Source organism: Salvia splendens, chromosome 8, assembly GCF_004379255.2.
Source record: "Salvia splendens isolate huo1 chromosome 8, SspV2, whole genome shotgun sequence".
Classification (NCBI taxonomy): Eukaryota; Viridiplantae; Streptophyta; class Magnoliopsida; order Lamiales; family Lamiaceae; genus Salvia; species Salvia splendens.
In genome coordinates, this window is record NC_056039.1 from 3539360 (window position 1) to 3597500 (window position 58141).

At 36.7% G+C, this 58141-nt stretch overlaps 6 protein-coding genes, 1 long non-coding RNA gene and 2 pseudogenes across 10 annotated transcripts in view; 4 read left to right on the forward strand and 5 right to left on the reverse strand.

The window, feature by feature from the left end:
* Positions 1 to 2858: 2858 nt before the first annotated feature.
* Positions 2859 to 9815, reverse strand: LOC121745055 (aspartate--tRNA ligase, chloroplastic/mitochondrial-like). Its single transcript, XM_042138817.1, has 15 exons — positions 9343 to 9815; positions 8675 to 8818; positions 8209 to 8318; positions 7501 to 7612; positions 7307 to 7378; positions 6395 to 6486; positions 5947 to 6067; positions 5255 to 5377; positions 4916 to 5111; positions 4643 to 4830; positions 4458 to 4529; positions 4258 to 4356; positions 4108 to 4188; positions 3490 to 3547; positions 2859 to 3230 (listed from the first exon to the last, which is right to left on the reverse strand). The coding sequence occupies exons 1-15, from the start codon at positions 9706 to 9708 to the stop codon at positions 3070 to 3072; spliced, it is 1995 nt and encodes a 664-aa protein (XP_041994751.1). The 5' UTR covers positions 9709 to 9815; the 3' UTR covers positions 2859 to 3069.
* Positions 9816 to 10874: 1059 nt separating this feature from the next.
* LOC121744286 lies at positions 10875 to 13188 on the reverse strand (annotated as a pseudogene).
* Positions 13189 to 14633: 1445 nt separating this feature from the next.
* Positions 14634 to 26507, forward strand: LOC121744399 (pre-mRNA-processing protein 40A-like). Its single transcript, XM_042137920.1, has 28 exons — positions 14634 to 14878; positions 15994 to 16046; positions 16830 to 17231; positions 17329 to 17670; positions 17790 to 17875; positions 18868 to 18937; positions 19265 to 19317; positions 19432 to 19489; positions 19575 to 19927; positions 20009 to 20078; positions 20210 to 20299; positions 20445 to 20513; positions 20597 to 20674; positions 20800 to 20886; positions 20985 to 21019; positions 21153 to 21258; positions 21480 to 21560; positions 21643 to 21735; positions 21823 to 21876; positions 22277 to 22393; positions 22471 to 22569; positions 23414 to 23461; positions 23541 to 23633; positions 24276 to 24383; positions 24474 to 24526; positions 24751 to 24853; positions 25172 to 25441; positions 25530 to 26507. The coding sequence occupies exons 2-28, from the start codon at positions 16014 to 16016 to the stop codon at positions 25674 to 25676; spliced, it is 3198 nt and encodes a 1065-aa protein (XP_041993854.1). The 5' UTR covers positions 14634 to 14878; positions 15994 to 16013; the 3' UTR covers positions 25677 to 26507.
* Positions 26508 to 38368: 11861 nt separating this feature from the next.
* LOC121744089 (cysteine-rich and transmembrane domain-containing protein WIH2-like) lies at positions 38369 to 39477 on the forward strand. The gene is made up of 3 exons (XM_042137534.1): positions 38369 to 38639; positions 38732 to 38909; positions 39238 to 39477. The coding sequence occupies exons 1-3, from the start codon at positions 38588 to 38590 to the stop codon at positions 39281 to 39283; spliced, it is 276 nt and encodes a 91-aa protein (XP_041993468.1). The 5' UTR covers positions 38369 to 38587; the 3' UTR covers positions 39284 to 39477.
* A 1504-nt stretch (positions 39478 to 40981) lies between these two features.
* On the forward strand, positions 40982 to 42790 carry LOC121744661 (annotated as a pseudogene).
* A 2858-nt stretch (positions 42791 to 45648) lies between these two features.
* LOC121744087 (nudix hydrolase 19, chloroplastic) lies at positions 45649 to 48765 on the forward strand. 4 transcript variants are annotated; one of them, XM_042137531.1, is made up of 7 exons: positions 45651 to 46265; positions 46649 to 46789; positions 46878 to 46982; positions 47091 to 47190; positions 47748 to 47840; positions 48066 to 48332; positions 48421 to 48765. In XM_042137531.1, the coding sequence occupies exons 1-7, from the start codon at positions 45693 to 45695 to the stop codon at positions 48426 to 48428; spliced, it is 1287 nt and encodes a 428-aa protein (XP_041993465.1). In that variant the 5' UTR covers positions 45651 to 45692; the 3' UTR covers positions 48429 to 48765. The 4 variants fall into 4 exon arrangements, with proteins under 4 accessions (XP_041993466.1, XP_041993465.1, XP_041993464.1 ...); XM_042137530.1 differs by having other exon boundaries at positions 48429 to 48765; XM_042137529.1 differs by having other exon boundaries at positions 48066 to 48765.
* Positions 48766 to 54083: 5318 nt separating this feature from the next.
* On the reverse strand, positions 54084 to 55373 carry LOC121744088 (LIM domain-containing protein WLIM1-like). The gene is made up of 3 exons (XM_042137533.1): positions 55049 to 55373; positions 54628 to 54668; positions 54084 to 54555 (listed from the first exon to the last, which is right to left on the reverse strand). Exons 1-3 carry the CDS (start codon positions 55287 to 55289, stop codon positions 54289 to 54291), a joined length of 549 nt encoding a protein of 182 aa, XP_041993467.1. The 5' UTR covers positions 55290 to 55373; the 3' UTR covers positions 54084 to 54288.
* A 1088-nt stretch (positions 55374 to 56461) lies between these two features.
* LOC121743553 (LIM domain-containing protein WLIM1-like) lies at positions 56462 to 57706 on the reverse strand. Its single transcript, XM_042136879.1, has 3 exons — positions 57248 to 57706; positions 57008 to 57123; positions 56462 to 56909 (listed from the first exon to the last, which is right to left on the reverse strand). The coding sequence occupies exons 1-3, from the start codon at positions 57486 to 57488 to the stop codon at positions 56664 to 56666; spliced, it is 603 nt and encodes a 200-aa protein (XP_041992813.1). The 5' UTR covers positions 57489 to 57706; the 3' UTR covers positions 56462 to 56663.
* Positions 57707 to 57979: 273 nt separating this feature from the next.
* The window catches only part of LOC121745088, a 5040-nt gene continuing 4878 nt past the window's right edge, over positions 57980 to 58141 (reverse strand). Inside the window, exon 2 of the long non-coding RNA XR_006038765.1 lies at positions 57980 to 58141. This exon is cut by the window's right edge and continues 337 nt beyond it. This is a non-coding gene — a long non-coding RNA (uncharacterized LOC121745088).

Sequence of the window (58141 nt, forward strand, 5' to 3'; positions counted from 1 at the left end):
TTGTAGCCGATTTGTGGCTGTCTTTTGTTCTTCTTCGGGTATGCCCGAGCGTATGATGTAAACGTTTGGTTTGATTTGGTTTATTTAATCATTTATTCATAATAAAAAAAATATTTGTTTTTGGCCTTCTAGCAACACAGACACGTGCCTTGGTCTGAAGATGCCAGGTGGCAAAACAAGATCCAACTAAGGATATACTTAGTTGAAGAAGTACTATGAGAGAACCCTATATATTTTGTGGGAAGCATTTTGCTTGTAAAAATTGGTGAATATATTATCATGTTATCTACTTTTCGCTAGTTTGACTACATTCTCAGCCCAATCAGATACTGAAATAACCACCCTATATGTATTGTATTGTATTGTATTGTATTGTAATGTACTCCTTTACTGTGACTCTAATACTTTAATCTTTATTTTTATTGAGTAATGCTATGAAGTCTTAAAAATTTTAAATCAAATTAAAATCAGATCATTTACTAGCGGTCTAGTAAAATACCCACTCCGTACTATGTTAATTGCATTTGTTCTATTTTGGTCCATCTTAAACTATTAACACTATTTTTATTTTAAATAAGAATTATGATATTTAATTAATATATTTAACTTATAATTATGTAATCTCTTATTATACTTAAAATATTAATCTAATTATACTTAAAAATCAATCTCAAATTTATGACCTATAAAGAAAAGTAATGGAATGGAGGGAGTCTTTAATTCATCTTAAAAACATATTTTTTTTCTTATAAAAATTATAGTACTATCTTTCATTTGAGTCAAATCATCATTTATCTTTAAGATTAATACAAATAATTGTTGCCCTTATTAATTCATAATTAAATGCTTAAAAAGCATCAAAAAAATACTACAAGGAGCGTAATATATCTTCATGGCAAGCATAATTTGTTATACACATTAAACGAAAAGATAAAAAACAATGAATCTTGTCAAATATTTATATAAATTCTTGTAATTGAATAATTTACAATTATAAATAAATATTATTAAAAAAAATGCTAGACTCAACCGATAAATTCCGCCTGACGAAAGAACACGTAAATATGGAGGCCTTCCTCCGGTCCGCGCCAAATTTCAGCTGTATCACAATCCACGGGCCGCTCTTGGACGAGCCGGATCCAATCTCCCTCGATCACGACGAATCTATCGAGCCACTTCTTTATGTGGGCAGCGTAAGTCCGATCTTGATCGGCGTCGGCATCGTGCACGACGGCAGGCACTCCAATGGTTCTGATGGCCGCTTTCTCACCGGAATTAAGTTTATTCAAGAAACGCTTGCTGTGATAGTCGTCGAGACGTAGTGATGATGATGCATGATTTGATGTCCCTGGATTGCACATTAATGTGCAGTTCAGAGAATTCACCTTCTCCCTCAACCTTCGTTGTCTGGCTTCAAGAAATTCGGCGCCGCTGCCATCTAGCCGCCGGCGACGAGATTCTTGTAGGAGGGCGTCGTCAGCTGCTGGTTCTTGATCGGCCTTCCGTTTCGTATCACGACCCCCCCTCCCCCTTTGCGGAGCAGCACCAACACCACGATCTCCCCTCCCCCTTTGCGGAGCGCCACCGCGACCCACTTCCTGAACACCCCCCCCTCCCCCTTTGCGGAGCAGCACCGCCACCACGATCTCCCCTCCCCCTTAGCCGAGCGCCACCGCGACCCACTTCCTGAACACCCCCCCTCCCCCTTTGCGGAGCGCCACCGCGACCGCGACCCACTTCCTGAACACCCCCCCTCCCCCTTTGTGGAGCGCCACCGCGACCCACTCCCCCCCTCCCCCTTTGCGGAGCAGCACCGCCACCACGATCTCCCCTCCCCCTTTGCGGAGCGCCACCGCGACCCACTTCCTGAACACCCCCCCTCCCCCTTAGCGGAGCGCCACCGCGACCCACTTCTTGAACACCCCCCCCTCCCCCTTTGTGGAGCGCCACCGCGACCCACTTCTTGAACACCCCCCCTCCCCCTTTGCGGAGCAGCACCGCCACCACGATCTCCCCTCCCCATTTGCGGAGCGCCACCGCGACCCACTTCCTGAACACCCCCCCTCCCCCTTTGCGGAGCGCCACCGCGACCCACTTCCTGAACACCCCCCCTCCCCATTTGCGGAGCGCCACCGCGACCCACTTCCTGAACACCCCCCCTCCCCCTTTGCGGAGCGCCACCGCGACCCACTTCTTGAACAACCCCCCTCCCCCTTTGCGGAGCGCCACCGCGACCCTCTTCTTGCAAACCAACTCCACCACCGCCGCCGCTTGATTCAACGCCAGCGGCCCCCTGACGAATTCTCTCTAAAAATATTTTAGGAGCCATTTTCGAAATAAAATGATTACGATGGCATCTCTCGTAAAGGGCCTATTTATATAGGCGCGAAAAATTAAATTATCTAAAATACTCAAACTATTTGTAAAAATGATAAAATTGAAGCTGATGTGGCAACTAAAATTTAAGCAATACACTTAAACGACGTAGTTTTAATTTAACTAATTTTGGAAATTGAAAAATAACAATATCATGCTTTTTAAAATTTTAGTTTGTAGTACTCTATTCATCCACGATTTATTGTCACAAGTTGATTCGACATGGACTTTTAGAAATATAAAAAAAGTGAATTGAAAAAGTTAGTGAAATATGTATCGTACTTTTATATACTCTCTACGTCCACCATTAGAAGTTCCAGTTTGAGTTCGGAAGGATTTTAAAAATACAAAGAAAAATTAGTGGAACGTGAGACCACCTAATGGTGCGATTTTTTTACTTGTTTAACATTACCAACTAAGTTATGTGCTTCATCTTCAAACGAAACTCAATTTATGCCTATCAACTAAGTTATGCTTCATCATTAAATAAAACCCAATTTATGTCGGTACCATTTCAATATATTATCCAACCGAAAGCATAAATCCCAGCTAAATTAGGCCTGCGGGCAATACATTAAAAGATGGTGTGCAAAATCAATGAGTATCACCAAATAATTCTACTACACAAGGGAGAAATGCTACCCTCCATTTCTCTGTGAAGGTTGAAGAAGCCTTGCAATAATTTAAGGTTGTCTACAAAGTCAGATCCTTCAGCTGTTGTGAATCGACAATGGAGGGTGCACGAGTGAGAGCACATCCGGCAGTTGATGTCTTTGGGAACGCTATGACCTCCCTGATGGAACTAGCCCCACTCAATAGCATCACCAGTCTATCCAACCCGAAAGCAATTCCTCCTGTGAAAACTCTTTTACGTTTAGATCAAAAAACGAGACAACACAGCATTCGCGTAGAATGAACTCATAATAAACAATCCAAATATTGACATTGTCTTCAACGACCATATTTGAATCTGGACAATTATACAACCAAACAGCTGAGAAAGATGGAAACTGCACAGAAAATCTCACTAAGCCAAGTCTCCAGCTACTTTGCTTCTATTACTATAATTTTCATTTACACATTGTAACCAATTTTTAGTTCGGCATTCCGTACCATGAGGGGGAGCACCCATGTCCAGAGCCTCCAAAAGATACCCAAACTTGTTTTCAGCCTGCACAACATCAACAAAAAAAAGGATGAATTTTATGATTATGGACCTAGATGAAAGCACTACACAGCCTCAAGTTATTCAGACATCTGTATTTATATAATTCAATTTCTCCACTCTCCCAACTGTTATTGCTATTAAAGAAAAGGGGACCAATTACTTTGAACTGGATGTTGGAACAGTTAATCTATATAGCTTCGAACTAAATGATGCTGAATTTATCCTCAACATACTACATATGATCTATCGATTTCCTAGAAAGAACCATTATAGATTTTATAGGGGCCTAACCATTTACTCTCATTTGGAACGTTCAAACTTGTGTGGAAGTTCTGATTTGCTCAACTTGATACATTACAAATGTATCCACTATCCACCATAACTAACTATAAAACAATTCCACAATTATAAAATTATCAAAAGAGAAATACAAAATACAATACACATTGGCCTTGAATCTGTCATAACCCAACTTAGTTAGAGTTGAGATGGTTTTATGCGGGCTTAAGAAATGAAGTCATTCTCTATTGTGTGATTGGTTGGGAGCAATAGGATTTATTTACCTGTTCAGAAGAAATGCCAACTATTTCCAAAACCTTCTGTTGGACTTCACGCTTGTAAATTCTCAAACTTCCCCCACCAATCTATCAAAAATCGTAGGCTCTCAGGCAACTGAAACTGCTTAACGTATAGGAATACAAGGATTTATTTACCTCGACCCCATTGTAAACCATGTCATACGCTAAGGCTCGGGCAGAGGCAAGGTCTTTCATGTCCTCAGGATGAGGAGCTGTAAAAGGATGATGCAAGGCCTACAAAGAGGTCAAACATAGAAAGGTCAGCAATTATAAACATGTATCTTAGAATGAGCACCGTTAACCTTTCAGTCAAGCTAATATAAAATTGTACAAACCTCAAGCCTTTCCTCAGAATCATTCCACTCGAACATTGGAAAATCAGTTACCCAGAGGATCGAGTGCCTTGACTAGCAAACACATAGATAAACAACATAAATGTCAGAATAAAACTGCCATAACAAATTCTGCAGTAAGGTAATGTAGTTCGTACTTTAGGATAAAATCTACCTCAACAACTTACATGATCAATCAATCCCAACTCATGTGCTACATACAGCCTTAGTCGGTCCAAGGTTTTATTAACTGATGCTTTGTTACCTACAGCAAACAGAATGAGATCACCAGGACTAGCAGATAGTATCTTCAGTAAGAGATCTTGTTCGGTTTTGCCCACACTCGACACAAGTGCGGGAATCCCTTCAAGTCCACCTGCATTAAACATTATATTATGATGGCAATGGAAACATTTTCACCAAGTAATGCTAGCTAGTATCTTGTTAAGATGTGTTATTACCATGACTTGAGACCTTCAAGAACGGCAGACCCTTCGCTCCAGATTTAATAGCTTCATCATAAATATCACCCTTTTTAAGAGCACTGTTTGAATACTTCTGGCTTCCTGAAGGAATGCATATTGCTTTAATGATGCCGTCACTTGACAAGGTATCTGCAAAAACCTTGAAGGAAGAATTCCTGAACACTTCCGATACCTGAAGGTTGAACAAGATTTCACCAAAATCAGCTAGAGTAAGGTGAACAACTGGTCAAGCTCCATTCTCATATATAGATTGATCTCCTTTATGATCCTATTTACATGAAAACAAAGCACTGAGGCGTGTCAACAAAAGGTTACATCTTTCAGTTCAAGATCAAAACGAATATCGGGCCTGTCTGAACCAAATCTGCTTGTAGCTTCAGTATATGTCATTCTTGGGAAAGGGCTAGGTAGTTCAACTCCTTTGATATCAAGAAAAACCTGCAATTAATAAAATAGTCATTACAGACTCCATATAATTGGATAAAAGAGTTTAATCCACTTGGCCTACCAAATAAGCTAAAGCTTGAAACAGCAGTTGACAAGGTAAAAGTCACATTTCCAATACAAGATTATCTATTCAAGAGTACTGATGTGAAGACTTGTATGGAAGAAAAAGATTATCAGATTCATGAGACCATATTTTTTAAGCTAGTTTAAGGGTTAACAAGTGACTGTTTGCATCACAAGTGTGGAGCTCTAGAAGATCCAATAAAGAATAACCAAAAATTAATTACATGCTTGCTTGAGACCACATGTCTAACACCTAGAATAAATCTGACATTCTTTCATGGTTGGATAACTGATTTATAGCACAATTACACAACATAAGGCAATGACATCATATAGTTGAGAATCTGGGTTCCCTCAAGCTAGACTTCAACCTATTATGTTTCCCGCATTGACAAAGATGTACATTTCCAAAATATACTATCACATGTCAAACTTTCATCATGAACATTAGTACTCAACTGATTAAAAGTTATGGAATGCAACACAAGTCAGAAAACCTTTCTAATCAAATCTTCATTCAGTTTCAGCATATCCTCCAGAGGAGTGAATGCTATTTCAATGTCAAGCTGTGTAAATTCGGGCTGCCTGTCTGCTCTTAGATCCTCATCTCTGAAACATCTGCATGGCAAGAAGCAGAAGTTAATCTGAATATTGTTCACATCGCAAGTGTCAATACAGAACAACGAAGGCCTGCAGAAGGTGGAGTCTTCTTTGTGAAGTAAGAAAAAAAAATTTATGGTTGTTCATATTCTGGAACACCAATCCATATTCACAAGAACTGAAAAGCAACAAGGGATATTTTACTATTTAAGACATGTAAATGCCTTCATCATAAATGACATGCTCAAAGGGGAAACGTGTATTATAACTGATTTGGGTTAGACAGATACAAGAAAACAAAAAAAGGGAAAAGCAGTTTCTTATCCCATCAGGGTATTGAAGTACCTTGCTATTTGATAGTATCTATCAAAACCAGAGACCATTAGCATCTGCTTGAAAAGTTGTGGACTTTGTGGCAAAGCATAAAATGTACCGGGCTTCATAGAAGAGATTAAGAGAATAAGCATCAGATCTTTATATTTTGAAGAAAATCATTCAATCAATGGCTATATGAAGGAAAATCTTTAAAAATTGACTTGTTACAAAAACATTCATGTAACCAACTCAATGTGCTGCATCAACTGACTTGTTACGAAAACATTCATGTAACCAACTCAATGTGCTGCATCAACTGACTTGTTACGAAAATTCATGTGACCAACTCAATGTGCTGTATCAACTGACTTGTTACGAATTATTCATGTAATCAACTCAATGTTCTGTATTAACTGACTTGTTACAAAAACATACATGTAACCAACTCAATGTGCTGTATCAACTCATGACTTGTTACGAATTATTCATGTAACCAACTCAATGTTCTGTATTAACTGACTTGTTACAAAAACATTCATGTAACCAACTCAATGTGCTGTATCAACTGCCACAAGGAAATGTTATACTTTTCTATATAATCAAACCCGATAAGGCACCATTTGTCATAGACTCAGAATATAATACATTCAGTATATTTAAGATGAAAAATGAGAAAATAATTCCCATAATACACAGTATAGTTTAATGGGCTAATAAGTCCTAACAATCAACAAAGTTCGAGATGGATGAAGCATACGCTATGCTGAAATTCAAGATACCTTTCCCCTTTATTACCTCCAAAAGTTTGTCAGTCAGTAAGACTTGGAGTAACTTCTTAGAGTTTCACTACTTGCCCCCACTAGATTAGCAGGTTGATGAAATACCAAAGGATGAAAACTATATTGAGGCAGTATATCTCTATTTAAAAATAGTCAAAGATACCTGAACTCTTGAAGGCACTAAATAATCCCTCGCACCTTCCGGTGTAGATCTAGACAGAATTGGAGTCTCGATCTACCTTACATCAATCAAAAAGTCAGGAACAAGATCAACACAAGGATTATAGTAATAAATATTGAAAAGCTCTGATATGCTTTAATCACAGATTCAGACAGACTGAATACCAAAGTAAATACCTCAATGAAACCATGGACATCCTCAAGGTATCGTCGAATGAGTTTAACCACTTTATGCCGCAACATTATATTGGAATGCATTTGAGGCCGCCGTAGGTCTAGATATCGGTATCTGATATTGGAGCTTTTTATGAGTATATGAACATATCAATAGAACTTGAATTCTTCAGATATATCAACAATTCAACCGAAGAATTTGCAGTCTTAACTATTGCTAAGTTGGTTCAAACACCCCCAAACACCTTGAACCCTTCCTCCAACACAAAAGTAAAGTCAATTCGTTATCAATGCAGCAGATATGATTGTTTTTCTTCTCAACTCATACATAAACCTTCATTTTAAGACATCAGGCAGTGCACAAATTCTGGACATTGGACATAGATAATTGACAGTTGAAATCGTTATTTAGTACTCCCTCAGTCCACAAAAAATAGACAAGTTTTACCAATTTGGGCCGTCCACCAAAATTAGACTAATTCTCCGAATGGAAAGTTTTAAACCAATACTAACCCGTACACATCATTCTAAATATGGACCCTACAATCCCCTAACACTACTTTTTCTATTTTTTTTGGACGGAGAGAGTAGTACATAATTTGTTCATAGAAAATAAAACATTTGGAAGAAGGGCAGTGAATTACTAGAGGCATTGCTACAATTATAATTTATAACACCCCATACTAGCGGAGATCATGGAAAATGGGTTACCTCAATCTGATTTCCTCTTTTGCTGATTCTTTTACCTCATCAGCAGTAGTAACCAAAAAGGGCAACTTTAATCTCACTGCATTCAACACTTGGACATGCTCAGCAGCAACCTGGAATTGAAAATCACTAATAAGCATTGAGATATCATAAAAGTTTTATATTCTTTTTTTTTATTTTCTGCCATTAACATTTGTTAGAAGCCTTATACTCCATATACACATGCATATATGAACTATCAGAGAAGCAATTATCTTGATCTTCATTTGCTTAATCAACCAAGAACAAACACAACGGTTTTGAAATTTTAGAGCAAGAAAAATGTATAACTATACGAGAAACTCTCAAAGTCAAGACAAATATTTGACAGAAAAACTGGATAAAGCGGTTTGGTGAACAAACTATTGCTAACTTCTAGTGCTCAGTGAAATAAAAAATCTAATGGCCTAAGTTGTTCAAAAGAACTCACCTCTATGAAGCCCGTTTTCATCTTTTTATTTATAGACTCAATTGGCCGTTGCCGGATAACCCCTTCCACTGAAATCACATACTCAAGCCTCAAATCATTGACAACTGCATGAGCCTCAGGGAAATCATCTGGAAGAGTAGTAACCTGTTCATCAGCGGATATAAGTAAAGAGAGAAAATGAGATGAAGATTGAGCAATAACAGGTACATTTTGGAACTTTGAAAATTATAGTCTGTAATCACAATCTGCCTTGAAAATTGCTTTAACAACATTGATGCAACATGAGCTGCATAGCAGAACCTATACAAATAGCTAGGCTACGGAATGAATTACGACTACAAAGCCCCTATGAGCATGTTATGTTAAGTAAAAATTTTGCAGCAATTTTGACTTCTCAGAAAGAAAGAAACTTTGAAGGCTCAAATTTTTTTTTTATAATGTGTGATTGAGATCATTAAACTTTTGGAAAAAAAATCATGGATGTGAAATTGGACTGGTTATCAAATTCGGCACAAAATTTCCACATACAATTACCAATTTCCTGTTAACTTCTTGTGATACTGTGATTTGCAAGATGCAAAGCCAAAATCTTGTGCGATGCTCCAAAAATGGGAAACTGTGCTAATAGATTTTCAACTTCCCAATATTTTATCCGAACAAAAAATTACCTGCACGATTCCGGTGTGGTCGCGAAGGGTGACGAATGTGAGACCGCCGTGAATACGGTGGAGCGCCACCCACCCACAAAGGCGAACCCGTTTGCCTACGTCCGTTTCCCCCAATTCGCCGCAGAAATCAGTGCGTCTGACCCATTCAAGAGAGCTGGCATTGGTTTCTGCAGCGGGAGACGGCGGCGGTTTGGTGGTGGCAACACTGAGAGTTTCCGAAGCGGAAGCGGAAGCATACATGGATGAGTGGAGGCGCCTGTGGAGGAGCTTGGAGGGGTTCAATTTTGGGATGGTGAGGAGTAGGAGCGGAAGGGAGGACTTTGTGCGGAGGGCGACGGCGGGGAAGGAGCGGAGAAGGGCGGACATGACGGCGTGAAGCTCAATTTCACAAATTGTTAAAAGTCTTTATCTTTTCTGAGAAATTGAATCACTTGCTCTTTCTCGCTCTAAGTTGTTGTACATGGTGCATAACTTTTGGTTCTTTGGGTTAAAAGTCTGTCACAATGGGCTCGAGGTATACGAGCTTCATGGGTAGGGACGGCTCGATGGCATACTGGATTGTACCTATAGTCAACTTCTCCTAAAAATTGATATTTTATGTTGGTTGGTGACGTCGCAACAATTGTATTTTCGCTAATTTTCCACATAGATTTGTTGGGTTTTGGATTAAATAAATTGGTCAGATGTGAGCTCCGTCATTATTTCAAGATCGCGAGCATCGTCATATTCGAAGGAGTTTCACGTAGATATCTTGAACGGCTTAATCAGAGTCTTGTAGACAAAATTATGATCGTTTTACGAAAAACATGTTGTTCAAAAAGATCCGTTAAAACAAATGAATTGTTAAGTACTCAACCAAGTGGGGTTTCTTGAGGAATGCATAGAAGTCTACTATTCCGAGTGGTAGAGTGACGAAGGTGAATTTTGGATAACCTATTTTTATCGAGTGACGAAGGTGAATTTTTTATCCTATGTACAAAACTTATTTACATAAAAATAAACATGACTCGCTATATAGAATAACATTTGCAACATTTAAATCAAATAGAATATTCGTACTATAAATGCAATCTATCATTTTCATATATCTTAGCATTTCACCTGACCTACTTACCAAATGGCTTGGCTAGGTTCAACCTATATCTATAAGAAAACACAACCCAATTCGTTTCGCCCCAACCATGGGCAAAGCCGAGTCAAGCCTCAAGATAATTGAGCCTAACTAGGAACGTGTTTGGGTTGGTCCAACCCAATTGACAGTAATGGGGGTTGTTTCTGCGAGTATCACAATAAATACAAGTAACAAATACTCATGAGCCAAAATGACATCTTGATAAACTAACAGTGTTTTAATATTAAAAGTAAAAACTTTATTAGCTCTATGTCGGAGGAGCACACAACTAGCATTCATAGATATACATAATCAACTGTTACATCAAATCAAACTCTACTAGAACACAACTTAAGCTCTCTACATATATACAGACACAACTATGTCTAAATTGATTTATTAATGTTGACCAAACTAACGATCAAGATCGCGATTGCAGTGGCTGGAACGTTCTGAGGGACTGAATGAGCCCTCTCACAGATCCTACCGCGGCGAGCAGTGACGCCACAAGGCAGAAGCCGCTGAGGACCTGCAAGAAAAGCCCTCGACACGACGACCGAGAGACCCCGGTTCTAACCATGTACATCTCGATAGGAAAGAACACCGCAAGCGGCCAGAACGATATCGCGCCAAGGAGCCCCACAAAATCATTGAAAAACGGCAACATCATTGCCACGAACGTCGTGAACACAACGTACAAGCTCCGCCACACCACCCGGAATGGGCTCAGCCTTAGCTTCCACCACTTGTACTCCTTGCTCAGTAACTTGTTCCCCGCCCGCACCACGCCTCCACCGTCGCGAAGATGGGTTGGCTAAACACTTGGTACGCCCCAAAGAGATGGATGGCGATGAATAAGTTCGCCGTGAAGACCAACCAGTATGGTTCATAGAAGCCGTAACAAGAAAAAAAGTTATAAGGACGTTTTTTAATACAATTAATTAAGGACAATATCTTTGTTTGTGTGAGACACAAAAGGAAGATTAAGATAATTTATCCGAAACTTTCTTTTGCAATCTAAATTGTGACTATTTTTCAAATTTTATACAACGGAAGAAATTTTGCCTCTATGTTTTTTGTCCTTAAAAACTTTTTTGTAGTGCGTACCCGGTCAAGAAGTTCCCTGGCGCGTCGTTGCCAAATGTGGCGTACCCTAGCACGCCGCACGACATGTAGAAAATTGTTGAGATTATGATCCCTACAGTGGAGGCACGTTTCATCACCTTGCTCTCCGTCAAGCTGCCCGCCCGGATAGTGTCTTGGATCTCGATTAGGACGACGACAAAGGCATAGGCGAATGCGATGTTCCCGATTGCAGCGAAGCAGCTCCACATCTTCTCCTCAGCGGAGTGGTCTTTGCCAATGGGTTTGCCTATGAAAGACGGAGTCGGGAATTCAATTCAGAAAGGGCATACAAACATGTATTAAATTTATAAGATTTCAAAAAATGAAGAACGAAATGGTATAAATAAAATATGTTGAGGGTGACATTTAGCCCTTATTCTCCTCAAGTGGTTTTGCCCTTGCCTGTGATGCTGGTGGTGACGTCTCTCCCTTCCGCAACCTTGGCGATGGAGAGGCTTAGACCGATGGTAGCATAGCCAAACGACATGATGGCCGCAATGTATGAGAGAAATGCTAGCTCGTGGAAGTTGGGGACTTGGCTGAGAACTATTTCTATCAATCAGAACAATATGATGAAAGAATTGTTTGACAACGTGCAATCGTGGTTGTGTCCGTGTTTGTGGAAGCATATTGCTTTCTTCATTGCCCTACAAAAGCATTGGTTAATTCACAGAAAGAGAGGAACTACAAACAAATGAAAATTACAGACGATTTTTCCGTTAGAAAACTGTGAGAAAAATGTCAGCCAGTAAATCTTACCGACGGAAATGTTACAAAAGTGGAGACTTACACCAAGTTGTGATCGCATATCCAATCGTCTCACAGAAAATAGAATTGTATTGAATATTAGATACGCGATCATGATCACCAATGAATTTTTCGACAAAATTTTCTAGTCGTAACCTACGAAAAAAGCGGTTGTGATCGAATATCCAATTGTCACACCTGTATTGAACTATTGCGCAGAACTTATATTTGATTCCTCCTGCATCAAATGATTATTGTTAGGGCATGTAAAATCAAGTTAGTGGATTTATTTACCTAGATAGTTTTTGACGGCGTCTTTGTAGATATAATTTCTGGTGCCGTCGGTAACAATCGGCGAGTAAGTATGAGGTGAATAGAGTGATGAGTGAGAAAACGACGAGGGCGATAGGCCCAGCCCATTTGAGCGATGGCCCATGCTAGTGTTAATACGCCCGATCCGATAACTGCTGTTTTTATGTGGGCCCCTGTTGACCATACTGTTCCTATTCTTGACGAAACAAAATCCCATTAAATAATGGAAACTAAAAATCTTAATTGCCAAACAGTGAATTTTGGAACATGAAGCTTCTTTCAGATGTAACTCTTAATTCCATGTTTTCATCATACACATCCTCAATGAAATTTACCAGTTCTTTTTGGACGACCATCATCATCGAACATGGATGCATCATATCCCTCTAACGCTTCGACGTTCAAACTCTCAGCCTTGCTCATCGATTCTACAAATATCCAGTAAGTGGGAGATTACAATTGAAGTGTAAAAAGAACCATCAATGGACATAAAATCTAAAAAAGGACGAATATTAATTGATTGTGAGACTCACTAGATTTTGCACCCTGAGATTTGTTGCAGTAAAATGAAAGGTAAAAAGAAGTATAGGAGTATAAATGTGGCTTAAATATGGGTTGGGTTTTTTTGTTAGCTCTTTGCAGAGTGAAAAAGAAAGCCAGATTTTGAGAATAGATAGAAGAATCGTGGAGTCTAATTAAGCTTATCTTTATTGTTGGATATGAGTAGATCTTAGATGCGTGATATATGGCATTGCGATTTTCGTTACAGTTAGTTAGTTATTTTTTATGATATACTTGGTCTAACTCTTTTTTACTGAAACTTAGGAGAAATTTATTAGTTTGATTCTACACCTATGTAATTATCTTGTTTAATAAGGCTGTGTTAATATGCGTTTGAATTTCATTTTAAATATGCTTACAACATAGTAATATGTACTCTCAATTATCTTTTGAGTTTCATTTCATATAAAAACAATGTTACATATGCTTGGTTAAACTTCTATTTTTTCTAACACTTTGTCTAAAACCTTTCAACAATACGTTCCATGTAGTAGAAGTTATGACCGAGACATTAAATCAAGAAAATACTTAGTAATATGTGAAGATGAAGATATCGATATGTAGACTAATTGAGATTCATTTCATATTTATACCCTACTAAGATAATGAAATTTATCTTGGCTCAATCTCTCATTTGGATACGGGTACTATGAGCCTATAACAGCTTGAGGTATATTAGAATATTTAAATATCGAGTAACATTTTTATTTATCCAACTTTTCAGCTTGTTAAAAATTAAATATTTTACAATTATGTAACTCTTTTTTTTAAAGACTTGTAATTTGTAATTACGTAATGTTTGGATTCTAATGATTTTAATTATGTAAATTAAAAATTTTAATGAATTTTGTATTTTAGCTAAATCTCACATTTGATTTAACTAGGATATACTATTATAAATATATAAAAAAATATAAATAATTAATAAAGATGAGATCCTTGAGTATTATAAGGAAATGTATGATGAATTGTTAGTGTTGTTTTTTGAACAATGGAGGCTGGAAAAGACGGGGTGTGGTCCAATTAAAAGACAATTTAGGGACACGATGGATTACGGATTTCCTACATAATGCTTAAGTGTTGACTATTGTAATACTATGAGAGAAATAATCTCTAGTGGAAATAAAGCGAAATAAATAACAAAAAAAATGAGAAGAATAAATTCGATATTAACTGGATTACTAGGATAAAAATCTTAAGATAATTAAGTTGAGATAATTTTGCCGAAGTTATCAAAATTATTCATATAGTCATAATGTTGTTTGGTGATTGCTTAGTCTGGGCGGGCTTTGCCTTTGTCTCGGGCTTCTTTCTTGGGCTTCTAGATAATAATTTTTTTGGAACCAAACAAGAAAAAGCCCTAACAAAAAGCCTACTTTTGGTTTAAAAAGCAAATCGATCCATCGCCCGAGAGCATAAAATCTACAGACAAAAATTGCTGATTGTTCTTAAATTGCTCAAATATAGGTGTATATGTCATCGTCGAAATCAAACCCCCCCTCCTTCTAATGCCCACCTAAATCTTCTCCCTTTTCATGTTACAATCATCCCGCTCGCCATATTTCTACCTCAATTAATGATTATTCTTCTCTTTTCTTGCTCTGATTAATCATACGCCACAGCAGCTGTGGCTGCACCTGCTGCATTCGCCAAACGGGGCTTCTTCGCTTCTAGCCCAATGTAATTCAGTTCCACCCTTTTTCCTTACGGATTATTGAATGATGATGGAATGAAATTAGAGGACAATATTTGATTTTTTTTGGAAAAAGAAGATCTACCTTTGGTTTTATGCACTGAATTGAGTGTATGTTTATGATGATGATCACTTAAAAGCTAATTAGAAAAACAGTAACGATTACTGTTTCAGTTTTCTTTTGCTTTTTAAAATTAAGTCTATTGGTAGTTTATGTAGGGTTTTTGTTAATGGTGGGTGGTGGATTTCTTGTTTGGTTGCTTGATACTAAAGTTCATGGCCAATTATCTTGTCAAGTTAAATCAGCTTTTCTGTAATCCATCTTATGAACTTTTGAGTTTTTATGTAACTGTAGGATGTAAGGATTCAAGTAATCCATCTTATGAACTTTTGAGTTTTTATGTAACTGTAGGATGTAAGGATTCAAGTGAAGTTAGTTTTTTCATGAGAGGAAGAATATCAAGAGTACCTTGGTTAAGCTGATTGTTTCCTAGATTACAAGTGGGAACTTTGGTCATTTTACTTTTCGTGCCCCTTAATTTCGGATTGGTCATTTTACTTTCAGTGTATGTATCCTGCTGGGAATCTGCGATTAATATGAACCATTGTGTTTCAAGTCAAGCAAGAAACCTCATTCTCTCGTAGGTTAACGTATGAAGCTTCGGTTATTTATGAAGATGCATTTTTTACTTGTTACCGGTTTGCTTTTTTTAATTTGTCTCTTGAATAATAGGTTACAAAAAGTTTGTCTTTTTCCCTCCTACCTTTCTTGTCTCTCATTTTCCTAATTTATGATATTGGGCCATATGAGCCCATCATTTCTAGGTTTACGGTGTTCGTACGGAGGAAAAGACGCGATCGTGACTAATATAACTAAACTGACTATCATAACAAACATTACATTATTGGTCATTCTGCTAGGTGATTTTTAGTTTTCATAAGTCTCATCAACATTCTGTATATTCTGTGTCTAACTTGTTCAATTGCTGTGAGGCTGTCTTTTATGGGATTATCAACTTCGCCCCTCTATTAGTATTCTAATGACTGTTAACTGTTTCCAATTAATATGCTAATTTGTTGAGTTTTCTCATTGCTCTTTCAGAAATTGGTCATTTGCCTGAAATGGCGAATAACCCCCAGTCTGCAGGAATGCAGGTAACTAATTGAAGATCCTTTTACTATATACGTAATCTATATACTGCTCTCGGATTTTATTCATAACACTCATGGTATGGTTGGTATCATATTTATCAAATTTTTATGGTTTTGGGTGATTTTAGAATAGGTTCCCTGTATTCTATTAAAGGGAAACACGACAATGTTGATGACGTGTTTGAAGACCAGACAGAGGCTTACACACCATTAGACTTTTCGTGTTCAAATTTAAAATTGAACACAACATCAAACTCTTTAAACACGCCATTAGCATTGGTGTGTTACCCCTTTATAGAAATGTACAAAAAAAAAGGTGGGAACTTATATTCGAAAATCACCAAAACGATAATATTGCCATCATATTAGATTCTTAAGATGTTTCCTTGATTCTTTAGCATGTGAAAAGTATGTTAAAAGTGTGCATTTATAAGGAAATCTGCCGCTTCTAGTAGGATCACAACATGCATTTCCTTTTAAATATATTCAGTTGCTCCTTTTAAGAATTAAGATATCTTGCTAATTTTAGGAAGACTTTATGATTTATAGTTTGCTTTGACGACCTTTTCTTGTATGGAATTGATATTTGATACTTATGTTGCCATTTGCCTGTATGTGGGGAAAAATCTGTCCAGCCTCGTATAACTGGTCACATTCCTCCTCCAAATTCTCTTCCACCCATGTCAATGCAACTAAGATCACTGATTTTTTATTTCTCTGGAGATGTTTGAAAGATGTTATTGGTAATACAGTATTTGAACTGCTTCCCTTATTCTTATGTTTCAGTTTCGTCCTATGATTCCACCACCACCATCACAGCCATTCGGTCCAGTGGCTCCTCAGCAATTCCAGCCAGGTGGTCAGTCAAACATAGGGATGCCTCCTCATCCTCCCCAACTCCAGTATCCTCAAGCAGTGCCACCTCTACCATCTCAGCTACCCCCGTCATCACAGCCGCCTCCACCATCACAGCCGCCTCCACCATCTCAGCCACCTCTGCCATCACAGCCACCGCCACAAAGAGCTGGTCTTCCAGGGCATAGTTTGCCTCAAGGACCACCACCACCTCCACAGCCCGATTTCCAGCACAACAGAGTTGTGATGTATGCTTCTCCTGCACAACTACAATTCTCTAATAATTACTTGCAAAGTTATGGTGGTCCAAGAGTCCCTCATATGCCATACAACGTAAGCCTTCTTTTTTTTGCTTTGTGACATGTGAAATGGTCAAGCTTCCAAGATGTCAGCATTGTTACTACTACCACCTTTTTTTGTATATCCTTAGTTATCATCATCATCTGGGGGTCAACAACAAATGAATGTAGCCCCAAGTGTTCAGCACCTACCGATGTCCCAAACAGATACGCCAAACTTCCCTTCTGGAGGACAATCTTGGTTTCCTTCTGGGAGTCAAGATATGCAATCAACTATGATTATGCAACAAACTGTGGAGCAAAGTTCTGGAGAACAAGCATGGTTTTCAACTGGGAACCAGAACATAAAGCCTCTAACGCCTTTGCAGCAGAACGGGGAGCAAAACTCTGCAGGACAACAGTGGTTGCCTGATGGAACTCATAATATCAAATCTGCGACTCCTCAGTTGGCTGAGGAACGAAGTGCTGGAGTGGTTAGTTTGCGGATGATTTACTGCATTTCTTTCAATTACTTTTGTATACCAATCTTTCATTTGCTATGTGACCTCATTTGATTCCAAGAATAATATTCCAAATATTTGCTTGGCTTCAGGTGAAAAATACTATGCCTGGTGGCCCTGACCTGGATGAGAAAGCTTCTTCGGATTGGAGAGAACACACAACTCGTGAAGGGAAAAAGTATGTATCATACTATTTGTGATTACGGGTTGTGAAATTTATTATAATACATACTTGTGCCCTTGTTCCACTTGCAACTTCATGCATTTATAGGAATATATCACAAACCTGACTAGTAGAGCTTTTAATACTGTTTAATGACTATGCTTTCGTTGAAAGGGAAATCGTCTATATTAGAGTCTGAGCCAATATCTTTCTTGATCAATTTGATCGAGAGGCTAAATTGGTATATGGAAATAAACTTTAACATATATTTTTGATGCTATACTCGTTAACCAAATCTCTCTTTCAGTTTCACTTTAGGCAAGTTATATTGTACGTATTGACTAAACAATAGTACTTACTACTTATTTATGTAATTGCTCATGTATTGAAGTGTTGTATGTTAATGTTATACAGAACATTTTTAATAGTAAGTTCTACTGAAGACTTTTACAGACACAATGTTAATTATGTCAGTTCAACCTGAGAAAGGGTCCTTTGATGTGTCCAACATGATAAATAAATTACTAGAGCCATAAAAATATCCTCTCTCCCTTACTGCTCAGAACCCACTTTTTTCATGTTAGGCTCGTTAAGTATTTTACACTGCCATTTCGGGCCAATAATTGTCTGATCAATGAGGCACATGGATTTCTGGTGCTATGCTGAGACGAGCAACCTGATTTTAGTCTCTTATTTTCTGTGTAATGATTTTCACTTTGGGGAAAGCATGGGGTGGTGCTAGGCTGCTAGCTTATGTTAAAATTATAGCATTGTTTGATCAGAATAAATGAACTTGCTGTAGATCCAAATTTGCAATAATTACTTCCGCTTTTTTGTGGTCGCAGGGTATGGAAATTTTGTCCTGTAGATTTGCAATTTAGAAATCCTCTAACAAGGACTAATCTGCTAGATAAATATTGATGTGTTCGAATCTAAATGATGAAGTTCACTGAAAAACTATACTTTTTGTACTTTTGTAATAATACTTGTTGATTTTAAAAATGCAGATACTTCTACAACAAAAGGACAAGGATTTCTTCATGGGAGAAGCCATTAGAGTTGATGACACCAACTGAGGTGTGTTAATGTTTGGAAAAAGCTTTAAAGTTTGAACATATTAGTTGCTGTAAAGTGTAAAGTAAATTGAACATTTGTCATTCGCTTGGTGATGGCATTCCTAAGTTTCCTTATATTTGATGTAGTGTTAGAAAGAACGATACTTGAGTGGAATGCTCTGTGTGAAACTTGTTTGGTAATTAATCATTATCTGGTATTCGTGCATGATTGCCTATTGTCCTTGGTATCTGATACCAGGAGCTGTCCTTTTTTTCTTCTTTCTTTCTTTCCGTTTAATATTCCCCAGTTTTTCCATCATATGCCGCTAATTCAGTTTCATGTCTACAGAGGGCCGATGCATCTACGGACTGGAGAGAATTTACTAGTCCTGAGGGGAGAAGGTGTTAATGTTAAATGATTTTCCAGTCCCAAACTTTATACTGCTGCATTTCAAGGAGATCAAATGTCCAGTTTTCTTCTATGAATCAGGCCGACTAATTTAGATTTTTCTACAGGTTTTACTTCAATAAGGTGACTAAACAATCTAAATGGCGTATGCCAGATGAAGTCAGGGTACTTATCTGATTGACCAAGTAAATTTATGGAGTAAATATGAGAAGGCTATTTATTTAAAAATGCTCAATGCATCTTCTTGCAGTCATCTCGTGAGCGGATGAATACGACTCTGCAGGAAGAAACACCCACAGTAAGGGATGCTAATTCACATGCTTCTGCTGCTCTTTCCGCCTCTGCAAATGAAGCATCAACTCCCAATACAAATAATTTATCTGTGTTGCCCCAAGAAGTGGTGGTGTCAAGCCCTGTGTCGGAAACACCTACTGTTAATCCTGAACATGCAGTGGCTTCTGAACCATCAATCACACAAGAGGACACTGCTAATTTAGCATCAGATGACACACCGCTGCATGCCCCACAGGAAATTGCTGCATCAGTGGTTCAATCAGAAACACCTGCACCTAATGCTACCCCCACTGCCTTTACTTCTCCTATGTACAAGATGAACCCTTTTGATTATGCCTGTCTATTCTTGTCTTTGGTCATGATCATGGATTAATTTCAATGCTATTTCAGGGAAATGCCAGATAAATCTCCTCAGGAGGCTGCGTCTTCATCCATAAAAACTTCTGGTGGGGTTACAGAGGTAATTTTAAGGCTTCTGCCGAATCTGCTTTAAGAAAGTTACCTTTTCTCTCTCATATAGAGCAGAACAATATGCATTTCTTAAAGACCTCAAGCACAAGATGAAATGTGCATTCCTTCACTAAAACGCAGGAAGAAAATAAAACTGCAGTGGGTGGAGGCATTAATGCACCCGAAGGGAAAAAGCTAGAGCATGTCCCTGTGGTTTATGAGAGTAAAGAGGTACAAACAGTTTACCTTTATTTTTACGGTGCAAGTTGATAATCCAAGGAACATTGGAAAAGTTTCTTGTTACTCATTAATTAGTTCAAATTGACTGCAACTTATCACTTGCTGTTTGCTTGCTCTAATTTTGGATTATTTTTAGGAGGCAAAGAATGCTTTTAAAGCTCTTTTGGAGTCTGCTAATATTGGATCTGACTGGACTTGGGACCAGGTCCATTGCTGCTTCTTTTCAATTGTTAATGATTTGTTTGGGAAATCTGTATATATATATATATATATGATGAATTTAAGCAGGCCATGAGAGTGATAATAAATGACCGGAGATATGGTGCACTAAGGTCTCTTGGAGAAAGAAAGCAAACTTTCAATGAGGTAAGTATTTTAACCTTTAAGTGAAGTTGTTTTGATGGTTATCTTCTCATCTTTTATCAAATGATTGCAAATAACTACACTACTCAGAAAATCATTAGTGATTGTGTCCATGGTCTACAATACAGTTTGTGGGGCAAAGGAAAAAACAGGAAGCTGAAGAGAGACGTTTTAGACAGAAGAAAGCAAGACAGGATTTCAAGAAAATGTTACAGGTAGTAACTTGTTTCTTTGTCTGCAACAATCATTTTAGGTTTTCAGAACACGGAAGGCTATTACTCTTTCCTATAATTCCATCTTTTAATATGCACAGGAAGATAAAGATTTGACATCATCGACGAGATGGAGGTTGGTTGTTTGTCTTGTTACTATGCATTATTAAATTTGCTTGATATAAAAAAGTACTCTTGTTGCCTGCCCATGTTTTTTCGGGTTTTTTTCATGGGGTTACTTGCTAACTTCCATTGAATTATTAATGCAGCAAAGCAATATCTATGTTTGAGAAAGACGAACGTTTTCAAGCTATTGAACGGGCTAAAGACTGCGAAGACATCTTTGAAGAGCATTTAGAGGAGCTTAAGAAAAAGGTATTACTTTCAGTGTTTACAGGATTACACTTTTGCTCATCTTACTATTGGAATTTTCAATAGATCAATGCTCAAATTTAAATTTAGTTATTTATGCTTAACTGATCTTTTATTGACATTTCCAAAATTTTATTGGTTCTGGAAGTTCCTACTTGCATATTGACTATGCCCCCTTTATTGAACGGTTTGCTTGTGCTACTATGTGATTTTATCTTGATTAGGAACGAACAAAGGCTTTGGAGGAGCATAAGCGTCATAAATTGGAATATTTGGAATTTCTAAAATCCTGTGACTTTATCAAGGTACACTTGTTCATCTTATTTCTTCCGGTACTTGAATATTGTAATAGCAGATATGGTAATGCGGTACTTCTTTTCTACTCAGGCAAGTAGCCAATGGCGAAAAGTGCAACACCGTGTAGAAGCTGACGAGAGATGCTCACGCCTTGAAAAGATAGAGCGTCTGGAAATCTTCCAGGTATGCATTTATTTTCTATCAAATTTAAATGTCCATCCCATGCAAATTTTCATCATTGGTTACTATATATGAGCTGGTATGTTTCAGGAATACATTAGGGATCTAGAGCAGGAAGAAGAGGAACAAAGAAAATTGCGAATGGTAAGATGATCTTAGGTTTTATATGGAATTTATCAAATGTCCAGGTTTTATATGGAATTTATCAAATGTCCAGAATCATATACTACATTCGTTTTTGAAAAATAGAAAATTTTGAAACGGATAGAGTGCAAATTGGTAAAGTAAGAGAGAAGAAAGAGAAAAATGGGTAAAGTAAGAGAGATGAAGAGAAATGAGTAGTGGAAGTAGTGTTAGTGGATTGTGGGGTCCACTTCCTAAAATAGAAAGTTCAGAAAGTTTCTTTTGTTAAGGGACGGACCAAACTGAAAATAGTTTCTATTTTTAAAGGACGGAGGTAGTCTATATAAATCTCTGTCCCACACACGTATTTCTTCTTCACTCCACTGCTTATGGGTAATAATGTCCACTTTTACTGAATTAGGAGGAACAGAGAAAAGCGGAGCGTAAAAATCGTGATGAGTTTCGGAAGCTACTGGAAGAACATGTAGCGAATGGCATTCTTACAGCCAATTCTCGTTGGCGAGAGTATAGCACAAAGGTTTTGTTCTTGTTTTGGGCATGGGTGTACGAAAATAATTTTCTTGGTTTTTGATTGAAATTTCATGTGATTTTCAGATTAAAGATGCTCCGGCATTTCTAGCTATATCTTCAAACGAAGCAGGCTCCTCTTCGAAAGATCTATTTGATGATGTTATTGATGACCTTGAGAAACAGGTAGTTGATGTAGTCTGTTTTCCATTTATGCCTTTGGAGCTTTTCTTATATTCTACTAATTTTTTTGAGGATTCACCTAGATTATTGAGTAATTTTACATTAAACATAGTGTGCTCTCAGTAATGTCTATCGAGACTGTGCTGCATATATTAGGGCGCATTAATTGATCTACTAATTTTACATGTTATAATCGATAATTGGTATTCAGGGTATCATGTCAAAAACTGCCTAGTTTGTCTTCAATTATTTAGTTGCAAAAGAGGAATGACTGGTTAGGAGAAGCCATGCATGTGGTATTACCTAGCCATATATTTCACTGCAGAACAAATAACTTGTACCTCTCACTAATGTTATGACTGCAAGTTGATTACCCACGTTAAGACTTCAGGGTAAGTTATGGCCCAGTTTTAATATCTACTGCCAATTTCATTTCACCAAGATGTGGACACTGGATAAATTTTCAAAGACTATATTGACATTTTCTGACACCGAATTAAGATGTGTAGTGGAAGGAGCATGAAAGTGGATGCAGGCTGCAAACATAAAATTGCAAGTCTCCTAGGTCCTAGAAATTTAAATGGCGTAAGCTGTTTCAGTTGACAGAGTCACTCAATGAAATCTTCTTTATGTTGTTGCCACATAATGATATTGCACGTCCTTGTTACATCTTAGATATCTATGCCTCAGTGTGTTCCTATGTATAATTAATTGCGGATGGGTATCACTCTGATGGTTGGTACTTTGTTGGTTAAAGTTTCTTGTTGATACTTCTCAAAAATTAAGGAATCTGCCAGAATGAATAGTAATATGATGCACAGTGAACATTCCTTTGTTTGAGTTGCAGTATATGGAGGATAAGGAGAAAATCGAAGAAGCCATGAAGACTGAAAAGGTATTGTGACAATCTATTTGGCATTTCTTGGACTTCTGTACTCGATCTTCTCAGTTCTCACAGATTTATTTTATTCCAGCTATCCTTATCGTCGACTTGGACTTTTGAAGACTTCGAAAGCTTACTTTCTAAAGAGCGAGGCTCAAAACCAGTATCAGATATCAACCTGAAGGTGAGCATTTCCGCTTTCTAATTCTCCATGTGCTTGTGTAAGAGCTAAATGAAAAATTAGGTTTCTGAATATTTTGCGTTATTAAACTGTTCTTATTGCTATTATTTAGTGCTACCTCTGTCCCCCAAATATTGACACACTTTGACCCAGCACGGGTTTTAAGAAATGTAATGAAAAGTGTGTTGAAAAAGTTGGTGGGATGTGGGTCCTACTTTTAAAGTATTAGTTTTATAATAAAATGTGAGTAGGAATGAGTTAGTGGAATATGGGGTCCACTAACAAAAATGGTAAAAAGTGAAGTGTGTCAAACTTTCAGGGATGATCCGAAATGGTAAACTGTGTCAAACTTTCAGGGACGGAGGTATAATATTTTTCACCGCAAACATGTTTTCAAGCATTTATTTCCTTTTCCATTTCTGCTGTCACACTGTTAATTGATTTTTTAAAGCCTCATTATTAGAGACGTCGGACAAGAGGCCCATTCTCGATCTTGTGGCACATTAATTACAACTATTAACCTTACTTATTTTGATATGTTATATTTGCATACATGTTCTCAAGCATTTATTTCCTTTTCCATTTCTGTTGCCCCACTGGTTATATTGTCTTTCAGAAATCTCACTTCAAGTGATTGCATTGTAGCTCATATTTGATGAGTTAATGGAAATTGCCAAGGAGAAAGAGGATAAAGAAGCTAAGAAGCATAAGCGCCTCACAGAAGATGTTTATCGCTTCTTTTTTACTTCAAAGGTATTTAAATTTTGGGTTAGTTATTGTTTTTGATGATTTTATTTACCATTTTAATCTATACTTATCGTCACATTTTTGGAAATTTTACAGGAAATATCATCATCTTCCAAGTGGGAGGACTGCAAATTTCTTGTTGAAGATAGGTAATAGTTTACCTTTGAAGTAATGATTATGTTTCGTTGTAACTTACAGAACCATGTATAAATTTATTCTGAATTTTCTCCTATTCCCACACGAAGGCTTGGTTGGAACTTGGAACTCTCTGAAATATTGCGGTCTTTCTGCAAAAGGCGTAAAATTTCAAAAAGTAGTGCCAAGTCTTTGCCTACTTCTACTTATCAATTGAGTGGTTATGCTCTTTGGGCAGGTTTGTGGGGGAAGAGAGTTTTTTTGAGGAAATTTTCAATAAAGTCATTCTCGATCTTAAAGAAAAGACAAAGGAAAAGGAGCGAAAGCGGAAAGAGGAAAAGGTTGGCGAACATCCGCTTAGTTGTCTCTTGTACCTCCATCGTTACCGAGATAAATTCCATTTTCTGTTTCTATACTATTGTTTTCTCTTTTGTCATTATGGTTGTGGGCTTCATTGGATAAATACTGGCTTCATTGGATAAATACTGGCTTCATTGGATAAAACCCGAATTTGTGTTTCACCATTTCAACTTGCGATTAGAAACTGTGGCTTCTATTTAGGACGTCTTCAGGATTTGTTCAGCATAACTACATTATGCTTCTCACACATCCCGATATCTAATTAGCTGATGGCAAATATATGAATCTTTATTTTGCAGGCGAAAAAGGAGAGAAAAGATAAAGAGAGGAGGGAAAAAAGCAGAAGTAGTAAAGACAGAGGAAGTGGTAGCAGAAAGACTAAAGACAGACGCAAGATTGATGAAACAGATAGCGATGGATCTGATTCGTATAGTCTAGAAGAGACAAAAAGTTCAAGGGACAGGAGCAGGAGGCATAAGAGGCATTCAGATGACATGAGTTTCGATGATGACGAGAAAGACCGTCCGAGATCTCATAGACACAATGCTGATTCCAAAAAACCGAAGAAGGTATCTCCATCATTTGAACTCTTTCACATGCAATAATAGCTACGTCTTGTTTTGTACGAACCATATTTCAAATATGATCTTTAATTAGGCTGAGAAGCAATCGTCAAGTGGTGAAGCAGAAACGTACAGCCAAAGCAAGAAACAGAAGAGGGACCACAGGGATGGTTCTAATAAACATACTGATAACGAGGAACATAAAAGCCGGGAATTTGGTGAGGATGGAGAGGTCCAGTAGCTTCTGCAAGCTTCACAACTAATGTGCTTGTGCTATTAATTTGTCTGTTGTCTGTTTACTATATTCTATAACTCCCATAGGATTATTTAGTTTCTGTCCGTCCTCAACCTATAGTAGTTTAAGCTTAATCGAATGCTCTGTTAGTTAGTCTCTACAGTTTACCTTTTAGATTCTAGCCAGTGATGGTAACTTCATTTTTAATCATAGTTGGTTTTCTAGTGGCATTTTTGCTGCACTTTGAGGGGCCATTTTGCTCAAATTTTTTCGAAGTGTGCTTCTTCGTTCCAATTGCTCCTAGATATGTGTGTATTAGTGCCGTTTATCCCTCTAGGATTTTGGAGAACTTAGATTGATTCAGATCAAGATCAAAGACTGCTTCTGTGAAACATATGTTTGAAGAATAGCTCGCATTTTGATATCTGATAAAAATTGCGTGCTGGTCGAGTTATATACTAACCGTCCCTTTCTCCATTATGTTGCTGTGCATTGAGCTGTGGAGTGCTCTGCTTCCACTTTCCTGCCAATAGACACTTGCTTTAAGCTTCGAACATTGCTGTGATGGCTGTCAGAATGGGAGGGATAAACTTGCCAAGACGAAGAAGGTGAGCTAGTTTCGTCTCTTCATTCATTAAAACGTGATTCATGTTACTAATTTTTAGGGGGAGAGGTTATAAGATTTCAAAAAAAGTTGCATCTCTGTAAATGATCATTAAAAAATTCCTAGACATTGTGATGCAATTTTTCTGTTACATTTACTATTGTTTAGGGAGAATTATCCAGTTGTATGCTAATAGCAAACTCAACGTTAATAAGATATTTATTGTTTGAGTATTTGATTGTCTTCATTATCTTATCAAAAATCTCAAATGTGATACTGTGATTTTCTAATCCAATTTATTTAATCCGAGTAAATAGGAAGCTTCTTCGTTTACCACCTACGTCGAAGGTTAGAAATTTTGTGAATTCTAGATGATTATGAAACTCTCAAATCTCAATATTGAGTTATTGACTAATGCAGCAAGTATTTGTATATTTGTATATTTTGTCTTCTTGTCATCATCTTTTTTTTTAAATGGTGGCCTCAAGAAACTTCTCTATCTATCTTTTAAGTTTTGGTCTTTGATAACCATAAGAAGTTTCCAATAAAAAATGCACATATATATACAAAAAATATGGGTGGCCTAAGAAAATTTGAACTATTGAGTTGGATTAACTAATGACCTTTGAACGATTAAGTTAATAATGGTCTTACCAATAGATTAATTTTACCTTATGATTTTTCAAGTGTGTTTACACTTTACACATAGCTACAAATAGTGGCTTTGTTTCCATGAATTCGAAAACGATCAGTCTTATAAGATTTGAAAACAAAATACTACTTTTGCTACTTATATAATTTTAATTTTCTCAACTGTCTGTATACAAATAATTTTTTGGCGATGTTCAAAATGACATTATTTGTAGTTAATTCTTCTTTTGTTTTCTTATTTTAATTAAAAAATATAATTTGGAACATCAATAAAGACATCATTTATGCATAAATGAGATTATTGAGAAAATTTATATTTAGTAATTTAATTTTTGTTTATCAGAATTTGATCAAATTTTATAATTTTAAGGATTTGTTAACCCTTTTTGTTTAGTTGTCATATAAATTAATATCTTTTGATTCAACTATGTATTTTATATATTCATGAAATTTCTAATTATTATTTGTGGAGTAAGAAATTCTGTAAGTCAAGTTGTAGGTTATGCGAATGAATCGGGAAAAAAATACCTAGATTATGCGCATTAAATGTAAATTACATTAAGCATTTGCAAATGAAATTGTTATACTTAGTCCAGAAAAAATATATGTAAATCTCGTGATCGGTTATGAGAAGATATTTTTGAAGTACAGTTGATGTTGTATTAAATGGGGACAATAAACTCGTGAAGACTGAAAAAATGAAATAGTGCATGCTTTAAAACAAAAATTATTAATATTGAATTTTTTTTAATTAATTTAATTTCCTTAAAGTTGCCAAATGGAATTCTGGCCATAGAAGCTTCTTTCTAGTTTCTATGCATGCGTTGATATATCTACAATTCTTACTTTTTTTTATTCATTTTCAAACCAAACTGCTCCACCATTAATAAACACGTAATGTCAACTCCCCAACATTTTTATACACTCAAAACAGAAAAAGTTTTTTTTATCACAACAATAAAATTTATATTTTCTCAAAAACTATTATTAATTAAAAGTTATACGAAGAAATTGTATTTTTGGTTCTCCTAATTATTAAATGTATGACGTATTGAGATTTTTATGATTAGTACGCATAACATAGGGATTATTATATACTATATGCTTTTAATCTATGTGCTTATAATTTATCTTTATGGTTATTGCTGTGGTCTAGAACATCATTATTTTGGCCCTAATTTTCCATTTATGTATCATTTTTTAAAAATATTATGAGTGAATTTTTTATTTGGCGTGGCCTAATTCATTATGACATGGCCAGGCAAATAAAATGTCCCAGACTAATAATCGATTTATTTAAAAAGTAAAAAGTAGATTTTGACAAATTTAAATATGTTGTTTTTGCAAACAGGAATCTGTATATATTTCATCATAATATCTGGTATTTTAGCTAATTTCCGTAGCCTCGAATAATACTCCTATATTCTTCTTAATAAACTCAAATATACTTATTACTATATAATTATCCTTGTAAGTAATTTGAAATATCATTATTCAGTCCAAGGATTGCCACAAAGTCAAAGTTATGATTTTGTCTATCGACAATCAAATGTATTCCTACAAACTAGTAGTAGTACTATTTTTTTTAAGGAACTAGTAGTACTAATAAATATAGTAGTATGTATATTGTTCAAAGCTTGCGAAAGTATTTCCTAAAAATGACCAAATTGCCCTTCCCTTATAAAATTATTGAATCCCTACGTCTATAAATTCATCCATCCTATTTAAGTCCTAGCTACTTATATAGATAGCTCTCAACTTCACAAAACTATTGAAGAAAATCATGGCCAAGAACCTCTCTCTTTGCATCCTGATCTTCCTCCTATTCCTAACATTTTCCGACAACCTCCTGGCCCGGCCCGAGCCCACGTTCTCTGACGTCATTCCCGTCGAAATTCACGGCAAGGTAATTATCTATATTCTATGATTCCTAATAGATAATTAAATTATTTTTTTAATGCACTTCACGAAAATGTATGTATGCATAAACTAAATGATGTTCAAAATTACGAATTTATATTTGATTGTTAAACCTAATTAGTAGTTATTCGTTTTGGTATAATGATAATTAGGGTTATGGAGTAGAGAAAGCAAATGGTGAAGGAGAAGACGAGTGGTTGATGAGAAGTACTCTTGAAGCTCACGTCGACTATATCTACACCCAGAAACAGAAGCAGCCTTGATCATTATTTAAAAATATTATTTTTATGTGACATCTAATTTTGTAATAGTATATTTTTTAGTTTTCTTGATCAGAAATAGCTATGCTCTTCTGTGATGTGTTTTTTCAGTCTTGTATTATGTTAACAATTATTTGAGTGTAATATGTTAATGCACATGTCAGTACAACACATAATATTAGGCTTACTTTGTTCTTTAATTAGACATTTTTATGTTTTATTTGATGATATATTTGTGCCAACGCACTAATCCATCTATATATAAAAATTATTATAGAATAGTTAATTGGTATAATAAGGCAGTGTTAGGAAGTAAATATGGTTATTAAGGGTGGAAAGAATGAAAGATGCAAATTTCAGAAAATAAAAATCGTTTTTCATCTACATACATTAAGCTAAAAATATTCGTTAAGTAATGATTAAATAAATAAATATTTTCTTGAAAAAGGACGTGGTTTATATAAGAGAGGTAAATAATCAGAATTAATTACCATAAGTAATATATCAAGTGATTGATTACGGTCATCGGAAAATCATTAACATTTAATGATTACCATTGACTCTACAACCTTTAACAGGTGTATGGATCCGTGTCAAGAATTAATTACCGTTGTTAATGTAATAATTTCTTGAACCATCACGAATTTTTGTAATATTTCTTTTTATGACAACTATATATAAACAGATTGTGAGATATTTTGATGGGTGTCTGACTGTTTTCAATTTATCTAATTATTTTGTTTTACTATTTAAGATTAAATTAAATGGTGCTTTCTCAATATCTTATACTAGTAGTATTTTGTGGGGGTTACAAGGCTATCAAAGATCAATCGCATTCACATGCTTAGGGCATCCGCAATGGGGGACGATGGCAAGCCCGATGGCGCGCATCGTCCGCGCCATCCATCGTCCGCACTCATTGCGGGTGCGCGCCATAGGGCGCGGACGATAGTCGCGCCCTATACTTCGGTCGCGGAGGATAGCGCGGACGATGACCATCGTCCGCGCCATCGTCCGCCCCATTGTGGAGGTCGCGGACGATCAACCGCGGACGATGACACGCGGTTTCAATTTTATATAAATACCGTTCATTTGTAACATTTCATTTCACTCGATTTCATCGTCGACCGCTGCAACCCAAGCTCCGGTCCCGGTAGAGCTCCCGACCCAGACGGTCACCGCGTTTGAGTCGTTAGCAACAACGTCGATGGCAAGGACGATGTTGCAGACGCACAGGGCCCTCAAGAAGTGTACCGACCCCGACGAAGCCGAATATCTCCGGGCGTTACTCGATGAGCTGCGTCGGAAGTTGGGAATTGGTCCGACTTAGTTTTTTTTATTATTAGTTCAATGATGTAACTTTTTTTTTTATTAAAACTTCGCCGTTTGTTATTTAGACCGTTTTTTATTTACTTGTTACTTGTTATTTGAAAACAGTTAAATTATTTAAACAAAACAATAAAATGATGATGTGGCGCGCCATAGGGAGCACCTTAGGGCGCCCCACTGCAGGTGAAGAGGTAGGAGGATAAAACTGCTGACGTGGCGCGCCTTAATGCTCTTAGATACCATACAACTACAAGTGATGACAATGATAGGTATAAGTGGAATGTTGGATTGGCAACAAGGAAGCAATTCATTTGACATTGGCATAAAATATTGATTTTATTACATTACAATCCATCATGGTTAGAAGAGATTCCTACACTATATCGGAGAAGCATGCTTTATGTGTTGTCAAACATCATATCATTAGACCAAATGATCATATCCATCACACCAAATAACTATCAAGTAGTAGTACTAGTACACAGCTCACTAAATATTTGAGGAAATTAATAACCTTGGCATCTAGTAGGAGTATTAATTAATTAAGCATGCTTAACATGGATCAATTCAAAGCTGAGTAGTTTCCCTTCTATAGTTATCAAATTATCCAACTGTAAAAGTAAACCGGTGAAAAACTCTTGCTATTCTTTCATCTATAGATATACACATTCTCAATGAAATTGGAGAACTACTCCCTGTTTATCTCACCCGTGCGTTTGTTGTCCATCGGGCTTTCGTCTCCTCGAACTGAATGTACGTATATACTATCTATACTCTTCTATCGATTGAATCCTTCTATCCGTTACATTGTGGATCTTCGACCTGATACAACATTATTTTTTTTAGGAAGTTATTTTTCTTCACGGATACATTTTGGATGGCCAAACTTAAAAGAGAGAATGAATGATAGTGGAGTTAAGTTTCATGATATTTTTGCAACTTTTTAGTCAATTCTTGGATTACACTTAAATTAATCTTAACTAATGTATGTATGTATGTATAGTAAACTTGGATTAAACTAATACCATGCAGACCCATTCACCATAATCCACTTGTCCAAAATAAATTGTATTGGTAAACTACCCTCATTTAATGCTTATTACATAATCTAGGGTCCTATCCTCCCATAATTTATTCCCCATCGTTCGAATTTTTTATTCTATTTTTTATTTAATCCATTGTTACGTTTCCACGTAGGGGATTTTTGAACGTTTTCTAAATATGAGGGGATTTGGTGCAAATTTTTATCAAGTGAATAAGTGATAGTTTAGTGCAGTCATAAAGAGCATATGAAATGTTTCTTATATTTATTTATTATTCCAATACAATCAAAGCCCAAAATAGTTTTATATGGAGTGGGCTTTATATTTGAAAATAGACTTCTTTATTGAGCCGAACTTAGAAAACCCATTTTTCACATTCACTTTTATCCCTTCACATTTCTTAGAAATTTATTAGTGCACAGGAAAAGAAATAATAATGATAATAAATTAATAATATAACTATTTTTATTATTATTATTTACAAAAAGATGTACACCACTTTTACGAAAATCGTCCCAACAGCTATATAACAAGACATAAGTTTGCCAAATTCAATTGATTAGTAAGAAAATAACACTAGTATTATGAATTCAATAATATGAGACCGTTTGAATGTGAAACTAATCAAGATAGGGATCAATCTTTATTAATAAATACTGTTGTATATTTATATTTTGTTAGCAATAGTAACCAAAAATATCATAATATTTGGTCCATTATTTCAGATATTCAATCTAGAAAGGTGGGAGATTTTGAATTTTTCTAGAATGATTTTTTTAAAGAGGGTATCTAGTGGGTTTATATATGTTGAAGAGTCCTAGATTCTAACGGCAATTGTCCACATCAAATACGCTGCTTTTTTTATTGAACTTCTAAAGAGGAAACAACCAAGAAATATCATTTAGGAATATGTTCTTCCCCAAATTCCTTCATAAGCAAATAAATGATCTTCCCAAGAAACCAAAATGGACAGAAACCTAGTAATAATATATTATTCGGTTTCCCTAGATAAGAATGTATTCTTATTTCATGTAATCCAGTGGTAGTATTATTACTAGTATGTTAATATTATGCATTTTCTGAATATATGATAAATATACAGTATATACCAGAATAAAATATGTAGACTACAAAATTTAAAGGATATGAAATTTGGTGTGAATTAATCTAGTCTAGATTCTTATAATTTGTATAAAATTGCTATTGTTTTGACCTTAATTAATTTCAGAGATTAAATATATGGAGTTACATTATGGCTAAATATTAATTAATTTAATACAAGTTTGTTATAATTTCGGTTCAATTTTATTTCAGTTTACTGATTATGTCGTGGTAACGATAAAACGTGGACATACTAATTTATTAATTTTATTGAAGCTATAAATTGTGATAATGTACGTAGTATATTTTTTAAATGGGGCAAGATGGAATTTAAATCGTTCAGGACGAGGGCATCTAAGTTATTTTAATTTATCTACGGACTACAATTAATATATATTTTATGAAGTAATTGATATTTAAATTTATAATCTAATCATGGCATGGGTAATTTAGCATCAATCTATATTTTATTTTTTTTATTTGACGACTGACAATTGGAGAAAGTTAGTGGATAATATATAACATAATTAATGGATTAATAAAATATGCCCTTATTATGTAAATTCATCTTTAGTGGTCCAGGTATTGTTGCTTACTTGAACCGGCACAAATCTGACCTGCATAGTACTATCTTAAAAAAAATTGTTTTTTAGAGTCACATTTCACTTAATAATACGTGGTTCTTATATTTTACTAATACATTTCACCCATATTTTAGTATAAAATTAATATTAAAAAATGAATCTTATATTCTATTGCCTTTTACAACCTACTATTATTTACATTTCTTAAAATTCGTATCTACACTAAATATGACTCCTATGATGGTAACGAGAGGGAGTACAAATTAAGGAGTAAAATTTTATTAGTACTTATTCATAGATATAACTTTTCTTTTGACTTAGCAAATTTGATATTGAATTTAGTCATTGTCATTAATTAGTGATTTCATATCGCGCTGACTTTTATAGTATGTCCTACACTTTGAATTGAGTATCAGAGTGTCCACAATGGTGGCCTTCAAAGGCCACCAAATGTGGCCCGGCCACCATTCGTGGCTCTCTTGTGGTCTTCACAATGGTAAATGCCACGAAATGTATAAAAACAATAGGGCCACGAAATGTGGCCCTCTCCAAAAAATAAAATTAATTTGTTTGCTTTTGTAATAATATTTTTTAATTATGTCTAATAAATTTTATTAGTCTTTAAATTTATGATATTTATAAATTTAATTAAAATAAAATAATTTGGATTGTAAACAAAAAAAATTCACAACCTAAAAAAAAATGTAACAATAATTTCGTTGTATTATATTGAAATAGGAAAATTATACAACGAAAGTGATCTAGTTTAAAATCACTCTGCGGCGCTACTTCTACGGTTCCAGACCACTTTAATTTAATGTTATACACCCAAATTAAGACTATGAAAGATTCAACCCCTTCCGATCCATCTTGAAAGGATAAAAATATCGAACCCTACCAAAATTCACCTCGATCGATGAACGAAACAAATAAAAATCATACTGTCCATGTAAAGAGGGAATTCAAATCATTATATGAGTATTCATGACTACTCTTGCTATCATTAATTAAATTTTGTTGAAATTATGTAAAATTTTATCTGATTCATCAACTTATGAGAGATTGTGAAACCCATTATTTCCAATAATTAGCCAAATTAATTAAAGCTTGACAACCTAGTTGTCCAATATAAAAGCAATCAAAGCAACCTCTTATAATTTGCTTATATAACCTTTACAACAATCTGGTGTATATTTAAATCAGCACCTCATAATAAAGAGAAAACCCTTGAGTTGGCGTTTATTCCAGCATGTTCTCATGAAATAATTAAGGAAAATAATTTTTTATATCATAAAATCTGATTTAATTTTGGTTAAAATTTGAAAACATTAAATCACAAAATTTCAATTTTTCTTAATAATTCCACCAATATATAAATGACGCAGTTTAATTAGAACAAAAGGATACTTTTTTTAAAAAATAATTACACAATATTTTAATGAACTATGTCATTACGAGCGAAAAAAAGGTTAATTTGTATACAACAATTAAGAAAATTGTCTTCGTGACTAAATATTTTATTTTCAAAGTTAATGGGATTGGCAGATTGACCAAATTTTTTGATATAATTAGCATTATCCCAATAATTATTTAGGCATGTCCACAATATTTTGTTGGCAAACTACAATAACTTATTGTTTTTTTGTTTTCGTTCGTCAAAACTTGCAAAAGTACACGAGTTTTCCCATGTTTATTTTATATAAAGACATGTATACTTATATAAAATTACCGCCTTAGTAATGGAGCATATATCCATTAATACAATTTACAAAGTTTACTGTTTGACCATTTCCTTTATTTTTATATCTTCAGTGAAAATTTACAATGTTCGAATATTGGTAATAATAGTCATAAAGAGTTGACATATATAGGATAGAAGCTTTAATTAATTATAGTTCCACCTTATTTCTTGTTGAATAAATGTGTGTTATCTATCGACTAATGTAGAAATTTTTTTAATACAAACTATGTTTTCTAAAATTTTATTTGAAAATAATTTTTATTAGATTTAAATTATTGATAAAGATTTGAAATAAATTTGAAAACATTATGAAACAATTTATTTTAAATAAATTGATAAGAGCTTTAAGCTTATTTGCCGACTTCATATATTCTTACCACAAGTGTTATTGTTCGTCGAATCACACAAACAAAAAGTTATTATCGCTCATTCATGCCGCAAATTTTCCCACCCCATAACCAAGAAAAGGGCCTAAGTTCCTCTTAGGATCCGGCGTAAACATCATGGTCGTTTTCTCATTTGAAGAAGAGGACACCAAAGTATATCGTTGTGAGATTTATTTTATTTTGTAAAGAAATTTACGTTATGAAAATTATAATTTTACATTTCGTTAAGGAAAAACCTATCCCTTAATTTGTCGTTATTTCATTTCAGATTCCTAACTACGGAGTATTTTGAATCCCATTTAGGGGTGTGCATTCGGGTTTCGGTTCGGTTTTCGCCCTAACCGAACCGAACCCGAAAAACCGAATTTCACCTAAAATTAAAACCGAACCGAAAACCGAAAAATCGAAAACCGAACTTAAAAACCCGAATTAAACCGAAAAGCTGAAATTATATAAAAACTGAAAAATCGACGTGAACGACAGTGGCGACCCGACGGCGGAGCATCACGTGCGGTGGAGAGTCGAGGCTGCAGGCGATTCCCGACGCTCTATGGCGGTCGTGGGATGAGCAATCGGCGACTGAGGCGTCGGCGGAGATCGGCTAGCTCCAAGCCAAGCTCGACGACGGTACCTCCGAAACGGCGACGCACTTCCGCTGCTCCGATGGCACCGGGACGGCGAGGGAGGCGGCTACACAGCCGTGGCGCCGACTGCGGACGAGGTGAACGACGGTCAATGGATCGACTCGTTGAGAGGAAGAGAGAGAAGTTAGGGTTATTCGTTTCAACCGAGACTTTGATTTGTGAGGGAGAAATGAAGAAGGGGTGAAGTAGATGGATGGAGGTGGGGAGAAAGCGGTGTCGGAGGTTGGGGGACGCCGCCGCGAGGCGCGGGAAGGGCGGCTGCCCTGCGGCGTCGACGAGAGGGATGAGAGAGATGTAGGCGATCTAGGGTTTGAGATGATTTGGGGATTCTTGGAGTGGTAGGAGGGAGTAGGCCGACAGATGGGAGTATAGTAGGAGATTTGGCCATTTTTTAAAAAGAAGGAACATCATTTTTGGTCCACGAACTTTGTCAAAGTATCATTTTAGGTCCGTGAACTTTGAAAATATCATTTTAGGTCCGTGAACTTTGAGTTAGTATCATTTGAGGTACTTTTTACTATTTCCAAATTTTTTTGGACAAAAATACCCTCAATACCTTAAAGTGTATATATTTTTAATAAATTTATCATATACTCATATTTTTTTTATAAATATCTTTACAATATATTTTTGACAAATTTTCTAAATATAATTTGATCTTAAATATTATCACTTAATTTTGTGACAAGTAAAATTGCTTCTTCAATTTTTATAATAATTTTTTTAAAAAATTGAATAAAGAACTTTCTTTAATAATAAAAAATTGAATAAAGATCTTTTTATAAATATCTTTACAGTATATTTTTGACAAATTTTCTAAATATAATTTGACCTTCAATATTACTCCCTCCGTCCCAGATTAAGAGTCACTTTTTGCCATAAAAGTCCGTCTCAGTTTAAGAGTCACATTTAGAATTTTCCATATTTGGTCATACAATTTTACCCCATTCTTCATCAAAATTACATAAAAATGTCATTATCTACATTAAAATAAATCAAAATAAAAATCAAACATTTAATTACACATTCTACCATCTCACTTCATTTATTACACACTCCAAAAAGTCAAAAGGGACCCACCTTCAACCAACTCACTTCATTTATTACACACTCTACCATCTCACTTCATATATTACACACTCCACCATCTCACTTAATTTATTACACTCTTCAACTCTTTCTTGAAACCCGAGCCATAACAATAAGTGACTCCTAATCCGGGACCGAGGGAGTATCATTTAATTTTGTGACATGCAAGAAAAGATCTTTATTCACTTTTTTATTATTAAAGAAAAGTTCTTTATTCAATTTAAAAAAATTATTATAAAAAATTGAAGAAACAATTTTACTTGCATGTCACAAAATTAAGTGATAATATTTAAGGTCAAATTATATTTAGAAAATTTGTCAAAAATATATTGTAAAGATATTTATAAAAAATTATGAGTATATGATAAATTTATTAAAAATATATACACTTTGAGGTATTGAGGGTATTTTCGTCCAAAAAAACTTGAAAATAGTAAAAAGTACCTCAAATGATACTAACTCAAAGTTCACGGACCTAAAATGATATTTTCAAAGTTCACGGACCTAAAATGATACTTTGACAAAGTTCGTGGACAAAAAATGATATTCCCTCTTTTAAAAATTGAATTGGGCCACTGAAAATAATTAATTAATAGTATTATATATATATAATATAAATAATTAAATAAATTCGGTTATTCGGTTTTTTTTTTCGTTCGAACCGAACCGAAAAACCAAATTTTTTGTATTTTCAAAACCGAACCGAATTTTAAAATTTTGATTCGATTCGGATATTCGATTTCCGGTTTTTTTCTCACCCCTAATCCCATTAAACTTATGATTTGGATGTGGACTCTATCAAACCACGTATTTAGCTCATTTTTTTTTGTTTTTCAATGTATCTTTACTACCAATCGCTAGAAAACTAATTTCTCATCCCAACGTTCGACACATTAACAATAGGAGATTGGCTAAATAGTTTGCTATCTTATTTTGTAAGAATAGTAGTCTTTGGAGTATTTGGACTAATAAATTTGTCATTTGTAGATTGTATTACATTCAACGCGTGCTCGTAATATTTTTTTTTCGATTCGATATGTTTTCTAGAAGTAACTAGTGTAGTGACTAAAGTTCGATTATGTAATTAAGTATTTTATGTGTATGTAAAGGAAAAAGAAATAAAAAACACAAAAAAGTAGCATCACATGGAATGCAACATGCCAACATCCGTTGCTAATTTGTAAACGGATTTTTTTGCTTAGGGATGAAGCCTCATCCACTACGCGCTTTCCACACGGATTCCTCTCTCTAAAAATTTACTCAAATAATGAGTTTTTTTAAGTAAGTTTATTTTTAATGAGTTATTAAATCACAATGTATTAATTGCGTTGAAAAAATTCATTCAATGGGATTATATGTTTAATAAATTCTACAACCATGATCTTACCCTAGAGATAAATACAAATAAAAAACAAATATTTTCTCCTTTCGGTTACACCTTTATAAGAAGAACTCGCCATCAACACAATATCGATCGTATTCCTGAAAATTCTGTGTCTGCGCTCTTCAAATTCGAAAGCCAATTACTTCATACTTTATCGGTGAAGAGAGAAATTCTATAGATCATGAGTTATTACAATCAGAATCAGCCCCCAGTCGGTGTGCCTCCGCCTCAAGGTAAAGTAGCGGTTTCGAATTCAGATATTCTCCCCTTTTTTCCCCCAAATCCTTCACCAAATCACCTTATTTTATTGGATTCTGGTGTGTAGGATACCCGCCGGAGGGCTACCCGAAGGATGCGTATCCGCCGGCTGGATACCCGCCGCAGGGTTACCCGCAGGGCGGCTACCCACCGCAGGGGTATCCGCCGCAGTATGCACCGCAGTACGGCCAGCCGCCTCCTCAACAGCAACAGCAGCAATCCAGTACTGGATTCATGGAAGGATGGTGAGTTTATACTTCCGATCTCCTAATATTATCTGTGAGATTTTTTGTTGATTTGATTGATCTGATTCTGCGTTCCGTTTCTAGATCCGCGGATCTGAATTTTTGTTTGTAAAAATTTGTGAGTTGCCGATGAGTCAACGCGGCAACCGACATCGCTAACTCACCTTCCGTTATAATTTGCTGCAAATCTTAATTATTCTTATTTTAGGATAATTCAATTGGCTCAGATTGAGTTCTCTATTGTTTTTTCTCTTCTTCTTTTTATAAATTACCAATGCAATTTTTACATTACTTTAAATGTACTTTAAATTGGTTGTTTCTTTTGCAGTTTGGCTGCTCTCTGCTGCTGTTGTCTCCTTGATGCTTGCTTTTGATGAAGGATGAAGAAGCTCTGAGAAGAAGGGATTTGATTTCTTGATTAAGGGAAAAGATATGAGATATTGGCTTACTGATTCTATACCAAAACCATCATCGTTATCTGCATCTTTTGTTTTTTGCTCCATTTAAATAATTGCTGGACTTAACTTCGATTTTTGAGTAATGAATTCTTTTTTTATGCTGTTGTAAATTCCAATTCATGTTGAATTGTCGTTTTCTTCTAGGCGTAAATGGTTTATCGTTGATATGTTGTCGTTCTAATATATCGTTTTCATCGTTGTCTTTCGTGTTTTCGTTCTTTTGAATATTTATTTTTTATGTATTCGACGATTTATTTTATTTTATTGGACGTTGAGAAATCTCTCTTTCGCAAATTGAGAAAATCTCAAATGTTAAATTGTTTTTTATTGGTGAAAATGCAAGACGTTGATTGGTTTTGTTAAAATCTTTTCCTTTTCTTTCAACAAACAAAACATATGTAAGAGGAATTACCCAATAGGAATCTTGGAATGTGCTCCAGCCACGCTATCGTTGCATTTCTCTCTCGGTTTAAACAAATAGTAGTAATTGCAACTATATGATTAGTGGAGTATTACAAAAAAAGCAAAGTTACAACTTTGAATGGATGATATTCTTTATCATACTATAGTATGGAAATGTTGAGGCCAACTGTTAACGTTTACTCGAAGGAGTCGAGTGCAACCAGTTGGCTAGTTAGATTTTATATTCTCATTTGTGTACATTTTTGAATTGTATGAAGCATTGTTCAATTAATGTAAACTTGAATTTTGTTCTTCACGTTCTTGATTTTGTGTTTCGATCCTAGGAGTGTGCTAGTTTCGTAACAGGATATCCACATATTTTTTGAACTCTCACATTTGAGAGTAGGTCATTCTATTTAATCAAATGCTAAAATATGGAATATTATTCATCGAAGTTGAGTTAATAAGGACTCTAACGATGTTCCGTCAACAATTTTATTTGAAGACCAACCACACCACCAATTCGTCCTATTCATTCTCCTCCTATGTCTCTTCGACCATTAAGTCAGATGTTCGAGCATTATCTTGGAAATAGCCATATCAGCTTCTGATATTAAAGAGAAGTATAGAAGGTATGTACCATGATATCTTGTTGAAGCTTCAAATTGTATAAAGTATGAAGATTGGATACGTTGGTAATTTTGAACTCATTTCTTGGCAAGAGTGGTCCATGATTCTCTATCTCTTTAGGCCCAATGTTTTCTAAGCGGAATATGTTAAAAACAGCTTAGCCAGAGGCCGAACAGTGGTTGTAGGCCTGTTCCATTTCAACACTTATGTTCACTGTTATGTCGGATTTTTTCTTCTTTTAATCGAATATACGGCCTGTTCCGTTTTCAGATTTAGCAATCCGGAAATTAAAACTTACACTTTGAAAGCCTAAATTCTATATTCGCTCAAAAGAAAAAAGAAAAATTCATTTCATGCCTACTAAGTTGAAGATAGATGTTGGTGGTGACTTGACAAGGATTGCAGTTTCATTAGTATCGCATTCTTCCATTGATCATTAAGTTGGGATTTGATACATCATTACATAACAATGACAAAATGTTTTCTTTCGATTGATTCCGATTTGAAACATCTTTTCAAACGCTGGCATAATATTGTTCGATAATCCTGATGTTATTACTCAACTCCCAAAAAATCCATTGATTCTCACTTCAATTTTTACAATTTCATTTTCCCTCCATCAATGGCTTCCACAGTTATTTCTCTCCTCCTCATCCTGGCACTCACCCACCGCCACTCTACGCCGCCGCCAACCTCCACCGCACAACAACTCTATTCACCTCACAGCCCGAACTCGAGCTTACCTCTTCCGCCGCCTCCGCCCCTCCCACCACCTATTTCGAAGTCACCAAACCAATCCCCCTCCCCGCCTCCACACCCTGCTCCCCCCTCCTCCTCCAGCACGACTTCGCCGCCACCTACGGCCACCCTCCGGTCCTCGCCGACCACACTCCACCGTCGCACTGCTCCTCCCAAAACTTCTCCAAAATCGTCCTCGAGTGGACCGCCACATGCAAGAGCAGGCAATTCGACCGGATCTTCGGCGTCTGGATCGGCGGCGCCGAAGTCCTCCGCCGCTGCACCGCCGAGCCAAAATCCACCGGAATTTTCTGGACAGTGAAGAAGGACACACAAGGTATTACTCTCTCCTCACCACCAACCAAACCCTAGCTGTTTATTTGGGGAACATCGTCGATTCCACCTACACCGGCATCTACCACGTTAACATCACTCTCCATTTCTACCCCGCCGATTCAACCGGATCCGGTCGCGGATCCGACTTCATCGCGGATTTAACGACCCTGCCGATTTCGAGGAATTTGCCTCTCAACGATGGATTGTGGTTTGAAATCGAGAACTCGACTCATGTGGAATCGAAGAAATTCAAAATTCCTTTGAATACATACAGAGCTGTGTTGGAGATTTATGTATCCTTCCACGAAAACGATGAATTCTGGTATGGAAATCCCCCGAATGAGTACATCTCCGCCAATAACCTCACCGGCATCCCCGGCAACGGACCGTTCCGTGAGGTCGTCGTGAAATTAGACGGCGCGGTCGTCGGGGCGGTCTGGCCGTTCACCGTGATCTACACCGGCGGAGTGAATCCTCTCCTCTGGCGTCCGATCACCGGAATCGGCTCCTTCGATCTCCCCACCTACGACGTCGAAATCACCCCCTTTCTATGGATCGATAAGAAAAGCGCTAGAACACACGGGAAGCTCCTGTACCACAGCGACTCCCTCCTCTCCCTCTCCACACTCTCCAACTCCACCGGCCTCGATGGCGCGTTCGCCACAAACGCCACCCGCACTATCATCTCCACAGGCGTGGTGACCTCGTCCCACGGCGACGTCGCCACAACCTCCCGCCGAGAGCTCCGGTACACTGACTCGATGACAATGTCGAACGATGGTAACGCGCAGACGCTCGACCAGGTGACCAATATTGACACCAGCGTCGACATTGATCACCACCGCGACCCCCCTCCGCCTTCCACGAAGGTGGAGAGGAGGTTCAGCATCTGGTACGCATCCGACAATGCCGACAACGGGGATGGGAGCGGGGGTTGGAGGAGGGTGAGGAACGTGCAAGGGGCGGAGGGGTCGATGTTGGTTAAAGGGAACTTGGTGGTGAGGGGATTGGGGAGTATAGGTATACGAGTGATGAATGGTGCTATTTTAGGAATGTGAGTAGCTCCAACTACACTATTCTTCATGATCAAGTTAGCCGTGACTGTGCGTATCATCGTTGCTGGGATTATCTTGCGAGGAGGAGCTCTCTTGGGTCTATATGTGCGGGCTTCTTTGATTTTGATTTCTTGCGCTTCTTCTGATTATTACGTTTTGGGGCTTTTAAATGTAAATAATGAGTGACGCGAACCTCGAATGTATTCAGCAAGTTTGTGTCCGACTTATTAAATAAAGTGGAAGCCCATAAATATTAACTACACATTAAATATTGGCATTTAGAGTATCATTTGATATTCAAAGTTCATTACTATACACTAAAACTGTTACTAATTGATCTACAATTTTGTCTCAGGTTTTGTTTTTTTAATACAAAGGTTTCTTACCATCATTTATGAAATTTGGCTTTCGAACCATGTGCTCTCTCCATCCATTAATAATAAGTCTCATTTTGTCATTTTTGTCCGTCTACTATTAAATACTACTCTCTTCGTTTTAAGATATTATAAACATTTCTTTTAAGCACGAGATTTAAGAAATTGATGTGTAAAATGTTAAAGTGGAGAAAGTAAAGTAAGAGGAGGTATAATTAAGAAAGATGAAGAGAGAAAAGTATGAAAGGAAAATTATTTTGCCAAAAAAAAAAGAGACTAAACTACCTTGGGACAATTCTAAAAGGAATACAAATTAACTACCTTGAGATGAAGGGAGTATATTTCAATTGTTTTTTTACTCCGTATTACTTTTGATAATGTAACTTAACATTCTACTCTAACTCACATTTTATTACTCCCTTTGTCTCTTAGAATTAGGTCATATTTCATTTTTCGTCAATCCAGTATAAATAGTTTATATCAATTTATGCAACCTTTTCTCATTTTCTTTTACTTAATCATTTATGAGCCACACTATCCACTACATAATTCAACTACTTTTTCTATTCCTCTATTACTTTACTAATTATGCATTAAAACCGTGTTAACCCTAAATGACCTATTTCTATGGGACGGAGATAAAATTGGAATCCATTTTTCACTATTTTCTATTCACTTTTTATTACTCCACATTTTTTTGGTTCGCAAACTTTGCCTAACTATCGTTTTTGGTCCGTAAACTTTGAAAATATATTTGAGGTCCGGAGCTCTTTCTACTTTTGTTCTAGTCTAGTAATGGAATTCCATTTTAATGAAGAGGTTTAGATGTATTCCGACTCAGGGAGTGACGCACAACAATTATGCGTCGTTATTAATGAACGACGCACAACCCTTATGCGTCTTTGGTTAATGACGCACAAGGGTTATGCGTCGTTCAAAGACGCATAAGAATTATGCGTCTTACCCTAGTGATGCATAACCCTTATGCGTCACACTGGTAAGCATTTCCGCCTGTCACCCGGGTGACCCGGGTTCGATCCCCGGCAATGGCGCAATTTTTTAAGTGATTAGTATTTGATAAAAATGAGTTATTCTAAACATTTATTTTTGGCAATGCTTACCAAAAATTATGCGCCTTTGCCGGGGATCGAACCCGGGTCACCCGGGTGACAGGCGGGAATGCTTACCAGTGTGACGCATAAGGGTTATGCGTCATTAGGGTAAGACGCATAATTCTTATGCGTCTTTAAACGACGCATAACCCTTGTGCGTCATTAACCAAAGACGCATAAGGGTTGTGCGTCGTTCATTAATAACGACGCATAAGGGTTGTGCGTCACTCCCTGAGTCGGAATACAACTAAACTTCTTCATTAAAATGGAATTCCATTAACATGCATTACCCAAAAAAGAATTGTTCCTTGAGGTCCGTCAACTTCGACTTAATGTCATTTAAGCTACTTTTGCCCGAAAGACCATATAGGACAATTTAGTCTATTTTACCCTCTATTCGTCATTAAAATATTTAATTTTTTTCTCTTTCTTCTTACCTTTTCATCGATCTAACTAATCTCAAAACTCTTGGCATATCCGGCTGTAAATTTTCGGGGAGTTTAAGGCCGATATCTGGTCTTAAATCCTTGAACTACTTGGATATTTTGTTACCGGTAATTTCTCAACTGATGTTCCGCCATTAGTTAGTCTGAGAATCTTGAACATCTCGATCAATAACTTCTTGGGTTTTCTGGACTCAAAATACGTCCATCGATTCAGCAATTCCTCTTTCAACCACGCCGACACCACCACCGCCCCCACCACTGCCCCTGACTTGCATATAAAACCCACTCTCCGCTACAAACCTTCGCCCAATCAAGAAGCCGAGACCCATATCAAAAACTCAAAAAAAAAAAAATAGGAAAAAAGAAAGAAGATATAATAAATAAACTAAATTACCCTTTATGATATTAAGGGTATTTCTGACAAAAAAAGTAAAAAAAAAGTAGCATTAAATCGAAGTTGATGGACCTCAAAAGATATTTTTAAAGTTTACGAACCAAAAATGGTACTCCCTCCGTCTCATCTTAAGTGATTGACTGATTTTCGGCACGTGTTTAGGAAAAATGATAATAAATAGTTAAAGTGAAGAGAAAGTAAAGTAAGTTAGAGAATAAAGTAAATACGATTCTCTTATATATTATTCTCTTTACTTTATCTTTATTTTAACTATTTATTATCATTTTAGCAAAATAATACCTAAAAAAACAATCACTTGGAAAGTTTACGAACTAATCCCTCTTTTTGAAAAGCATGTCCACAAAACCCGATGTCTTGTATTGGTGGATAAAAAAAGTACGTACATCATTACTCATAGTACATTGCATGATCACACTGATTTTATGTGCAGAGTGCTTGACGCTGCTATTTATAGGTCAGTTACAGGATGCCATAGCCCATAGGATTATAATTGAGTTTAATTTTTTCAATCTAATCAGTATTTTATTAAATTTATTTTGTCGTCTATAAATTCACATTTATTTTATTTTATTTTATTTTATTTTATTTTATTTATTTTATTTTATTTTATTTTATTTTAATTGGTATTGAAACTGAATTTGATCAGTCTGCAGTCCTGAGTTATTATACATTACGTGGCGTATTTACAGTGACACACGTGTCAACGCTGCAAGTCACAAGCTTAATCGGCACGTGCTGCTTCGCCGCCTTCCTTTTCAACACCAACCAACTGCTACGACTTCAGCAACAAAACAAACATAAAAAAGTAATCAAAACTATGCTCTTAATTCCATCACCATCCTCAGTCACAACCCTCTTCTCCAAAACGCTCCTCAATCTCAATTCCCGCACGCTCCTCCGCACAATGACCTCCACTCCTCACGCCTTCGCCGGAAATCCCATACGATCAAAAACCCCCAAACCGTCGGACCCCGTTTCCCCCCAATCCGCGATCCAAACCCTCAAAACCCTCCTGATTTCGGGTCAAACCGGCCCGGCCTCGCCCGATTTCAGAATCCTGCCGTTTAGGAAGGGCAGGCCGCTGGCCGGATGGACGACGGAGGGGCTGAATTGGCATCTCGGCTGGCTCAGCCTGGGTGAGTGCAAGGCGTATTTGGAGAATTCGGAAGCGGCTCGGCTTGAAGACGACGCGTTTGTTTACTTGGGGTGTAGGAATGAGATTGGGGATGATGATGATGTGGTGTATTGGGCGGTGGATGTGTCGGAGGTGAGTGAGCTGGTTAATGAGCTGGGAGCGAGGCATTTTTGCTTTGTGGAGCTGAGGACTCTGATGGTTGCCACTGATTGGGCTGATTCCACGGCCATGGGTTACCTTGCTATAGCAGGGCATGTGAGTTTTTTCTTCCCCTGCCTTCTGTTATCTGTTAATTATATGCTGATAACGCTAGTTCTCTTTGGAAATTGGAGTTATCATTGCTGTTGTATTGTGTATGTGCGTGTGTGTTGAATTGTTGGAAGATTGTAATCGAGGATATGAGAATATGAGATTGTTAGTTAGTTTAGAGCTGTTTCTGAAATGTATCATTTTCACTTGAGCTTTTATTTTACACTTCTCCTGTAAAATTTATCTTTTTATCAGTATATATGTTGTGATCTCATTCTCACTTGAGTTAGCATGTTTTTCACTTGAAGGTGTTTGATTAACAATTAGGTAGTGGCAGCATGTCTACTCGGTACTGATGTATGGTATTTGGCTTAAATTTTGATCTTCAGGCCCGAGCTTTGCTTGAATGGCACAACACAGTGCGCTTTTGTGGATATTGTGGATGTCAAACAGTTTCTGCTGAGGCTGGGAGACGGAAACAGTGCTCAAACGAATCATGCAAAAAGAGGATTTATCCTCGTGTCGATCCAGTATGTGATCTGATATTTTATTTCTTAGATGAAACTTGGCATGCTTTTGGCGCCAAATTATTGATCTCCACTTATATTATACCAACAGGTGGTTATAATGTTAGTGATCGATAAAGACAATGATTGCGTCTTGTTAAGTAGGCAATCGAGATTTGTCCCTCGCATGTGGAGTTGCCTTGCTGGATTTATAGAGGTATGTCCTCCAATATCCTGTAGCATCCTCCATGATTCTCCTTGTGTTTACCCCCTCATGTTGAAAAAGCTTAATTCTTTCGTGCCTATTAACCTTTTTCATTATCAGCCAGGAGAAAGCTTAGAAGAGGCGGTAAAGAGAGAAACATGGGAGGAGACTGGCATTGAAGTTGGTGAAGTTGTCTATCACAGTTCTCAGCCATGGCCTGGTAAAGTCTCTTATCGCAATTCGCTGACCCATTAGTTTTCCTCAAAAGGAAAAAGACAACTCTTGTTTGACTGCTCAAAACTGAAATTTCCATCTTTAGTTAAAGGAAACAGTGAAGACAATAAGCTCATAAAATGTTTGGTGATGATTTAAGTTGGAAACAGATTATTTCTTGCTAGATTGTATGAGGAGGAAACTGTAGTCTGTTACTAGGTTCTCTTAGCTTTTGCTAGTTGCTAATGCCCCCTACATGAAGATGCTTAGGTTTGCAGTTTGTATAATATCTTCCCACCATTGTAGTGCTACTATGCATAGATTTTGTGCTTGTACACTATGAGAATAGGCCACGAGACTCATATTGCTGACCCTTTTATGAGAATATATCAATATAATAATAAGAAGTGGTCGACAGACAATGTTTCCTTATGATGGTGGACATCGTGTTCTCTTGGCTGAAGCCCTTCAACTACCGATGATAATATTTTTCAGCACCTGTTTGCTATATTCAAAATTGTTCTACTCCTTGGCTAACATATTTCATATGTTATGTTTCCTCAGTTGGACCTGGCAGCATGCCATGCCAACTAATGGTCGGTTTCTTTGCGTATGCTAAAACATTTGAGATCAATGTGGATAAGGAAGAGTTAGAAGGTACTCTCAAACAGTTACTCTCCTCTCCATCTGGTAGTTGGTTGCATTTTTGGTTTTGTTTTGTGTAGTGGGAAAAGGAGAATGTAGTGCTGTGGTGTCCCACCATCACTCCATATCATTTTAAAATTAATTAAAGGACTAAGCAATTCAAAGAAATGATTAATAATCTTGCTTTATACTGTCATAAAATTTCTTAAATGAAATAATGTTGCTTTCGCTGTATAGATGCTAAATGGCATAGTCGAGAAGATGTGACAAAAGCTCTCACATTTGCTGAATACAAGAAGGCACAGATGACAGCAGCAGCTAAAGTAGAGCAAATGTGCAAAGGGGTGGAAAAGGGGCAGAACTTATCTGGAGATTTCAATGTCGAAAGTGGGGAACTAGCTACCATGTTCATACCTGGGCCCTTTGCGATTGCTCATCATCTCATCTCGTCTTGGGTAAATCGAGTTCCGGTTAATGGCATCGAGGCACATAAACAAGCTTCAGGTTCACTATCGAATCTATAAAGTCTGGAATTTAAATTAGGTATAAAGGAGATTGATGCTCCCTTATATGGTTATTTCCTCATTCCTAGTTTCTTAGATCTAAGGCTATGAAATACGTTGGGCAATCAGCTCTGTCGGGACAATCAACAAGAATGGTTCGCACATCAACTTCCACTGAGGTTCCGGCTTCATGAACTGTGTCTCGAAAGTCTATTATACGGTAAAGAGCCAGAATCAAGCATCCTCATTGTTGTTATTGAATTTTGTAACTTGGTTCATTCATAGTTACACTACACTTACACCAGTTGCTTTTGTTTTCAATGGAAATTAGATGACAGATGCAAGTACAGTGAACATAGCTGATGGTATGTAAAATTGTTTGTTTTGTATTTAAACTATGTAGCAATTCAATGAGCCTTCGTGTTCTTTTCTCATAGAGACTCTGCTAAAGTCAGATGTATTTCCTCGTGAGAGATTGTGTCGTTGCATTAGGCTTTGTAATGCAAATTCCTTCAAATGTTTTTTTTTTCTTTTTTCGGTTTTTCTTATCCGCCTTTTGTCTATATCGTAACCGAGCAACTTCTACTCGACTTCATACCAGCTGCATTGTTGCTTTGAACAAGGTCGGCCTCTCGTGCTTATGGGGAATTGGCTGTCAGAGGTGTTCTGTTGTTCTTCTCTTCGGTCTGTTTGTGGATGGTTTTTACCAAAATTTCCAGTATGAGCAAATTTGGTGACTTATACACAGCCCTACTATTTACTAAGCTCAGTTGGGACATTATCAATAATCAGTTTATCATTGGACATGCACCATTATGGTTGCACGCAACATCATACACAAATAACCTTTCTTTATATACGTAAACAAATTATTCAATCCCTCCTACCCAAGGTAAGATAGTTGTGTTGTATTTTTGAAGCTGTTCTAAGTAGGTGAATTATTATTTTTTTTAAAACTTTAATTTTTTTTTGCTATCTCATACTCCCTCTGCCTACCATATAAGAGCTATTTGCCCTTTGATTTGTCCACCATTTATAAAATTATTTAATATTTAATTTATTCCACTTTTAATATAACGAGTCTCTCATTCCATTCACTTTCATCAAATAAGTTGTTAAAATGGGTACCAAATTAAAAAGATTATTTGAATGGTGGAGAGAGGGTGTAGTACTCAACTGTTTCCCCAAACCTTTAAACATGTACTCCAATTTGAAACCCTAATATCCACCACTCACAAGATAATATATTACTAATATAATAATGAGCTGTCTTAGATTCAATGTTGTACAGCTCTGAAGTCTGATATGGTAGAACACGTATGCTTCCTTCCAAGTTCCAACAAAGCCTGCGTTTTTGTACTCCACTCGGCAAACAAATCGTGTATGTATTGAATGCTTTATTGATCAAACTACTCTGTAATTCAGTATTCGGTCTTCTTCTGTTGTCTTACTTAACCGTTGTTTTCTGCCAGCCATAGCAGGGGAATATTTTATGGCGTGCACAGTGACGGCGGCGCTCCGATCCTCCCTCCCCTTTATATTTTATTGATTCATCTCAACGTATAATACCATATCACTCAAATTGCGGTTTCTACCTGTTTAATCCTCTTTCCTAACTGTTCAGGGAAGATATGTGAGTGCGAGTTTCGTGAAAAAATGGACGGGGCTGTGAGGGACGAGGAAATAGTCGATTTCAGATGTGAGGCCTATGGTTCCTTCACCCAATTATGGCACAATGATATCTATCTCAAGGTGAGAGTGCACACTGTTTTCTGCTTGGGAATAATCATCTCTTTGGATTTTTGTTTTATTCTATAACGTTTATTGAACCATTGGGGAAACAAGCTCGCAGCTCAGCTATGTTACACGTGCTTCAATTATGTTGCTGCCATATCCAGCCCTCTTATAAGTTTATGCCTCCTTATCTCTAATGTCTGCTTAGGATATCTGCCAATACTAATCAGTGCTAAACCTGCAACTGTGATTTCTATCAGCCAACATACTTTTGTTTCGTTGCTTTAGGTGTATGCTTCATCTTTAACATCTAGACAAGGATGCCTCGAGAACACCAGTTCTGGTTTATTGGTTGCTCATTGCTTGTACTTGTTATTAGTGTGTTATACAAACACACCTCTCTTCACTCCCAACTTGGTAAGACATTATGACTTAAGTTTGAGATGCACTGTTAATTTGACATGGATACTCGATTACGCGTGCTAAATGATATGTCTCAGAGTCTCATGTTCGCACTTCACCTTATTTATCAAATCTTGCATGTTTGAGGTTCTAAGATGTGATTGTGCCAGCTTGTGAGGGACGTGTTGAAGTAATCATATATTAAATGATACTCCTCTTTGCCAAACTAAGCTCTTGGATGAGATGATCTTAGACAACTATGCAGATTCTGTGTATTATGTCCTTTTCTGAGTCTCCTAGGAAATCATTGATTTTTTTACTTTAATTGCAGGACCTCAATTTAGAAAATAATCAGAAACTAGTAAAAACTGCTGTCTTCCAATTATATTGAAAATTTTCTTGAAGGTGCCAGTATGCCTGTCTTGTTCTGCTGGCTGCTACTGAACACCTCCTTTCCTGAGCATCACAGTGTTTAACTTGTGTTTCTCAAGGTTACAGTGATGAACAAGCTCACTGAATTGGACCTCGAGTTCTCTCGCTGAGGGAGTGTCTCTTACTTCCCATTCTTTTTAAAGTAAAAGGGTATGAGTTTCTTGACATTTTAAGTTAGCATAAAGGACTACTACTACTAAGTTCTTCTGAAATCAGGCAGTCGAAGTATTTTAATACGCTGGTTATCGTTTACCAAATATAAAGTTGATTGCAGTTATGTCTTCCAATTAACATTAACTGGCATGTGAACAAAACTTTTAATAATCAACGAGTTTCTCACTTGTTAACTTACCTTGCACATTCTTTTTCTAGGTTATGGAAATATATTGAGTATCTTACTTAATCTTCCTTTTGTGTCCCCTCCCCTTAGATAATTTTAATCTCCATGAAGATCATGGTGTTAGAATCTGGTTGTACTGGATTGAGTATCATATAGATGCGCAAGCTGTTGGGAAAAGAAAAAATGTAATCTTTCTGTGAACTTTAGTATCTCTAAAATGATAGTTTAAAAAATAGATGCATATCTTTAATTATTCATTTATTTATTCAACCTACATTGGGACAACTTTAAGATTTAGCTGGCCCATTTTTTTTTACTCTTTAAGAAGCTGAAAGTAGTCCAAGGAACAAATACTTCATAATCAATTGGGCCATCTGAGTCTGATGAGAATGACCCGGGAATCAAGCCCATTAGCATCCACATCCTATAACATAAATAGGAATTCATGAAGCCAGAACCCTTGTTTCGAGTTCTCAGTTTCTCACTGTCCGCTGCCGTCTCAAGGTCAGGTAATCGTTCTTTGATAGCAGCCGTTTCAATTTTGTTTCCTTCTTCTTCCTTGTTGTCTAATTTAATTGTGCTTAACTATAACCATTTCTGCAACATATGTGTACCATATCTGCCTTGCGCTGTGTGATTCTTAATATTAGGGCTTTCAACAGCTTAATTACAGATTCAAGGGGCTAGGTTTAAGATATCTTGAAATGGCTTAGGTTTTAATTCTAGTCTGAGATTTCCCAAACACGACTCTAGCATTGGTCGCCATCTGTGGATTACTTATTTCTTGGAACTCTTTTGCGCGCATAAACGGACAGACACGTTCACATGTTGTGATGTGGGATGTTACATTTGATCCAATTCTAACTTCCATCTAATGGAAGGAATTCTATAAGATCATTTTTCTATGGGGAGGGGGATTTATATTGATCATTAATAACTTCTTTTTTAAGATGATTGGTTTACTATTATTTCTTTATGTATGTTTATGGACACTGTCATGCATGCCACTACTCTGATACAAGTGACTGTCAATGTGCATACTGTGCTAGTTTTTACTGATTTGAGAAATAATACAGTTGCCTCATCAAGGTAGATAGATATGTAGATAGATGGACCCATGGTAAGGGTATTGATGTGGCAGGCATTACTATGTTTTGGGTGGTTTCACAAGTAATTGTTGGTTATAACATTATCCACTAAATGGTACTCCTATAATAAACTCTTACCCTAATTAGCTCTTGGCATAGAATACGTTTATTAGATTTTGAGAAGTTGCTTTTGCCAAGTGTATAATGGAAATCTTGATATGGAAGTTCATATGCAAAAAAAGTAGCTGTTGGTGATTAGGAGTTCAGTGATGGAATAAATCGCATATCTAGTCCATTTTGGGAAGTGTTTGTTCTTGCTTGTGATGGTGTATGTTTGTCGGGTTAAAAGAAAGGTTTAAACTTTGAATTGGTTTGGCTATTCTTAGAAAACCTGTGGATTATAGATATCCGAGAGGCACCGATTGAATTCCTTGTGTCTAACTTGGTGTCATCATTACAAAATTGAAATTTGGCTGTAATTTGTGAACTTATCAGGGTAGCTTAGCTGTTTGATCTTAAATAGTGCTATTCTTCCTCGTGCAATGTAGTGCATTTGCTTGAAACTGAGAATGCCAGTTACATGACTTATATTTGGATGTCATTTCTGTCCTGCAGATGAATCGCAGGTTTAGTATACCCATTACAAAGAGGAGATGTGTTGTCCGCGTACTGGGACGGAGAAATAGGGTTTATCCAAGAGTTAACCATGACTCTCCCAGTGTCGATGCCTTCAATTTGGAGACTGAGTGTGTGTTAGAGACTATGAGGAATATGACTCGAGAAGAAGCTGTATCCTATTCAGCTCAAGCAGTTGCAGAAGCGGAAGTAGCAATGCTTGCAGCTGAAGAAGCTATGCGGGAGGCTGAGGCTGCCGCAGCTGAAGCTCAGGCAGCCACAGAAGCATTCGAGAAAATGAAGGCTGAGGCTAGAAAGCGTAGTAGGAAGGTTAGATGCCTATTGCCATTTAAAACTCAATTTCGCTTGCTATTAATGAAACTCAATTTTGATGCGTAATGCTTACAAATGCCAATAACATTTCCACTTAGTGTCCGTTCGGTATACGGAATAGGAATTGAATTGGAATTAGAATACTTTTGTTCGGTAAAGAAAGGAATTGAATTATAATTCAAAGCATGTGTGTAGTGCATGTGTGTGCACAACGTGTGTATGTATGTGCATGTGTGTGCGTGTGCGTGTGCGTGCGCGTGCGCTTTCAGTGTGTGTGTGTGTTTGAGTATTTGTGTGTAATATGTGAAGGTGCCCAATCTACTTAAATATGGATTTCAAATTGTAAAATTGGAATTGGAATTGTAATTCAATTCCAAATCCGAATATTTTAGCTACGGAGCCTTACTTTGGAGTCATCTCCCATTAGCACTTCTAACAACTAGATCTGTTGCTAGAAAATTGCTAAATCGGGAAATGATTCTCATGTTCGATGGAGTATGTTCTCGTTCATTCTAGGAACAGATAATTACAGTTTTTGCTTGTATTTTCCTGCTGTATTGACTCGTTGATGTTTATACACAGAAGACGTTTGATTGAAGCAAGAGCGCTCCTACACCGGTTTAGGTCTGAGAAGTGAAGGTGTGTGTGCCTTGGACTCAAATATAAACAGAGCAGTAAAACTGTGTGTTTAGTGCTTTTTTGTTTGTACCATTATTTCTGAAACTACATTTCGAAAATAAAACTTCGGCACCTTCTTTCTGATTGATTGCAGTTTCCATCTTATGATTATTATATTGTGCTAGATTCGATCAGAATAAGGAAAAATTATATTGATGAACAATTTCAAAGTAATATACCAGAAGGAACATCAAATCCTTCCTTAAGGCGTCTAGCAATCACCTCAAAATTCACACCCAAAAAAAATAATCTGAACACAAAAAAGATGAAAAAAATAGGACAAAAACATGCAGATGTCGAGAGAGACTATGATGAGGTGGAAACGACTGAAGAGCTCACTGAGCTGCAACCTCGACCTCGAGCTGGCTGAGGTTTCCCTTAGTCTTGATGAGCTGCATGTGGTGGTGCTTGCAGAACAGCACACCCTCATGCGCAATGTAGTTCGACGGGCTAATCGTGCACCCTCCATAGCTGCATTTGAAGCAGCTCTTGTGGTATGCTGCTCCATTCACAGAAACCTTCTCAATGGGGTAAACTGTCTTTTCACAGCCCACGCACTTGTCTCTGGTTCCGGCGAAGTGGCCGGAAACCTTGGCTGCGTTCTGTTTTAGTTTATGTAAACAACTTAATCAGCTACTGTGTGAGAAATATAGAGTTTAGTAATGGATTTTTACCTCATTTTCAGCCTTTTCTGGCTTGGCAACCTTTGGAATTCCTGCATGCCATAAACCAATTATTGTTGAGAAATGGTCAATAAAATTCTCAACACGAAGATGACCCCTTTCTTTGGACGGCAAGAAATTTTAGCTTTATGATATAAATAGTACTAGTATTTCCGTTTTTAGAATGTCAATTTATCAGAACAATCATGAAGTTTTGTCAATTTTGGGTCAATTCCTCAACTTCCAAAGCAAATCAATGAATAGTTGAGAAAAATGTCAAAGTTGTGATATAATTGACTATTTGTAGAAGTTGAGGAATGATTGGAAATCGATCAAACTTTGCGTTTTTTTGATAATTTACCCTTTTTAGATATATCTCGTCTTCGTGTTGGTGTTGGTGTCGGTGTTGGAACAGAGGGAGCAATAAATATACCTTGGAAGCTCTTGTTGAGGCTACCAGTCCTCTTGAAGAGCTGGTCGAAATGTGGCATGCAATAGAGCACACCCTCAAAAGAGTTGAAGTTTCCGAGCTTGAGAGTGCCTTTGCAGTGATGGCAGCGGAAGCAGGCCTTGTGATAAACGCGGTTGTTAGCGGCTAGGCGGTCGACGAGGTAGACCGTCTTCTCGCAAGCAGTGCATTTCTGAGGTCCGACGTTGGCGGTGGTGGTGGCCATTTTTGTTTGTTTTGGCGAGGAAAGAGAACAACCACGCTAAGCTTGCTTTTCCGGAGTTTGTTCTCTTTCCTTGCCTTCCCACCTCTTTAATCTCTTCTCACCTTTTTTTTTTGTGCGAGATCGCTTTCTTTACATAGATGATGAAATGGGAAGAATTTGTGTGGGTTACAGTGAAATTAGGGTGTTATGTGATGCATGAAAATTAGATGGTTTGTTTGATGTTTTACCGTATTTGTCGTATGTATACGAATTTGGCCCTTTACATTTAAATTGACGTTGTATTACATGATTTGTATTATTGTTGGGGTTTTCAAATTCACAATTGATACTCGTAATAAAAAAGAAAATTAATTTGAGGTCATAAGAAAAACATCCAAGTGTGTAAAGGCTATAAACCTCCCATTATAAACCATGTATTATCATGTGGACTGGTGAAAATCAAAAGATATCTTTGGTCAAAACTCGTAATTATGGAGATTTTACCATCCACTCCCATGTATATGTGTTATCCTAATGGGACATACGAGTGTTCTGTTAGAATAGGACAATGGTGGATGTCTTTTTAGATTCAAAACCTTCTGAAACTAAATCAAGTTTGGAAATTAAATTGATGGATAACTTACCTTCTTCCACTAAAACATTTGATTGTGTCACTATAGAGACTTTTGATAAAGCACTCATGAAGTGTCATAAATTTTCAGTTACTATATACAGACTGGAACAATGTCTTTGTGTGACTGTGTCACATTTGACATTTACAGTGCATCACATTACTATAGGTAAAAAGCGACATTCTTGTCTCTCCATATACAATAATATTGTGTATCGCCTTTTCAAGCTCTGTTTTGTCTCTATAGCATTTAGAAAGTATGAGCATTGGTGACACACATGATTCAGCTAAAAAACTTTAGTAATAATATCGTCGAATTTTCGATATTTTATATTTTAATCATTGTGTAAAAGCTTATATACCATTATAAAAAAACATGTGAAAAATTGTTGTCTCAAAATTTCAAACTCGAAATAAAAAATATATAAGGTATGGGTTTGTTTTGAGTCATTTATTGATGACAGATATATGTATCTTTGTCGCACAGTTACTTAGGGGATTTTAGACATCCCCCGATAAGATACAATGTCACAATAGATATAGATATACTAGACAAAGGATATTAAAGATCGAAGTTCTGTCCAATTATATTGATGAAAATACAATTTACATAAAAAAAAACCTGCTTATATGATCTAGCAATAACATCAAAATTCACACCCGGAAAAGAAAAAAAAACTAAAAAAATTAAGAAAAAAACAGGAAAAATTTTGGGAGCACAGAGAGATGGATATGTAGAGGCACTATGAGGTTCAAACAAATTCTCAGCATTTGGCTTCGACATCAAAGTGAAGGATTTCAGCAACAAAAGTTGGAGCCACCCCAGCGGATACCTTGATGGCTTCGCTCTCGAGCTGGCTGAGGTTTCCCTTAGTCTTGATGAGCTGCATGTGGTGGTGTTTGCAGAACAGCACACCCTCATGCGCAATGTAGTTCGACAGGCTTATCGTGCACCCTCCGTAGCTGCACTTGAAGCAGCTCTTGTGGTATGCTGCTTGATTCACAGTTATCTATTTCCGTTTTTATTTTTTCATAGATAAACATATTATTGTTACTAATATTGTTTAAGATTGTATCAAAAAATGAAGAACGCTTCATTAATTTGTACCTTTTCAATGGGATAAACTGTCTTAGCACAACATGTGCATCTCTCCCTGGTTCCTCCGAACAAGCTTGAGACCCTGCTTTCTATAGTCTTTTCTGTCTTAACGACCTTTGACACTCCTGCAAGAATTGAACCGGGAATTAATAAGTAAAGTTGCAATCAATATATAAATGTTACCCGAATTTTATTAGTATTAGTATATTAGGCCTTTTGGGCTTAAGTCCAAAGTGGACAATATCATACCTTCGAAGCTCTTATCGAGGCTACCAGTCCTCTTGAAGAGCTGATCGTAGTGGTGCCTGCAGTAGAGCACCCCATCAAAGGAGTTGTAGTTTCCGAGCTTGAGGGTGCCTTTGCAGTGGTGGCAGCGGAAGCAAGCCTTGTGGAACATGCGGCTGTCAGCAGTCAGCCGATCAACCAGATACACAGTTTTCTCGCATGCTGTGCATTTCTGGGTGGTGCCGGCGAACTGAAAGGAGACCATTTTCGTTTAAGGTAGTTTTGTTTGAGAAATTTGGAAGAAAGGAAACAACGCACTTCGTTCGAACAAGAACGAGGTGGCTGTCTGAACAACTTGTTGCTGTTCTCTTTCTTCTTTATTTCTCTCTACCTCTCCCTTCTTGCTTCCGGTGCCCTTTTTTTTCTTTCCTTGCTCTCTGTGGGTGTGAGATCGCTTGCTTTATTGATGAAAATTCATTTTTATCAAGGCTGGTTTATATAGTGATGGAGGTGAAGATTGAAACACTAATATTTGTGTGGGTTGCAGTGAAATTCGGGTGAAATGTGACGTCCTTTCATTCCGATATTGAAGCTGTATTCGTTTTCTATCAGAGGTTAATATATATTTGATGAAATGTCTTATTTTAATCAGTCTTATGGTGATAATATATGCACATATTTATTGTTTGATTTGACGGAAAATTGGTTTGGTAAAGGTACAAAAGTAGATATGAAAGAGAGAGAACAAACCATGGATGTATAATATGATAATTTTCCTCTTTAGCATATATTAGTACATAATTACAAAGACATGCTGAAATAAAAATCGTCGAGGTGACAATACAACTGAGACCCAATCTGTTGAGGAAGTCACAACATAACAAAATTAGGCATCTGAACTAATGGTTCTTGGTTGCA

Excerpts from the sequence above, each read along its gene's own strand:
- LOC121744087 (XM_042137529.1), top strand. The coding sequence starts at position 45,693 with ATGCTCTTAATTCCATCACCATCCTCAGTCACAACCCTCTTCTCCAAA. Across the intron at positions 46,790-46,877 it reads TTTATCCTCGTGTCGATCCA|GTGGTTATAATGTTAGTGAT; the intron begins GTATGTGATCTG and ends TTATACCAACAG. Across the intron at positions 47,191-47,747 it reads CAGTTCTCAGCCATGGCCTG|TTGGACCTGGCAGCATGCCA; the intron begins GTAAAGTCTCTT and ends ATGTTTCCTCAG.
- LOC121744088 (XM_042137533.1), bottom strand. The coding sequence starts at position 55,289 with ATGGCCACCACCACCGCCAACGTCGGACCTCAGAAATGCACTGCTTGC. Across the intron at positions 54,669-55,048 it reads CCTCAACAAGAGCTTCCAAG|GAATTCCAAAGGTTGCCAAG; the intron begins GTATATTTATTG and ends TATGGCATGCAG. Across the intron at positions 54,556-54,627 it reads CAGAAAAGGCTGAAAATGAG|AACGCAGCCAAGGTTTCCGG; the intron begins GTAAAAATCCAT and ends AAACTAAAACAG.
- LOC121743553 (XM_042136879.1), bottom strand. The coding sequence starts at position 57,488 with ATGGTCTCCTTTCAGTTCGCCGGCACCACCCAGAAATGCACAGCATGC. Across the intron at positions 57,124-57,247 it reads CCTCGATAAGAGCTTCGAAG|GAGTGTCAAAGGTCGTTAAG; the intron begins GTATGATATTGT and ends CAATTCTTGCAG. Across the intron at positions 56,910-57,007 it reads CAGTTTATCCCATTGAAAAG|ATAACTGTGAATCAAGCAGC; the intron begins GTACAAATTAAT and ends AAACGGAAATAG.
- LOC121744089 (XM_042137534.1), top strand. The coding sequence starts at position 38,588 with ATGAGTTATTACAATCAGAATCAGCCCCCAGTCGGTGTGCCTCCGCCT. Across the intron at positions 38,640-38,731 it reads CGGTGTGCCTCCGCCTCAAG|GATACCCGCCGGAGGGCTAC; the intron begins GTAAAGTAGCGG and ends TCTGGTGTGTAG. Across the intron at positions 38,910-39,237 it reads ACTGGATTCATGGAAGGATG|TTTGGCTGCTCTCTGCTGCT; the intron begins GTGAGTTTATAC and ends TTTCTTTTGCAG.
- LOC121744399 (XM_042137920.1), top strand. The coding sequence starts at position 16,014 with ATGGCGAATAACCCCCAGTCTGCAGGAATGCAG. Across the intron at positions 21,020-21,152 it reads ACATCATCGACGAGATGGAG|CAAAGCAATATCTATGTTTG; the intron begins GTTGGTTGTTTG and ends TTATTAATGCAG. Across the intron at positions 22,394-22,470 it reads GGCGAGAGTATAGCACAAAG|ATTAAAGATGCTCCGGCATT; the intron begins GTTTTGTTCTTG and ends TGTGATTTTCAG.
- LOC121745055 (XM_042138817.1), bottom strand. The coding sequence starts at position 9,708 with ATGTCCGCCCTTCTCCGCTCCTTCCCCGCCGTCGCCCTCCGCACAAAG. Across the intron at positions 6,487-7,306 it reads TAGTGCCTTCAAGAGTTCAG|CCCGGTACATTTTATGCTTT; the intron begins GTATCTTTGACT and ends TCTTCTATGAAG. Across the intron at positions 3,231-3,489 it reads CATGGGTGCTCCCCCTCATG|GAGGAATTGCTTTCGGGTTG; the intron begins GTACGGAATGCC and ends GAGTTTTCACAG.